Consider the following 70,707-nt stretch of genomic DNA (forward strand, 5'->3'; position numbering starts at 1 on the left):
AGAGGACTGGGGACCAGGAGTTGGAACTCATCAGCTTGTGAGAAGTTCTAGGGTTTGTGACCTTGGTGCCCTTAGGCATATTCCTTAATCTTTCTGAACGTCAGCATCTCCCTCTATTCAAGAGGGCCCATTGCCTGGCTCAGTAGCTCATGCCTGTAATCCCAGCACTTTGGGAGGCCAAGGTGGGAGGATTGCTTGAGCCCAGGAGTTTGAGACCAGCCTGGGCAACATAGTGACTCTGTCTCTACAAAAAAAAAAAAAAAAAAGTAAAGGGCCAATTGCCAGGTACAGTGGCTCACACCTGTAATCCCAGCACTTACGGAGGCAGGTGCAGGAGGATAGCTTTAGGCCAGGAGTTCAAGTCCTGCTTCGGCAACATAGTAAGACCTCATTCTCCATAAAATGAAAGAAACAAACAAAAAGACAAAAGGGCCCATTGCCTGTCAGCCCTGGCAGGCTGCTGTGAAAGTCAAGAGAGACAGAGGAAGCAAGACCGTTCTGGAAAATGCTGAGTGCTGTGTGAGAGGTGTTCACTGTTGCACCCTGAGTGTGCCCAGACTGTCTTAAAACTTTCACCCACTCTGCCTTCTGGGCAGGCAGTTCAGGCTCCTCAGAGGTGTCTCCTTATCGGCTGGAATGCAGGAAACACCCAAAATAGAGACGGCTGAGGCGTGTCTTCACTAGCTCAGCTCAACCGGCTTTTGAGGTTTGCAATGCAAGATGAGTCCTGGGTTCTATCTTGATTGTGCCTTTGAGAGGGTTGGTCAGAGGTAAGATTAGCTATCTGGCGTCCTCTGTTCATATGCATACACTGAAAACCCAGAGGGCAACCAAGCCAGATAGCAAGTGGCAGCACCCACAAAAATGTGTGTCCAGAAAGAAATCAAGAGGGACCAGAAGAAAAGGCGGACTCGGGTCATTTTCCAAGGGGCTCACAGTTCTGAGGGCTGGAGCCATGAGAGTCCAAGGGGGTCTGGCATCCCATACAGGACGCTGTCTTTCAGGGAGGGAACGGTGTTGAGGAATCAACGCTGGGGGTTAATCCAAGCCGGGCCTCCCGGGAGAGCCATCTTGTGGCCACTCGAGTATTTGACTGTTCAATTATCTTCCCTTTTTTCTTCTTTAAAGAGAAAGTTCTTCCCAATCCTAAATGAAACTGGATGTAATCGTTGTTGGGTGGGTCAGAAGTGTTTTAGAAATTGGCAAAGGGAGACCAGGTGCGGTGGCTCACACCTGTAATCCAAGCACTTTGGGAGGCTGAAGTAGGTAGATTACCTGAGGTCAGGAGTTCAAGACCAGCCTGACCAACATGGTGAAACTCTGTCTCTACTAAAAATACAAAAAAGTTAGCCAGGTGTGGTGGCAGTTGCCTGTAATCCCAGCTAATCGGGAGGCTGAGGCAGGAGAATCGCTTGAACCTGGGAGGTGGAGGTTGCAGTGAGCCGAGATCATGCTATTACACTCCAGCCTGGGTGACAGAGCAAGACTCCATCTCAGAGAAAACAAGCAAGCAAGCAAGAGAAAGAGAGAGAGAGAGAGAGAGAGAGGAGGGAGGGAGGGAAGGAAGGAAGGAAGGAAGGAAGGAAGGAAGGAAGGAAGGAAGGAAGGAAGGAAGGAAGGAAGGAAGGAGAAGGAAGGAAGGAAGGAGAAGGAAGGAAGGAAGAAAGAAAGAAAGAAAGAAAGAAAGAAAGAAAGAAAGAAAGAAAAAAAAAAGAAAGAAAGAAAGAAAGAGAAAGAAAGAAAGAAAGAAAGAAAGAAAGAAAGAAAGAAAGAAAGAAAGAAAGAAAGAAAAGAAATTGGCAAAGGGTAGAAAGAGTTGTAGGCCTGCAAATCTTACCAGGCTGATCGAGGTAATGCTAGCTCTCTAACTAGTTGGACGTGTCACTTATTCTCTAACAGCAACAACAAATGAAGAGTCATAATACCTTCATTTTGTGTAGAAACTATGTGCAACTTGGCTGGGTGCGGTAGCTCACGCCTGTGATCCCAGCACTTTAGGAGGCCAAGGGGTCAGGAGTTCAAGACAAGCCAGGCCAACATGGTGAAACCCCGTCTCTACTAAAAACACAAAAATGAGCCGGGCATGGTGGCGCACACCTGTAGTCCCAGCTACTCTGGAGGCTGAGGCAGGAGAATCGCCTGAACCCCAGAGGCGGAGGACTCAGTGAGCCGAGACCATGCCACTGCACTCCTGCCTGGGCTAAAGAGACGTCGTCTCAAAAAACACACAAACAAACAACAAAAAAAAACCTATGTGCAACACACTGAGCTTTAAATATATTTTTCACTTCATCCTCATCGAAACTTCTGACTGTAATCTCATTTTAGAGGTGAGGAAAGTGGACTCCCAGTTGGAGATTGTGGGTGGCCATTATAGGTTACTAAGTAGAAGAGGGGAGAAAAAGAAAAGGAAATTGGAATGGAGTTTTGAGTTTTGGGTTAGTTTTTGTGTTTGTTTGTTTGTTCTTTGTTTTGTGTGTGTGTTTCTTTTTTTTTATTTTGAGACGGAATCTCGCTCTGTCACCAGGCTGGAGTGCAGTGGCGCGATCTCGGCTCACTGCAAGCTCCACTTCCCAGGTTCAAGCGATTCTCCTGCCTCAGCCTCCTGAGAAGCTGGGACTACAGGCACCGCCACCATGTCTGGCGAGTTTTTTTGTTTTCCTGCATTTTAGTAGAGACGGGGTTTCACCATGTCAGCCAGGACGGTCTCGATCTCCTGACCTCGTGATCCGCCCGCCTTGACCTCCCAATGCTGGGATTACAGGCCTGAGCCACCGTGCCAGGCCGAAATGGAGTTTCTAGGAGATGAATTTGGACTTGAAAGGAAGAGGAGACATCCAGGGTTGGCCTACATTTTATCCAGTGAGTGTCCCTGCAACTCCTCTGGGAATAGAGTACCCATCTTAGAGATAAAGAAACTCAGAGCTGCTGGTGCGGTGGCTCACGCCTGTAATCCCAGCACTTTGGGAAGCCGAGGCGGGTGGATCACGAGGTCAGGAGATCGAGACTGTCCTGGCTAACACGGTGAAACCCCGTCTCTACTAAAAATAGAAATAATTAGCCAGGCGTGATGGCGGGCGCCTGTAGTCCCAGCTACTCGGGAGGCTGAGGCAGGAGAATGGCATGAACCTGGGAAGCGGAGCTTGCAGTGAGCCGAGATCTCACCACTGCTCTCCAGCCTGGGTGACACAGTGAGACTCCGTCTCAAAAAAAAAAAAAAAAAAAAAAAAAAAAAGGAAGAAACTGAGAGCTGAAAGGTTACATGTATTGCCTGGGGTTATAAAATCAGGGCGAGCAGGAAAGTCTTGACTTTGGGGAGCAAGAATCAAACAACACAATTTAAATAGCTAATCTAGCTAATCTCAGGAGGCCTGATAGGGGCTTTTGGAGTCAGGAACTGCATAAATAAATCCGGGTGTCCTCCTCTGATCTCCATACAAACAAATGGGATTAGCACATCAAAGACTTGGTTCTTTGTACTGTAAGTAGCACTACCCTAAGGTGGGCAGTGGGCCAGCTGGAAGATGCAGGAATTCAGAAACTGTTAATTCACCAATTTCTTGGGCTTCCTTCCTTAACTAGCTGTGTGACCTAAGACAAGCTAACTAACTTTGCTGTACCTTCGTTTTCTCATCTATAAAATGGGTGTCATTATAATGGCAACCTCATAAACTGGTTTGGGGATAAAATGGAAATAACATCAATATTTATGACGCTTACTATGTGCCAAACGGTATTCTAACTTCATTTGTTACATTAACTGAAATCTCACAACCACCGTGTATTAAATGGGTTCTTATGTAAGGGAGTGAACTATTATTTAATGATTAAAATGATGAATGTAAAATCTATCAAGCAACATGGAGAATGCATTATATTGAGTAATAAGAATAAATTATAAGTGAGGGTGGGTGCAGTGGCTCACGCCTCTATTCCCAGCACTCTGGGAGGCTGAGGCAGGTGGATCACTTGGGGTCGGGAGTTCGAGACCAGCCTGGCCAACATGGCAAAACCCCGTCTCTACCAAAAATAGCTGGCATGGTGGCACTCATCTGTAATCCCAGCTACTTGGGAGGCTGAGGCAGGAGAATCACTTGAATCCAAGAGGTGGAGGTTGCAGTGAGCCAAGATCGTGCCACTGCACTCCAGCCTGGGTGACAGAATGAGACTCTGTCTCAATAATAATAATAATAATAATAAGTGAATTTCAAAATATTATCTACTTTAGGACAATGGTTCTATTTAAATTCCTGAATACAAGGACAGGAAGAGAAAGTGGAAAAGGGAACCCCAAATTATTGGTGGAATTGTGCCTGGTCTACATGTTGTTAGTTTCTGTTATGAAATTGTCTTTGCAAGAAATAAAACATATTTATATATAAATGTATAAGAGCAGTTTATTGGGTTTGATTGATAGGAAGACCTGTTATTCTCCTCCCAGGAAAATACATACACCCAATAGGTAGGTGGCCTCCCATTCTCCAGAATTCCTAGACCTACTCCCCTCCTAAATCCCATCCATTGATCCCTGGGGCCCACAGGATAGGAACCCATGCTTTCATTTAAGAATGTCTCTCTCTCTCTCTCTGTCTTTCCTTCTCTCTTTCTTTCCTTCTCTCTTTCTTTTCTTTCTCTCTTCCTTTCTTCTTTCTTTCTTTCCCTTTCTTTCTTTCCTTCCTTCCTTCTCTCTCTTTCTTTCTTTCCTTCTCTTTCTTTCCCTTCCTTCCTTCCTTCCTTCCTTCCTTCCTTCCTTCCTTCCTTCCTTCCTTCCTTCCTTCTTTCTTTCTTTCTTTTTCTTTCTTTCTTTCTTTTTTCTTTCTTTCTTTCTTTCTTTCTTTCTTTCTTTCTTTCTTTCTTTCTTTCTTTCTTTCTTCTTTCCCATCCTTCCTTCCTTCCTTTCTTCCTTCCTTCCTTCCTTCCCTCCCTCCCTCTCTTCCTGTTTTTATTTCCTTTCTTTCTCTCTTTTTTATTTTTCTCTCTCCCTTTCTTCCTTCCTTCCTCTCTTTATTTTATTTTATTATTATCTTTTTTCGTAATGGAGTCTCATTCTGTTGCCCACGTTGGAGTGCAGTAGCGCGATCTCAGCTCACTACAACCTCCGCCTCCCAGGTTCAAGCGTTCTCCTGCCTCAGCCTCCTGAGTAGCTGGGACTATAGCACCACCACACCCGGCTAATTTTTGCATTTTTAGTAGAGACGGGGTTTTGCCATTTTGGCCAGGCTGGTCTCAAACTTCTGAGCTCAGGTGATCTGCCTGCCTGGGCCTCCCAAAGTCCTGGGGTTACAGGCATGAGCCACTGTGCCTGGCCTTTTTTCTTTTTGTTTCTATGTTCTTTTCTCTCTCTCTTTTTTTTCCCTTACCTCCATCCCTCCCTTCCTCCTCCTCCTCTCTCTCTCTCTCTCTCTCCCCCATCTAATATGTGTGAGACACACAGTGGGCCAAGTAGTGAGGACACAATTGTGAGATGTTGCAATGTCACCTGCTGACATTCCCACATTATCTGCTCCTTGGTTTACTCCCCCTTTTAATCTATTAGTGGCCTTACTTTGTGAAAATAGTAATAGACCGAGAAAAATAACTAACATCCAGGGGAGATGTTGCTGATTACAAGGGATTTTCTCACACATAACCTGATGGTAAGCCTCTGGTCACTGTGTAAGTAGATATTACTGGTATCTTGGTTTAACAAAAGAGAACACAAACACTCAAAGAAGATGGAATAAATGATGGGTTTGTCTGTAAGCAATGGAGACAAAATTCTGAACCCAGGGGTTTTTGACTGCAGAGATCACAGGAGAGCTTATCATCTGGTGGATAAGACAAGAGTTTGAATTCAGATTCTGGCAGGTGCTGTGTGATCTTAAGGGAGCTACTTTAATTCTCTGAGCCTGTATTTCCCTCTAAAAATGAGTAGTAGGAATAACATCGGTTTGGCAATAAAAACAGCAGAAACAACAGGAAGAGGAATATTAACCGTGAGCATGGCTGAGTGTGTTTTCGGCGCCAGCGCTGTGCAGTCTAGAGGGATCTCCTTTCATCTTCACAACAGCACTGTGATGTGGTACAATTGTCATTCCTCCTTATCAAATGTGGATGACAAGGACTTTGGCACAATCTGAGGAACAGAGGAAGTGCTCAAGATGGGATAGCAAAATTAACAGAGGAAAAAAACCTCATTTCTTTGATTTTTTTTTTTTTTCATCGGTAGGGAAAATTTGTGTTGAACCTTTGACAATTCCTCCTCCAGGCTCCTGGACCTAAAGCCCCATGGTCTTAAAAGGTTTTCAACTAGTGAATCATCTTTTGTCTTGATCTAGGTGTCATTTTGCATATCTACAACAAGGCCCAGTCTAACTGCCAGGTGCCAGAGACACTTTTTTTCAGATGACCCAAGGAAGGGAGGATTGCCACATTAAAAGTAATGCTTACATGGGGACAAAATGTAACTTGACGTCAGCCCAGTGGAGTGGCTCATGCTTGTAATCCCAGCACTTTGGGAGGCCGAGGTAGGAGGATCACTTGAGCTCAGGAGTTCAAGACCAGCCTGGGCAATGTAGCAAGACCCCTGTCACTACAAAATATAAAAATAAAAAATAAAACAATTAGCTGAGCATGGTGGTGCAAGCGTGTAGTCCCAGCTACTCAGGAGGCTGAAAGAGGAGGATCACTTGAGCCTTGGTAGCACCACTGCACTCCAGCCTCAGTGACAGAGCAAGACTCTGTCTCAAATAACAACAACAACAAAACTTTATGTCGACAATTGAGCTCTTTTAAATATATAAAATTGTATTTATTATGTAATGTGGGTGCATTTTAAGATGTGGGTAAGGGGTCTCCCCAAAATAAGAATGTTTGGGACCTACAAGATCCTTACAAAAAAAGACTCTGTCCAAAATTATCATAATTGTTTGCCAGCCATGGTGGCTCATGCCTGTAATCCCAGCACTTTGGAAAGCCAAGGCAGGCAGATCACTTGAGGCCAGGAGTTCAAGACCAGCCTAGCCAACATGGCAAAACCCCATCTCTACTAAAAATACAAAAATTAGCCAGGCATGGTGGCACATGCCTATGGTCCCAGCTACTCAGGAGGCTGAGGTAGGAGAATCGCTTGAACCTGGAAGGTGGAGGTTGTAGTGAGCTGAGATCATGCCACTGCACTCCAGCCTGGGTGACAGAGCAAGACTCTGCCAAAAAAAAAAAAAAAAAAAAAAAAAAAAAAAAAAAAAAAAAAAAAATGGCCTGGCATGGCTCATGCCTGTAATCCTAGCACTTTGGGAGGCCGAGGTAGGCGGATCATGAGGTCAGGAGATCCAGATCATCCTGGCCAACATGGTGACACCCCGTCTCTACTAAAATACAAAAAATTAGCTGGGCATGGTGGCAGGTGCCTGTAGTCCAAGCTACTCAGGAGGCTGAGGCAGGGGGATTGCTTGAACCCGGGAGGCGGAGGTTGCAGTGAGCTGAGATCATGCCACTGCACTCCAGGCTGGCGTCAGAGCAAGATTCTGTCTCAAAATAATAATTAATAATAATAATAATTGTTGAAACTGCTTGATAGGAAGGGAGGGGTTCATTATGTTTGGATACATTTCAAATTTTTCAAAACATTTATTTTCAAAGACCATTATCCCCCCAAATTCCATTTATTCACCACTTCATCCTTCTAAAGCATCTTTTGCTTAGGCGGAGTTTGCAGAATTCCACTGAGTTCATTCCTCAGATCACTAGATCTTGAGGTAGTTTGAGATCTCTGGAGACAACAAGAAGAATGAACAAACAAATGTTTGTTTTCTCCTCTTAAAATTCCTGAAGGCAAGAGGCAGTAAATGAATAAATTAGGAGATCTTTGGTGGACCTGACCCCAGAAGCAGCTGCTGGCCCCAGGGGCCTCCTGCCTTTGTTTTTCTAAGGCTCTGGCGCTATCATCCCCAGTCTGTGGAAAAACCATCCTACCCATTTGCAAAAAGAGACGGTTGCATTTCAACGTCTACAGAGAGTCTCCCTTCTCAGGCTGAGGTTCCCTGACCCAGTGGCGTCTTGCTGTCCTCACAAAGACAAGAAATCATTAGCCCTAATTAAGTCCTCCGTAGCAGGCTGCCTGGGATCCAGTAGGCAGGTCTTCATTCCCACCCTCTTTACTAGGAAAAAGGGAAGGAAAGGAGACAAGCCTCTTTGGATATTATCCTTCAGGGTGGGTGCTAGTATGAATCCGTAAAGATCAGTTTGGTGAAATGTATCATAAACCTCAAACATGCCTCCTACTCTTTTCCCTCTTGGAATGTATCTGGGGGAATCCATAACATGGGAGGAGACTAAGGCGAATGAACAAGGGTTTAAAGAGCAAAAACACTGCCTATTAAATAGCAAATGAAATGTCTACTTGTATGGACAATAGAAATACCTATTTATAGAATGGTGGTAGAACCACAAGGTGCCATATTTTGCCAAATTTTGCAAGTATTAAAATGGTGAAGGAGTAGGGCAGGTGGCCCACGCCTGTAATCCCAGCACTTTGGGAGACCAACGCAGGAGGATCACTTGAGCCCAGAAGTTCAAGACAAACCTGGGCAACACAGTGAGACCCCATCTCTACAAAAAAATTTAAAAATTAGTTGGGCTTCATAGCACAGCCCTGTAGTCCCAGCTACTCGGCAGGCTGAGAGGGAAGGTCACTTAAGCCAGGGAGGTGGAGGCTGAAGTGAGTTGTGGTCACACCACTGCACTCCAGCGTGGGTGACAGAATGGGACCCTGTCTCAAAAATAAAACAGCGAAGATACAGACAAGAAACAAAATGTTCTTAATATTGTAAAGAAATAATTCAATTACAAAACAATATTTTTTTTATTTATTTATTTATTTATTTATTTATTGAGGCGGAGTCTCATTCTGTCACCCAGGCTGGAGTACAGTGGCATGATCTCAGCTCACTGCAACTTCCAGCACCTGGGTTCAAGAAATTCTCCTGCCTCAGACTCCCAAGTATCTGAGATTACAGGCATGCACCACCACACCCAGCTAATTTCTTTGTATTTTTAGTAGAGGCAGGGTTTCACCATGTTGGCCAAGCTGGTGTCAAACTCCTGACTTCAAATGATCCACCCACCTCAGCCTCCCAAAGTGCTGGGATTACAGGTGTGAGCCACGCGCCCAGTCAAAACAATATTTTTGTTAAAAATAAAATATGCAGTCATGCACGGTGGCTCATGCCTGTAATCCCAGCACTTTGGGAGGCCATGACAGGTGGATCACAAGGCCAGGAGTTCAAGACCAGCCTGGCCAATATGGTGAAACCCCTTCTCTACTAAACATACAAAAAAATTAGCCAGGCATGGTGGTGGGTGCCTATAGTCCCAGCTACTCAGGAGGCTGAGGCAGGAGAATAGCTTGAACCCAGGAGGCGGAGGTTGCAGTGAGCTGAGATCGCACCGCTATACTCTAGCCTGGGTCACAGAGCGAGACTCTGTCTCAAAAAAAAAAAAAAGAAAGCTATACCCATGCTAAGCACCCTCTTGTATATTATTTCATTAATTAAAAATTCCTTTATTTTCAATTTTTAAAAAATGAGTCCTAATGGCATTTTAACAACAATAGCAGCAAAGCTATCGGGAAGGGGATCAGAGACCTCTAACTTGGGCTTTCCTACTGGTTGTCTATTTCTTTTAGATTTCCCCTCCAGTGTCATCTCTTAGGTTCCCTTCTTAGACCCTTCTGTCTAAACTGGGCCCTCCCTGGCACTGTCTCTCAGCCTGTTTATTTTTTACTTTCTGCGTAGCACTTACTGTAATCTGTATTTATCACGTGCATTTTTTAGTTGAATTCTACTCTTCCTGTCCCCGTGACCTAGAACTCGAGTAGTGACCTTCACTGTCTTTGTTCATGGCTGCAAGTACCAGGAGACTCTGTGAAATATTTCATATAATGAACAGTAGCTTATTAAATATTATAGAAGAAATAAATATGTGAATGACCAAGTTAGTGAATGAGTAGATGACTGAGTGACTGAGTTCATGAATGAATGAATGAGTGAGTGAAATCTGGCTTCAGAGAGTGAGACTTTTCTTCGTCCATGGCTCAGGATACAGAGTGACAGCCAGAACACGGCAGACAAATGGGTCTCCTAAGAGTCTGGAAGCCGGGCCCACCGCCTCCACTCTTACCTCTGACCTTGACCAAGCTTCCAGCCATGTGGACAGAAGTGGATCTCCATTCCCAGGGAAGGACCCTTTCATATGTTAATATTCTCATGAGTGTTTGGCCCACATGATTTTCTTTTGCTTGCACAACACTTTGGGGCTGGTATTATTATCCCTGTTTTAATTGATGAGGAAACTGAGACCCAGAGAGGTGAAATGTTTTGGCCCAGTTCACAGAATTAGCAAATGCACTCCAGACCTGGCCCGCCGGAGGGAGAGAGAAGCAGCATGTTCCCAACCTTCACGCCATCAGATTCCCACAATCGAACTTTCACTCTCCAGCCATATTTTAAAGTTTTGGGGAAGGGAAGAGAGGCAATGAGAAACCAAGAGAGAAAACCCTCAGAGGAGGAGCCACCAGGAGAAACCTCCGCAATCGCAGTCCAGTAAATTCTCAGTACAGATTTGCTTGAATAAAAAAATGAATGGGCTGGGTGCGGTGGCTCACACCTGCAATCCCAGCACTTTGGAAGGCCGAGGCAGGCTGATTGCTTGAGACCAGGAGTTCAGCGCCAGCCTGGGTGACATGGCACAACTCCATTTCTATAAAAAATACAAAAATTAGCCAGGTGATGGGGTGTGTGCCTGTAGTCCCAGCTACTTAGAGGCTGAGAGGTGGGAGAATTGCTTGAGCTAGAAAGGTGAGGTTGCAGTAAGCTGTGATTTCACCACTGCACTTCAGCCTGGATGACAGAGCAAGACCTTGTGTCAAAAAAGTGAATGAAGGGATGGGACATAGTGAAGTGATTAGAAACACACACTGAGGTGTTGGGCCTGGATTCAAACTCCATCTTTCCCACTTCCGTGTTGTGTGAGAATAGGCAAATGACTTTAATTTGTCGAGTCTCAGTTTCTTCATCTGAAGAATGAGAATAAAAGGGTTGCTGTGATAATTAATTGCTATAATGCCCATTAGCACTTAGTATGGTATCTGGCATAAGGTAGTATCTATAATACAGTAGTTCCCTACAGTCAGTAAAAGTCGATTATTTTCATTATTTTATTTAAATTGGAGGCTGGGCCGGGTATAGTGGCTCATGCCTGTAATCCCAGCAATTTGAGAGGCCAAGATAGGAGAATAGCTTGAGGCCAGGAGTTCGAGGCCAGCCTGGGCAACATAGTGAGATCCCCATCTCTGCCAAAAAAAAAAAAAAAAAAAAGTAGAAGAAAAAATTAGCTGGGCGTGATGATGTGCGCCTGTAGTCCCAGCTACTTGGGAGGCTGAGGCAGGAAGATTGCTTGTGCTCAGGCTCAAGTGAGGCTTCAGTGAGCTACGATTGTGCCACTGCACTCCAGCCTGGGAAACACAGCAAGACCCTGTCTCTGAAATAAATAAATAAATCAGCAAATAAATAAATAAACTGGAGGCCGTTTGTTGCAAATTAAATTATGTAGAGATACATAATTCAGAATCAGGGGAATCTAGGTTCCAATTTCATTTGCCGTGACTAGCTGTGTGGACATAGAGATGCCACACAACTTCTCCAAACCCACATTCTCATCTGCAAAATAGGGATTAAGCCCAATAAAAGTGGTGATATTGACAGGATGACATGGCCAAAGGACTCAGAACATAGTGGGCCCAAGGTAAAATGGAACGTTCTGGTAGATCCTCACTATGGCTAAATGCATGGGAACATGGCATGATTTCTGAGCATGTTGATGATGACGGTAGTAAATTGATTGAAAGCAGACATAGCCGTGTGTTCTCAGGTGTCTCTCCTGCACCTCATTTTTGATAGGCACAAAGGAAACGTAATGGGTCAGAATGGGAGACTGTGGCCCTCAAAGGCAGGCTCTGTACTACCCATCTCTGAGTCTCCTGCACTCAGCACACCTAATCATAAAACTTGAATGAACCAGTTGTCGAACAATTGTGTTAAGGTTGGAGAATTATGCTCCTGGGGCAACAACATAGGATTCCAGTTTAGTGAATCTTGCACGCAAATCCTGGAAGACATACAGTGAGAAAGCTGATTCTATGTATTCCTGATAGTAAAAATAACTAAGTGATGGAATGCTTGCTAGATACATGTCACGTAGGAAAACAAGGAGTTCAGAGAGGTTAAGTAACTAACTCAAGGACACACAGCTAGAAAGCTGCAAAGCTGGGTTTTAAATGCACCAGAATTTATACACTCTCAGCCAGTGTTCTCAATCTTTTCATTACTGCACTTCCTGAGGATCCTTTCTACATGTTCTTAATGGCCCAACCCCATGAAATTGTAATATGACAGACACACTGCGTATGTCTCTGCGCTTGATGTATATTTGTGCTTTATACACAGACAGATTTTTGGCTGGGTGCGGTGGCTCATGCCTGTAATCCCACCACTTTGGGAGGCCCAGGTAGGCAGATCACATGAGGTCAGGAGTTCAAGACCAGCCTGTCCAACATGGCAAAACCCTGTCTCTACTAAAAGTACAAAAATTAGCCAGGCATGGCGGTGGGCACCTGTAATCCCAGCTACTTGGGAGGCTGAGGCTGGAGAATCGCTTGAACCTTGGAGATGGAGGTTGCAGTGAGCCGAAATCGTGCCACAGCACTCCAGCCTGGGCAGCAGAAACTCTTTCTCAAAATAAATAAATAAATAAATACGTAAATAAAATTAAATTTTTGGACCACCCTTTCTAAGAGTCAATTTTCATCCCCATTAAGAAGGTATGCTCTCTATTACCTCCATTCCTGATGGCTTTGATTGGGGGGCTATTTGTGGCTGCTACATTCCCCTAAAAAACACAGACCAGGGCTATCCACAGGTGCCATCTTGAATAGCAAATGAAATGTTTCTGTTCAGAAAATCGAATTTGTCAGCCAGGTGCAGTGGCTCACATCTGTAATCCCAGCATTTTGGGAGGCCAAAGCAAGAGGATCACTTGTAGCCAGGAGTTCAAGACCAGCCTGGGCAACATAGTGAGACCCCCTCTCTACAAAAAATTTAACAATTAGCTGGCTATGGTGGCATGCACCTGTAGTCCCAGCTACTCAAGAAACTGGGGCAGGAGGATGGCTTGGGCCCGGGAGACTGAGGCTTCAGTGAGCTATCATCTTGCCTGGGCAAGAGAGACTCTGTCTCAGAAAAAAGAAAAAGAAAGACAGAAAATTGAATTTGTCCCTAATACCAGCCTTCTATCAGTTCTGAGCCTTTCTCTTAGCTGCAATACCTTGTGTCTTGGGATTATCAAGGCAGGGTGGCGGAGCGCCTTGGAAAACAGAGATGATGTTTTTGATGCTTTTTAGAAAAGTAAACAGTGTGAATTCTTCTTGATTTTCTGTCAAAGCCTTCAGCCCTCACCCCTCAGGAGCCCAGAGCTGGAGTGTGCTAGCCCTCTCTTCCCACTTGCCCTTAATTAATCCCTGAAGACTCAGGGGTCCGTCTGAAGTGGTCTTCAAGAGCCTACTCTGGGGCCTGACAGGGGGCCCACTTGAGCCTCCCCGTCAGGGACAATGGCACTGCATTCTTACCCCGTTTCCGCCCCGCCAGGGCTCCCTTCTGACCCTCGGAAAAGGGAAGGACAACAAGGCCCTTATTGGAGGGCCCTGACATTGCAATGCCTGCCTTTGTCGTCTCCCTGGTGTCAGCAGGATCTGCCCCCCAGCCCCCATTCTCGGGCACTTCCTTCCCACTCCCATGGACTGATGTCAGTTCCAGAAAGAGTGGATTGTTCTCCCCAGCCACCCGGCGGCAGAGCTCAGGGTCCAAGACTGGGAGAAAGAGGGTGCGAAATCGTCCAGCACCCTGGAGACAGAAAACTCATTAAACCTCCTGCCAAGGACGCCCCCCCTTCTGTGGGCGCCGATCCTGCCATTCAACAAGAAAGTGGGTCCTGGCATTTCTGACGGGGTGGGGGACATGTGTTGTCTCTCCTGAGCTCGTAAAATGAATCCTGCCACAGAAAGGAAATGGAGCTTGGGCGTGTTTTGAAGTCCAGAGGAAAGGCAGATGATGGTTATGGGGTCCCATGACTATAAATGTGTGCCTTCCACTTTTTTTTATCAACGGTCTCATGGCTTTCAGCCAACTAAACACTAATTCAGGGATTTGGTGCCAAACATGAGGAATCTTCTAGAAAAAGAAGCTAACTGAAGGGGGCATGATATGGTCTTGACTTTTATGGTGACATTGATGTCTAGAGCCTTGGGAGTTTCACTGGTCCAATGCGCCCGTTTCACAGGGGTAAAAACAGAGGGCCCAAGGAAACAAAAGAACCCACCTGAAGCTCCTACAGCCCAACATGTAGAAGGTTCTGGATATATATATATATATATATATATATATATATATATATATGTGTGTGTGTGTGTGTGTGTGTGTGTGTGTGTGTGTGTGTGTGTTTTTAGGCAGAGTCTTACTCTGTTGTCCAGGTTGGAGTGTGGTGGCACGATCTTTGCTCACTGCAACCTCCACCTCTGGGCTCAAGCAATTCTCCCACTTTAGCCTCCTGAGTAGCTGGGACTACAGGTGCCCACCACCATGCCTGGCTAATCTTTGTATTTCTAGTAGAGACAGGGTTTCACCATATTGGCCAAGCTGGGCTCAAACTCCTGATCTCAAGTGATCTGCCTGCCTTGGCCTCCCAAAGTACTGGGACTACAGGCGTGAGCCACCGCACCCGACCAGATTCTAGCCTTTAAGTGACAGTGTTTTCTCCCACAACAACTCTTTCCTGGCCAAAGGTTCTCATTACAGTTCACATTTTCTATGAAGAACAAATAGAGCATTCTGTTCTATGGTGATATACAGGGATGCAGAATAATGGTTCTATAATGTTTCTTTTCTTTTTCTTTTTCTTTTTCTTTTTTTTTTTTTTTTTTTTTTTGACAGGGTCTCACTCTGTCACTTAGGCTGGAGTGCAGTGGTGTGATCACAGGTCACTGAAATCTCTGCCTCCTGAGCTCAAGCAATCCTCCCACCTCGGCCTCCCCAGTAGCTGGGGCTACAGGTGCACATCACCATGCACAGCTAATTTTTTTTTTAAATTTTTTGTAGAGACAGAGTCTTGCTATGTTGCCCAGGGTGGTCTCAAACTCCTGAACTCAAGTGATCCACCCACCTCTGCCTCCCAAAGTGCTTGGATTACAGGTGTAAGCTACCATGCCTGGCCTGGTTCTGGAACTTTAATCCATCTATTAACCATGTGAGTTTGAACCGTCAATCTAGCTCTTCAAATTTTCTCTCTTCCCACCAAGGAAAGAGGATCACCTAATTCATAGGGTCATTGGGAAGATTAAGCATGATATTGTGTCTGGGGGTGTTGGCTCATGCTTGTAATCTCAGTACTTTGGGAGGCTGAGGCAGGAGGACTGCTAGAAGCCAGGAGGTCAAGACAAGCCTGGTCAACATAGTGAGACCTCTATCTCTATAAAAAAATTAAAAATTAGCCAGGTGCAGTGGTGTGTGCCTGTAGTCCCAGCTACTTGAGAAGCTGAGGCTGGAGGATCTCTTCAGCGCAGGAGTTTGGGGCTGCAGTGAGCTAAGATTGCACCACTGCACTCCAGCCTGGGTGACAGAATAAGATCTTGTCTCTAAAACAAAAACAGGGAAAGAAAGAAATCTACTTTATCAATCTACAAGGAACCCTACAACTGCCAAGTCAGTTTCTTGAGTCTCCTGACCAAGGTGTCATCTTTAGAAAACCCTAATGGGGGCCGGGCGTGGTGGCTCACACCTGTAATCCCAGCACTTTGGGAGGCTGAGGCGGGTGGATCATGAGGTCAGGAGATCGAGACCATCCTGGCTAATGCGGTGAAACCCTGTCTGTACTAAAAATACAAAAAAAATCAGCCGGGTGTGGTGGCGGTGCCTGTGGTCCCAGCTACTCTGGAGGCTGAGGCAGGAGAATGGCGTGAACCTGGGAGGTGGAGCTTGCAGTGAGCCGAGATCGCGCCACTGCACTCCAACCTGGGCGACAGAGCGAGACTCCGTCTCAAGGAAAAAAAAAAAAAGGAAAAAAAGAAAACTCTAATGGAGAGGTAGAATCTGTTTGGCAAGTTAAATGAATGAAGTTGAAGTTGTCCAATAACCACACCCTCAGAGCAGGGAGTTGGATAGATGATTTTTTTTTTTTAAGTGCCACACAGCCTGAGCAACATGGTGAAACCCCATCTCTATAAAAACTACAAAAATTAGCTGAGCTAGTAGCACATGCCTGTAGTCCCAGCTACTTGGAGTCTGAGGTGTGAGGAGCACTTGAGCCTGGGAGGTCGAGGCTGCAGTAAACCATGATTGTGCCACTGTACTCCAGCCTGGGTGACAGAGTGAGACCCTCTCAAAAAAAAAAAGTTACAGCTTCTGGATATAACAGCTGTAGTCATCATCTTCACCTTGAAGATACCCCCTTAGTCCAAGCAAAGGAGTTTTTGAGAAGTGTATTTCAATATAATAGGTCTTCTTTGAAATTTTATGCATTTTATTTTATTCGTCTTAAAACATTAATCTGAGAAAGAGTCCATAGGTTTTACGAATCTCTAGACTGATGGCCAAAAAAAGAAAAAAAAGTGAAGGACTTCCAAAGTGTTCAATTAACATTCCTTCCCTTAAGCAGAAACTGAATAGGCAATCAGTTCCATGGGTGTAGGGTCTGATCCTCACTGTGTCCATCGGTAATAGTGCAAGGCATATGATAAATGCTCGATAAATACTTACTAAATAAATACATGAACTTCATCCCACCGTGTTCTGGCTATGGTGATGTTATATACTTGACTGCAGCCAAATTCCCCCTCTCCGTCTTGTGCCATGGAAACGGTTGTTTTCTCAGATTTATTCTTTCATAGATCTGCTTTCCTCTGACAGATGAAGCCTGCTGCTTTCTTTTTCTTTTTTTTCCTTTTCCTTTTTGTTTTGTTTTGTTTTGCTCTGTGTGTGTGTGTGTGTGTGTGTGTGTGTGTGTGTGTGTGATGGAGTCTTGCTCTGTTGCCCAGGTCGGAGTGCAGTGGTGCAATCTCGGCTCACTGCAACCTCTGTCTCCCAGGTTCGAATGATTCTCCTGCCTCAGTCACCTGAGTAGCTGGGACTACAGGCATGTGCCACCATGCCCAACCAATTTTTGTATTTTTAGTAGAGATGGGGTTTCACCATGTTGGCCAGGCTGGTCTGGAACTCCTGACCTCAAGCGATCTGCCTGCCTTGGCCTCACAAAGTGCTGGGATTACAGGCATGAACCACCATGCCTGGCCCACTGCTTTTTTTTTCCTGGGAGTCTGCTGACTACCCTATGCTTTATCCCTTAAACATCCCTCTACTTGCCACCTGGTTAACCCCAAGTTGTGATTCACGTCTCAGCATTAATGATGTTTTCTTTGAGAAAACCATCCAAGACCATCCTAAAAATGTCCAGGTTATTCTTGAATTTCTTATGGATATAACTGACTCCAGTGGGATGGTGAATCAGTTCAAGTTATTTTTTTACCTGGAATCCCATTCTTCCCTTTGAGAAATATTCTCACATTATGTGCATTTACATTCATTTATGTGTTTTCTTGCTTAGGGACTGTCTCCTTCAACAGACTGTAAACTCCGTGAGGGCAGGGAATCTCTGTTTGGGGCCTCTCTGTGTTCTTAGCATTTAGCATGATGCTTGACACAGAGGAGGGGTTCAGTAGATAATTGTTGGATGGATGGATGGATGGATGGATGGGTGGATGGATGGAAATCATCAATGATAGAGGAATTGCAGATGGGGTATGGGGGAGAAAGGATAATGGATTCAGGTTGAATATACGGCCTTTGAGTTATCATTGAAATGTCTAGGTAGAGACGCTTAGTTCTTTCTCTTGCTCCTGGGACTCAAGAGAAAGATCTGCCCAGACAGGGACTGATTTTGAAGCCAATACATTATTAGGGAACCATGAAATCAGGAGACCAAGAAGAGAGAGGAATTGAAGATGCAAATCCAGAATTAAAGCATGAATTAAAGAATAGGCAAAAAGAAAGAACCTGTTGGCAAGGTGCAGTGGCTCATGCCTGTAATCCCAGCACTTTGGGAGGCTGAGGCAGAAGGATCACTTGAGGTCAGGAGTTCAAAACCCGCCTGGCCAACACGGTGAAATTCCATCTCTACTAAAAATACAAAAATCAGCTGGGCATGGTGGTGTGCACCCGTAGTCCCAGCTACTTGGAAGGTTGAGGCACAAGAATTACTTGAACCCAAGAGGCAGAAGTTGCAGTGAGCAGAGATCATGTCATTGTATTCCAGCCTGGGTGACAGAGCAAGGCTCCAGGAAACAGGGAAGAGAAGGGGAGGGGAGGGGAGGGGAGAAGTGGGGAGAAGTGAGGAGACCTTTCACGTGTGCACTGGGTACTAAGATGGCCAGAGATGTAGGGAGATAATTAGAATTAGAGGACCATGAGAGCTGAGGAAACAAAGCAGTTTCAAGGACACATGGTCCACAGAGTTGATGAAGGCCAAGAGAATCACGGAAGATAAGGCCATGTGAACAGTTTCAACAAAGTGTGGCGTACAACGGCAGTGGATGGAGTACAGCGAGGTTTATCTCTAGCCCTCCACAATCTCCTTCCTGGAATATACTTGATTTAATCTTGCAGCAGTGACTTTTTACCTTTTCAGGAGAGGGGCATAGTTATCTACATACTTTGACAAGTTGAAGAAAACTATGAATCATCCACCCAGAAAAATGCACATCTATACAGCATCAGAAAACTAACATTTCAGAGGATTGTGGACCCACTGAAGCTGGAGCCCAGATAGGAAACAACCAGCCAAATTTTAGGGGCCGGGAGTGAAATTTCTTCTTTCTTGCTTTTTTTTTTTTTTTTTTTTTTTTTTTTTTTTTTTTTTTTTTTTTTAATACAGGGTCTGGCTCTGTCACTCAGGCTGGAGTGCCATGGCGCGATCTCAGCTCGCTGCAACCTCTGTCTTCCAGACTCAGGTGATCCTCCTGCTTCAGCCTCCTGAGTAGCTGGGACTACAGTGCATGCCACTACCCTGGCTATTTTTCGGAGAGACCGAGTTCTGCCATGTTACTCAGGCTGGTCTTGATCTCCTGAGCTCAAGCGATCCGCCTGCCTCAGCCTCACAAAGTGCTGAGAGTATAGGCATGAGCCACCACCCCTGGCCTTCCTCACTCTTTTCAAAGTCTTTTTTAACTCAAAAAGTGGAAAATACTTGTTTTCTTTTTTCACCCCTAAGAACAACTAATGAGATTGTGAGTAGCTTGTAGGAACTGTCAATGTCACAAAATGGTGTAGAGGTTCTTTGTAATCACTTGGAAAACCTTTTTAAAATACTGGACCAGAAACTGTGGCTTACACCTGTAATCTCAGCATCCTGGGAGGCTGAGGTGGGCAGATCACTTGAGCCCAGGAGTTTGACACCAGCTTGGGCAACATGGTGAAACCTTGTCTCTACCAAAAAGTAAAAAATAAAAAAATAAAAATTAGCTAGCCATGATGGTACATGCCTGTAGTCCCAGCTTCCTGAAAGGCTGAGGCTGGAGGATTGTTTGAGCCCAGGAGTTCGAGGCTGCAGTGAGCCCTGATTGCACCACTGTACTCCAGCCTGGGCAATACAGTGAGATCCTGTCTCAAAAAAAAAAATAAAAGGAAAAGAAAAAGAAAAAGAAAGAGAAGAGAAGAGGAGAGAAGAGAGAAGAGAAGAGTAGAGAAGAGAAGATAAGGGAAGAGAAAAGAAAAGAAAAGAAAAAAGAAAAAAGAAAAGAAAAGAAAAGAAAAAAGAAAGCCGGAGAGGGCCTATCCCCCACACTTTAATTCAACCAGTCTGGTGTAGCGCTCAGGCACTGGGAACCGTTAAGTCTCCCCAGGTGAATTTAATGTGCAATTGGGTTGGGAATGGCTGTTCCCAATGGAAGGTTGCTATGGACATGCAATGATTGGCGAGAGCACACCTGTTTGATTTTTAGCATCACTACATATGTTTTGATTCACACTCAACATTTTTGTGCTCCTTTTGGCTTGCTGGGTTGCCCTTGTGTTTATGGAACGTGGAGTTCTCTGGCCTTGAAATGGCTTTGAGTCCTGACATCAGGACTTAACCCTTCTACGCCTCCACTTCCTTATCTGGGCCCATGAGTAAGCCTGCCAACCCCCTGCTGCCCTGACTGGCGTGAGCAACGGCAATAAATAAATAAGAACAGAGACAAGAAGCTTATGTACTTTGGAGCTCCTGGTTCTATTTGATGTCATTGGACACCAGTTTGCTTTTCTTTAAAGCCTGTTTCTTTTGAACTGGGCTGCCGCAGTCTATAAAATTTTAATGCATGGATTTCCCATTGTTCGGGTGTCCGTGGGGCACCAGCCTTCCTGTTTCACCGTGGTGTGCCGACCAGGAAAGAAGCCGGCCGGCTGGGAGGTCTGCCTTGTTTCTGGATATGCATGTGATTGTGTTCACTTTAGCAGATGGGATCTCAGACCCCACAAATAATCATCATAGCAGGCGTGCATCAAACTTACTGTTGGAGTCCCTGGGGGGTTCTGTGCGGGATCTGCATTATCTCCCAGCAACCCCATAAAGCAAGGATTATTATCAGCCCTGTTTTAAGAGGAGGGAAGTGAAGTCTCCAAGAAGCTTCAGCCCTTTCCAAGGTCACACAGTTCCTAAGCAAATGGGAGGCATGAGAGGGGAGGGGGACAGACATATCTCACTCTAAAATCCACTCTTTTTTTTTTGTAAGAAATTATAGAAGACTTGTTTTTAGTTTCTTTTCCAAAACCCTGCTGTATTTGCTCAATTTTATTTTCGAGCGTGCGCACACACGCACACCATAGCTGCTTTGATATTACATATGTTGGGAGTGTTTTCACAGAGCAGAATTGCTAGGGCGTTGAGTGTGCCTCCTGGATGGGGTTTTTGTGGCAGCACAAAGGTGATTGACCTCAAACACAAATTGGCTTGGCCCTCCAGAGTCCACCCAGTCCGCCTCTCTCTCCCTGTGGTTTTGTTCCTGCCCTTTCTCCCTAGCTACCAGGCCTTGTTCAACCGGGGACAAAACAAACAGGGGCTGTCTGTGGAGAATTGGCCTCTTCAACAACACAATGGGGAGCAGGAGGGGAAACAATTACTCAATAATTCAGATGTGGATGTTAAAACACTCACAACACAACCCCCACGTTTACCTAAATTATCTGGGTAATTGCCTCCATTTTCAGCTTGGATTTGGCTTCTGTAAGTCCTGGGGCTTCAAGATGATTAATAAGGAGATTCTCATTTAGGCAGAAGCTGAGAGGACCAGGGCACTGGGGCGATTGTGATGGAAGGGGACGCAGAGAGGGAGGCCCCGTGTTCTGTGATGAAGTCATGCATTGGAAGGGGAACCTGGGGCAAATCACTTAGAGTCTCTGAGCCTCAGTTTCCCCAGCTCAACCGACAGTGAAAGCTGGGTTTTGTGTGTTTGTTTTTGAGACAAGGTCTTGCTCTGTCACCCAGGCTGGAGTGCAGCGGTGCCATCACAGCTCACTGCAACCTCGACCTCCTCGGCTCAAGCGATCTTCTTGTCTCAGTCTCCTGAGTAGCTGGTACTACAGGCACGTGTCACCACACTGGATTGATTGATTGATTGATTGATTGATTGATTTTTGTACAGACGGGTTCTGGCTATGTTGCCCAGACTGGTCTTGATCTCCTGTGCTCTAGCAATCCACCCACCTCAGCCTCCCAAAGTGCTGAGATGACAGGCAGGAGCCACTGCACCCACTCTTTCTCAATTTATTATTTTATTTTTCAGAAAGACTAGTCAAATACAGTAGTGAGAAAAGGAGAAGGAATAGAATAAAGAGTTCAATCTGTAACTGACTGTGAACAATCAATTGAGATAACTCACTACCTTCTGACCAGCCAAAGCTGTTATCTGCACTAGGAAAGGATGGACGAAGAGAGAAAGGAAAGAGAAAAGAAAATTATTGTAGTCTCCTTTGTGTGCACTGAATTGCTACAAGCATTAGAAAGGAGTAAACATGACCTTATGTCTCCCCATTCAGCCTAAAGGAAAGCGAATCACAAAACCCTCCTTTCAGAGGAACCTCAGCTTTTGTCTTTCAGCTTTAGGCATTCTGGTTTTAGTTCACTGGAAGTGGAATCTAAAACAAAGCTGATTTCACCTTGAGCCTGCAGTACCCACCACCATTCAGCTTCCTTTGATTCCCACAATCTGTTATTTTTAACCTTTGACTGACTCATTTTAAGATGAGACATCCTGCAACCAGCGTGTTCTCTCCAAGACCCTGCCCTGAGGAGGGGACATTTTGTGAATGAACAGGCTATTTGATTGAGGACCTACTAAATGCTGGATGTCTTCATGGGCTATAGCTCATTTTCATTTCAAAGTAACTTTTAAATTCTTATTATTAACCTCATTAGCACCTTGGGAGCCTAGCCTTCAGGAGACTGGGCCCCTGGTCTACACATTTTTGTTTTTCTTTTTTTGGTTCTGTCTCACTGCAACGAACTGGCCCAGGGCTTTTTTTGTGTGATTTGTAACACAGTTTTCTATTTTGGCAAATGGATGTAGTAGCCACCGCTTTCTTTAGACCAGGAGTTGGTAAGCTTTTTCTGCAAAAGAAGATAATAAACATGTCCAATTTGGAGGGTCATACAGTCCCTGCTGAAACAAGACAATATGTAAATGAATGGGCATGGCTGAGTTCCAATAAAACTTTATTTATGATCACTGAAATTTGCATATCATGTAATTTTCACATGTCATCAAGTATTGTTCTTTTTTGCTTTTACCATCTAAAAACGTATGGCTGAGTGCAGTGGCTCGTGTCTGTGATCCCAACACTTTGGGAGGCAGAAGCAGGAGGATCGCTTGAGGCCAGGAGTTGGAGACCAGCCTGGGCAACAAAGTGAGACCCCATCTCCGTGTAAGAGATAATCAAATAAATAAATCAATATTAAAAAGTGAAAATCATTGATGCTGTTGAAAGGACAGTGGAGAAAGGCTGGAGTGACAAGTGGAAAAGTCCCAAATGACCCAAATATTTCAAGTAGAGGAAATGCAGCTAAACAGACTTTGAGGTCAGCTTTGATCAGTTGCTGGTGATCTTGTAAGAAGCCCTCACTAATTGCCCATTATTTGCCTGGTCTCCTGATAGCAGGTCAGTGAATGACGCCCATCAGGTCCTTGCCATGGGTTGTTTATGCTCCCCTAGGGGATACATATACTAAATATCTCATTATGGAATTTGTTATCTAATTATAATTATTATCTGCTCAGTAGAAGAGGAGTTAGAGGCCCTGAAAACCTGTAACAGGGAGACCTAAAGCAGTGTGGGAGGCTAGGAAAGATTTTCTGGACAAAGTGATGCATGTGCTGAAATGAACCCGAAGGGAAAGTGGGGGCCAGGCTGGGTGGCTCACGCCTGTAATCTCAACACTCTGGGAGGCTGAGGTGGGCGGATCACTTGAGCCCAGGAATTCGAGACCAGCCTGGGCAACACAGTGAGACCCGGTCTCTATAAAAAACAAAACATTAGTTGGGTGTGATGGTGTGTGCCTGTGGTCTCAGCTGCTTGGGAGGTTGAGGTAAGAGGATCACTTGAGCCCAGGAGGTCAAGGCTGCAGTGAGCCGTGATGATGTCACTGCACTCCAGTGCCTGAGTGACAGAGTAAGACCCTGTCTCAAAAGAAAATAATAATTAAAAAAAAAAAAGAAAGAAAAAAAAAGTGGGGAAGGAATTCAGGCTAAAGCAGTGATTCTCAACCAGGGGTGATTTGCCTCTTCTCCCCCGACCCAGGACACTTGTCAATGCCTGGAGACATTTTCTATTGTCGCAACTAGGGAAGAGGATGCTATTAGCAGCTGGTGGGTAGAGGCCAGTGCTGCTGCTAAACATCCTACAGTGCATAGGACAGCCCCTCACAACAGAGAATCATCCCGTTCGAAATGTCAAGAGTGCCAAGGCTAAAAAACCTTGGGCTAAGAGAACAGCATGTGCAAAGATGTTCAGTAGGAGAAAAGAAGTATGATGACTTGGACAACATAGTTTGATTTTAAAGAAGCCGGGCACTGTGGTTCACGCCTGTAATCCCAGCACTTTGGGAGGCCGAGGCAGGTGGGTCACTTGAGACAAGGAGTTTGAGACCGGCCTGGCCAGCATGGCAAAACCCCATCTCTACTAAAAATACAAAAAATCAGCCTGTTGTGGTGGCAGGCGCCTGTAAACCCAGCTGCTTGGGAGGCTGAGACATGAGAATTGCTTGAACCTGGGAGGTGGAGGTTGCCGTAAGCAGAGATCATGACACTGCACTCCAACCTGGGCGACAGAGCAAGACTCTGTCTCAAAAAATAAAATAGGCTGGGTGTGATGGTTCATGCCTATAATCTCAGTACTTTGGGAGGCCGAGGCTGGAGGATTACCTGAGGCCAAGAGCTTGAGACCAACCTGGCCAATATGGCGAAACTGGTCTCTACTAAAATCACAAAAAGTAGCAGCCAGGCGCGGTGGCTCACACCTGTAATCCCAGCACTTTCAGAGGCTGAAGCGGGCAGATCATGAGACCAGGAGTTTGAGACCAGCCTGACCAACATGGTGAAACCACATCTACTAAAAATACAAAAATTAGCCAGGCATGGTGCCAGGTGCCTACAATCCCAGCTACACAGGAGGCTGAGGCAGGAGAATTGCTTGAACCTGGGAGGCAGAAATTGCAGTGAGCCGAAATCCTGCCACTGCACTCCAGCCTAGGTGACAGAGCCGGACTCCATCTCAAAAAAAAAAAAAAAAAAAAAAAAAGGGAAAAGTAGCTCGGCATGGTAGTGCATGCCTCTAATCCCAGCTACTTGGGAGGCTGAGGCAGGGGAGGCAGAGGTTGCAGTGAGATGAGATCATGCCACTGCACTCCAGCCTGGGTGACACAGCGAGACTCCATCTCAAAAAATACAATACAATAAGATAAGATAAAATAAAATAAAATAAGAATAGAGAGCAAAGTGAGTCTGGAGAGAGAAGTGGGGGCCAGATCAGGCATGCCGTAGGAGGCAGGGAAGGTTTGACTTGATGCCACAGAAGTCACTGAAGCAGGAAGCTGATGAGGGCCCTGGGGTAGGTCCTGTGTGATATGACCAATGGGTTTGAGGGGAGGCAGTCAGGAGTGGATTTGGGGAACCCCATAATGCCAGGATTACCACTGGTGGGAAAGGCTGCTAGCAGCAGCTAGAATTGGCACAATCATCCCAGACCTCTCTCAGTAAGTGCGGTACCAGGAGGCCTCGTAAAAAAAGACAGCTAACTGGAAGACCAACCTCATCTTACTCATCTTGGAGTATTTTAAACCCACACACTGAATCTTGACTCAATTAATATGGAGGCCAGGCACAGTGGCTCATGCCTGTAATTCCAGCACTTTAGGAGTCCTAGGCAGACGGATCACTTGAGGTCAGGAGTTCGAGACCAGCCTGGCCAACATGCTGAGACCCCATCTCTACTGAAAATACAAAAATAAGCCAGGTGTGGTGGCACATGCCTATAATCCCAGCTACTCAGGAGGCTGAGACAGAATCACTTGTACCCAGGAGGTGGAGGTTGCAGTGAGATAAGATCACGCCACTGTACTCCAGCCTGGACGACACAGCAAGACTCAGTCTCAGCAAATAAATAAATAAATAAATAAATAAATATCAGTTGAATTAAATAGATGGAGATTGGTGAAATTGGAAATTGGCATAGGAGATGAAGCAATTTTCTAGAACGCTCAAGAGGGAAAAAGTGCTAAGTAAGTCTGTACATGGTGGCTCACGCCTGTAATCCCAGGATTTTGGGAGGCTGAGGCCGGTGGATTGCTTGAGCTGAGGAGTTTAAGACAAGCCTGGGCAACATGGCAAAACCCTGTCTCTACCAGAAATACAAAAAAATTAGCCGAGCAAGGTGGCACAAGCCTACAGTCCCAGCTACTTGGGAGGCTGAGGTGGGAGAATTGCTTGAGCCCAGGAGGTAGAAGTAGTGAGCTGAGATTGTGCCTCTGAACTCCAGCCTGGGTGACAGATTGAGACCCTGCCTCACACACACACACAAAGCTACCTAAATAAATTCTGCCTTTGCTGGAATTCCTGAAAGGGGAAGGAAGTAGAAACTACTGACGGAGCAGGTGCTTTGCAAGGATATTTGTCCCTTGCTCTTTACAGCACATCTGCCTGTAAGGATGTGGGTATCATTATTCCACTTTTATTTTATAAGGAATTCAGACCCAGAAAAGTTAAGCCACCTGGCCAAAGGACACACATTCTCTCTATCTCTTAGTTTTCAGGGAATGGCCGCGGGGCTTGCTTCACTGGAATGCAAGTTCCATGAGAACAGAGAGCATGTCCCGGTGATGATTAATTGCTGAATAAATGAATGATAGATAAATGAGTATGTGACAGCCGCCCAGAAGTATTAGAAAAGCCTCATGCACTTTCCCATGACACCAGCAGATGGCGGCAAAACAGCATCTTAGCAAAGGCAGAGGCAAACACTTGGCGTTTCTTTTATTTATGTATCCTCTCTTCCTTGATCTTTGCAAAACAGGTAGTTTGCATTTCCCCTATACTCCACCTCCACCCCCTCCCCATTCAGGAGGAACCAAGAGGTAGTGCTCACAGACTGCAGTCCTCCCTGTCTGTTTTGACGTCTTTGCCCCACCTCAGAGACAAGGATGTTTCAAGAAATGGAAGAAATAACACCAGAAGAACTTTAATGGCAAGGAAAACCAGTGAAGAAATGACCTTTTTATTGACAAATAGAGAAAAGGTATTGTGTCCCCAGCTGCTGACGAGGCAGACACAGGCTGTCACCCAACACTGGCCTCATCATCCATACTTTTGTGATTTGCCTTGAAGGGAAGTTTGGAGTAGAATAGAGGTGGGCAGGGGAATTTCTTGTTGCAACAACTGAAACAGAAGTGTTGGGGGTGGGATGGTGGCAGTGGAGAGGAGTGGGTAGCCTTGGTTTACATCATTTTGTTTGAAAATTGTCTTGATTTCCTTGACGCCAGGAAGAAATCCATCCCTAAGTGGCCAAGCACCGCCAAGAGACATTTATTTAGTCAGGGCCTAAGAGTGACAAGGGACTTCCCTGTAATCCTATTTTAACAGAGGGGAGGAAAGAGGAATAACTATCTTTTCCCTTGAACATTCTGCAGTGTCTACACTATTCCTTTATGTCTGTGAATTTTCATGTGTGGTTGGTATGTTTGCCTGAATAAAAAGTGAAAGAGACACAAGAAGGAGACAATGACAGAGAGAAAATACATCCACTGGAACCACTATAACCTCTGCCTTCCAAACTAGTGGAACCCCTGGGCACATTTAAACTTCACCCACACATGTTTCAGGCAGGTGCCTACTTTGTTCTAGGCTTTGCTGAGCAATGAAGAGAAAGGGAATTACCTGCATTGAAAGAGGTCCAAGCCTCCCGCTTGTTCATTTTTGCCCCAAGGAAAAGATTCAGGTGATTCTCAGGCCCCAAACTACCCCCTTCCAAACTATCCACTCTGATTTTCCAAAATTCAAGCCCCTCTCCAAGTAATCACAAGAATAAGGGTAAAACACACATACACACACACACACACACACACACACACACACCCACACACCAGGTATGGAAAGAACTAAGCCTTTCTGAAGACCCAAACATGGGTGAAACCTGTCCATAGCAAATGTCATCCTGAAGTATGTGGAGGTGGAAGGTGTGGGGGTGCAGGGGCCAGGGAACCCTCAACCTGGACCCCAATAGTCTCTCCATGAAGTGGACTCCCTGTAGCTCGTTTTACCCTTGATCTTGAGGTGGGAGGCACCTACTAAAAAGCAACGTTGTTTTATGAAAAGTGGTTTCCTTTTATTACCTGTGATAGCCCAGTGGGGGTGGCCCTAGCAACAGGAAATTAACATAGAATTCATTGGAGGGCGATAATGATTGTTCATAACCATTGAGTTGATAAGTTAATATCATTAATTACTCAACAAATTATACAATGCCCGAGGCCTTGGGGTCTGGAGACTATTTAAGATAAGCAAGGAAAGAGCGTCCTTCCCTGAGAGACACAAAGAGAAAACTTCTAAAGTTAAATTCTGCTTAGCCAAGACTAGAATCGTTAGGGACCACTTTAAATGTTCCCCAATCCTCCCATTTCGTGTTGTTCCCGGAGCAGTGATGGGAGCGTCTTAATTTGTTTGGGCTCACACACTTCTGAGAATCTGAGATAAATTGTAGGATCCCGTCGAGAAATGTGCACCTCTGCACAATAACAAACCTGCGTATGATTTCAGGGGATTCACGGGAAGTCCTGAGCACTCTCTTCCTATTCGAAGTCCTAGCCCTGGGACTCATCCCCAATTAGCTCAAGGGTGCTGGCTCTGGAGGAGTGGGTGCCCGGGGGGCAGGGTGGGGGGAAAGCCGGGTGTCGGTTGGGGTGGTGGGTGCACCATTTGGCGGATACATATTCAGCGCTGGTGCTTCTAACAGGCTCCCACTGCGGCTGTATGCCTGGGTTGGGAGGGTCGGAGGTTGAGGGTGACTAAGGTAACGACCGGAGACAGCTGGCGCTTCTGCGCGAGTGAAGGGCTCCTGGTCCCGGCATAGAAAGAAAGAAAAAAAAAAAGTTTCGTCAAAGATGCCCGCGGTGGGGACTGGGGTGGACAATGCGCAAAAGTGTTAGGAAAAAAGTTCGCGCCCGACTGTCAGTTCCGTGCCTGCGGTGTTCCTGACGCTTTGGGGACCTTTGGGAGACAAGGGGTGGACCTTCCTGGGCCCGCCGCACGGGCGCGAAGAGCACCTAGGCTAGAGTTGACTGTGCGGGCCTGGGGAAGCCAGTCTGTCTTCCGGGTGAAATTCCCCAACCCGAAACCAGAGCCTGGGTCATTAGCGGGAAACCGAAGTGGCGCGGGGATCGCATTTCAAAAGCTCAAAGAGACAGGCTGACTGGGAGCGCTGGAATGGGGGGGCCATGGTGGGAGTGGGGGTAGTGAGGGGAAGAGCCGGACCGCCCGGACAGTACCCGTCCAGATTCCAACTGGTTGGGTTCCACCCGCACCAAAACCTTCCTCTCTTTTGCCCCCCATTCCAGAGACTGCGCCTGAGTCTTATTCCCCGCTTTGGGGAGACCCAGGACCCAAAGGCAGTCAGAATTCACCCCAGCCGCGGCACAGAAGAGCCTTACGTTTTGGGGGCAGGTGCTATTCCCTACTCAAGCCACTTATTTCCACCCTTACCCAATGTGCAGCCAGACCCAAGCTCTGGCTGTCTAGGGCCGTGGGGCCTGCAGTTGTCCAGGCTGCGGGAACCTGGGCCGCATCGCCCGGTAACCAGGCGGCGCTTTTCCTTCGCAGGGCTGCACCATATTGGCACACCCTCGCGGGTTTCTCGGTAGAATCCTTCTTTCCACCAGCTGAACCCCTGGGCTTCTAGCTGGGACCAAAACGTTGGAAGTGAGAGGGCAGAAAAAACTAAAATTTTGTAGGTTACTGGAAGCTGGGCAGGGTCGAACACAGAAAGAGGGAAGATCTCTGTGCCTGCGGCGTCTCCACCTGCAGTCCCCGGACTGCGCTCGGCCTTCGCTCCTGGGTAGACAGAGCACAGCTAGGGACGCGGGAGAGGATCTGAGGCGAGTAGAGAAAGCCTCAGACACCCAAAGCCCAAGTCTTGCTTCCAGACCCCGCGGGAGAGGGAAACCCCGGCGTCAGCGTGGTGGTCGTCCTGCGGCCCCGGCGCACGCCAGCTCTGTTGTAATTTCCTCTCCCCCGCGGTTTCCCTCGCGGCTCAGATCAGGAACAGAACGCGATCAGCTTCAGTGCCCCGCCGCAGGCATTTTTAAATAGAGTATTGCGTTCCCCATTCAACCTCTCTCTTCCTCTACCTGGGAACAAAGGCCCCAAAACCGCGGTCTTAGCTGGGACGGGTGTCCCGGGACACAGAAGAGGGTTGGCCGGGGAGTGGGACGCTGAAATAAAAGCTGTCCTTGTACATTGCACGACAGATGTACAAAGAAATTTAAACGTTCTCGTATTAAAAAAAAAAAAAAAAAAAAAAAAAAAAAAAAAAAAAAAAAAGCTTGCGACGCACTCCAAAATCCAGAACATCCCCTCAGATTTCTGTAAATCCGGGACATATGCACCGCAGGTACTTACACCTCCACCTGAATTAGGAAAGGGAATTACAGTGGATCCTGGAGCCCACTTCGGTTTGAATCTTGGCTCCATAATTTCCCCAGTGGATCTTGGGTAAGTGATTTAACGGTCTATGCCTTAGTTTCCTCTCTTATAAAACAGAGATAAAGATCATATATACTTTATAGGGTTAACTGTGAAGGCTAAAGGGGGTCACTTTTATGGGGTGCTTCACTGAGTGCCTGGCTTGTGCACGTGCCCCTTGTATGCCAAGTATTTATATTATTCTTGTTTCGTGTACTTTGAACGCCGACATCTGCAACATATACTTCTTGATTATACGCATCTTGATTATAAAACAACCAAATGCATCTACATCCGGAACTGTCTTGCGCATGAACTTCTAAACCCAAATTGGAAGAGACAGCTACAGATGGAGCACGCACAGCTACACGCAAACACACACATATCCTTCTAACACCTGCAGTTCCTGGTCCCAGAACACAGACACCCAAGAGCTACCCATAGATAGGAGTCCATACTGGGCTACCTACAGAAGAGCCCAGGTCGCCGCTGGCGGCCTCGCAGCTGCACCCCAACAGCCACTCTCTTGGCTGGTTGCCGTGAGGTTACATTGGAAACCAGCGAGGCAGAAAGCGCGCTGTCGTGAAGCGTTGCAAGCCTCTCATAGCAGCCTGAAGGCGGCTATCTGTCTGCTGGCTTAGGGGAAAGGTCAGAACCTGGGTTTTCCTTCTTGGATGGAATTTTTTTTTAAGGACCTACACGTCGGGAACTGTCCCCGCAAAGAAAGGGTGGGTCCCAGAACAGCGCAGATATAGAGAGAGGCCCTAATCGCGCTCGCGCGCGCGCGCGCACACACACACACACACACACTCCCTCTTGCACACACCCGGCTCCTTCGGGTTGCCGGGACCTCGGGAGGAGGGAGCCTCAAGGTCGTGACCCCTGCCTCTGCCCGAGCGCGCCCTTCGGCCCCTGCAATTAGCGCCGGGAGGTCAGCAGGAACCCGGACGCCTTCACCCGCGGCTCAAAGCACAGCAAAAGGCGACCCCATCCCCTCCCCTCCGCCGGTCTCAGACGCCAGGGCGCAGCCCCGACTGGAGCCGACCTTCCCGACAGGCAGGGGTTGGAGGCCTCTGACCGGCACCCGCATTTGTCACCTTAAATCTACAAATCACGAAGGCGCTGGGCCCTGCAGGCTGACCCTCGTAGGGACTGCTGCTCCCGCGAGTCATGGCCTTTGTCCTTGTAGACTCGGCCAGGCTAAAAAACAAAAACTTCCAAAGTTGTAGAGTAAAAAAGAGAGCCCTGGTACAAGGAAGTTGTCCCCAGGGCAGAATTTGAGGTGTGTATGTTGGGGAAGGAGGTATCCTTTCTCTATCCACCCATCGTGAATTCAGGTTATCTCCTGCCAGGCGGGGTCCAGAACAAGGGTCTAGAGATATCTACAAGAAGCAGCAAGGAACTTGTCCAGAGAATTATGAGCCAGGGTTCCCGCACTGAATTTTCTAACATTCTTTGGAAACCCAGAGGAGGGCAGGACTGTTTTTCTCATCTGAGGCACAAACAGGAGTGAAAGTGATATCCAGGAAAGAGGGGAAGGCGGCTTCTTCCGAGGCTGAAAATGGGGCTGGGGACGGAGGAGGAGGGGAGTGGGGCTAGGAGTTGGGGGGAATGAGAAGGAGCAAAGGCGAAGTGCCCAAGTTCCGGAACCCAAGAGGCGCTGGGGTGCCAAGCCCACTGCGGCGACCTGGACGCATTCGTAGACAAGACAGATAGGTGGCACTCGAAGCCTAGAAAAAAGGCGAAGGCGCCTGCCCTGAGTGGCCTCTGGGGCGGCCGCAGCCACCATAAAGCCTGCGGCGAGATTGCGACCGGCGCCAGGTGAGTAATAGGCAGCAAAATCCAGAGAGACTGCGAGCCGTTCATCCCCTCCACCCCTGTCCATCAGCGCCACAGGAGTTACTCATTAACATCACAATATACAAATGAGATACACAGGAGATTAAAAAAAAAAAAGAAAAGAAAAAAAGAACGCCAGTAAGAGAGACTGGACACACATCTGAGCAGGGTCCCCAAATCGGGGGCGGGGGGAGAGAGGGGAGGAGGTAAGCAAATTTGGACTGAGAAAGAAGAGAAAAGAAAAGCATTTCTTCCCTCTTTGAGGCTGAGTTCTTTTTTCCCCAATTCGAGAGAGCGCCGCTGGGCGCCACCAGCCAACCACCACCTTCTCAGAGGCGCGGACACCGCGCCTTGTCGCTGGATCCAGAGCTGGCCCCTTCAGGCTGTAGCCGCTGCGCGGAAGGTGCGCGCCCTGAACATCTCCCAGTCCTCGGGGGAGCCCCCGCCTCAAAGGTCCCCAGGCCCCATCTCGGCTCTGGCCCTGCCACCCCCGCAGCGCACCCCGCCGCCCCCCAACTCCGCACCAACACACTCTGGTTGTCTGTCTTCCCTCCCACCCCCGGGAGATATCGCAGAGGAGGCCGTAGGGGTCCCCACGTGCCTGGCCAGAGATGGAAGGGGCTTTGCCCCGCTCTCCAAAAGGTCTCGACCTCGATCCCTTCCAAGTACAGGATGAGGGAAGGGAGGGGGTGTCCTCCTCTCCGGTCATTCAAGAGGCCTGAAGGTGACAGGGACGTGGGGCCGGGCTGGCGGGCTCCAGGGGGTGGGGGTTGGGGGGTGGGGAAGGAGGCAGCCGCCAGGCGGGCTCCAGCTGGGTCTTCACGTCATGGCCCCCAGGGCAAGAAAAGGGCTATGGACTAACCCTCGAACCTTCCAGTGCCGCCCCCGCCCCCCAACAGACACACACCTCGGAGGCGAGGCTGGGGGTCGGGAGACCAAAAGACTGACAGTGCCTCATCATTTTTTATTGAATGTTTCAAAGATAAATTGAACTTCAAAAGGCAACTCCCCGAACAGCCTGGAGACTGGTTTGAAGGGGAGACTAGGGGAGAATGTCAGCCTCCTGGGTGACTTTTGCCTTGGAGGGGGTGAAATGTGCACCCTGGAATTACCTTTCCCCTTTCAGGAATAATTTCCCTCCTCCCTCGCGTGACACAGCTAAGTTTTCGCGGAGCTGGCCGCGCTTCGCACGCACAACTCGGGATGGATGGGGCCTCGTAGGGGCGCCTTGGGCCAGCCGGGTTCAATTTGAGGCACCAGGGACTGCAGGGCGTGTGGGGGGTTGCGGAGTGGAAAGGCGTTGCGTCTTGTCCACTTCTACAACCTGGAGGGTTGCTGCCTAGCCAAGCCCGCTCGGACTGCTGGGGGATTCTGCTGGCCTTTTCCCCGAGCCAAACACACTGGTGCAAGAAGATATTTTTGACTTGGATTCGCCAGATTGATGTCAAAAGGGAGGGCGAGCTTAAAACGAAAAACATTCGTACTGCCGAGCTTATTTCTGGTCGGATTTGGGTGGGAAAACCTAACTTAGGGAGCACGTCAGTCTTTTTCCATTAAAATTTGAAAGTATCTGAAATCACTCTTCTTTCTGTATTCTCATCAGGCCCCTTTCCGTCTCCCCGCTTTGCTCCCTAATTTAAAGGAAAAGTAATTTCAGATTGAAGTGGCTCCCTTCGCTCAAGTAAGGGACTTTTGTTTTTAGCTTTGTAACTTGAGTGACATCTCATTTTGGTTCGCTGGGGGCGGTCTTAATTATTTAAAGGCGAAGGGAAGGGGGTAAACTCAGAACAAGAAGAGAGTAAAGTCTCCCCTGACTGTCCACCTTCAGGAAAGGTTCCCAAAGAAAAGCATTTAACACAAGGCCTAAAGACATTTCAATAAAAATTTATTGAAATTTCAGTGACGTTTTAAAGAGAGGGGGGGAAAAAATACAGAAAACCAAAGAACTCATCAACAACTATAACACAAAATATACCTTCATGAATTTGTCTTTAAACCATCTCTCAGCACCTGACTTTTGAACTGTGAATATATCTCTATAGGCACCATTCAAAACACCATCGATATTGACAACAGTAGTAAATTCCACTTCGTTGTGAGGAAATCAGAGACTAGCACATACAAATAACAAAAGAAAAATTAGCAAGTCAAACCACAGCCTCTGCCCTCCTCCCTCCCCACAGCAATCTCAGTTATATTTTAAGGAATTTGAAGTGGAGCTGGAAAGTAGCACTCCTTCCCCAATTTTGGCTAAAATAGGAAATAGCACTTTCCCCCACTTTCGGACATTAAAAAAGAAAACAAAAATGTTGCAGACAACTCTTTTGAAAGGGTATTGGTGTTGGTGCAGGAAGTGTGTTTTCTAGTGTTAACAGCAATTCTGTGACCTGGAAATAAACCTAACTAAAGAAAAACAAGAACACAAAACCTGACAGTTGCAATTCTATTTACACAGAGCTATGTACAATGTCAATAAATTAAAGTTTAATTTTCCAAGCATTCATATTCCACCTATTTACAAGAGTTATCAAATAATTACATAAATACTTTGTCTAATAGTCTCACTTCTTCTTTATTATTTTTTTAAAACCTTGTTATTGCATATACAGGAAAGAGAAAGAACTGTCAAAGAACATGAATCCTGCTACAGAGCTTAGATAAAATAAATTCATTTTATGTGTTTTGCCCACTCCTTCCCTTTAAATCCCCCCCTCCCCTGGGTCACTGATCTGAGGGCAAAGGATTGGGAAAAGGGTAGGGGGCTATATTGTTTTCTCTCTAAAAGCAAGCGTTCAAAATAAAAACCACAAATACATTACTGTGGACATGCAAGAAGAGACCTATAGCGGCTCTGAAAACATCACAAGAATATTAAAAAGACACAGATTTTCTTAATATAGACTAAACAAGGATGGTAGGGACTTCCCTCCCCAAACAAAGCTGCTCAGTAATTTATTGAGAACCGATAATGCAAGTCCCTATAAAGTTTTTAATCTGCACAAACAGAATCATGTTAATGTATTCACTTGTCCCGATTTTTTTTTGGAAATATTTTATTTTTGTTTCCACTTGACACAGTGAAGGGAAAAATATATAAATCCGCACTGAGGAGATGTCTTTGAACACCTCCCCGCCGGGTGGGCAGAGACCCAGACCAGCCTTGCTGGAAGTTGCTCTGGACATAAATGTTGGAACTCCCACCCTCAACAGCTCAATGCAACCGACGCTTCTGAGCCCCCAGAATCTGATCCAGATCCCGGATATATAAACCATGCCAAGAAGACAGGGGCTGTCTCTAGCACATTCTCTCGAGGGAGTCCGGGGCCCCTTCCCAGACGCAACTGCAAAAGGAAGGGCTAACGCCATGGCGGGCCCGTGGTATATTTTACATCCGACAAAGTGCACGGCAGCCTGGACTGGACTGGAATGAAGAGACGTGTCTGGGAGGGGTCTACGGGGACGCGCTGCGGGACCTGTCTGGCTTGGCTTCCAAGCCGCTGACCAACCGCTGGATGCTCTGCAGTTCGCTGGTGGCCGCCTCTTTCTCCGCGCAGAGTTTGGGCGACAAGGACACGGAGCTGGAGGAGAGCGTGGAGGAGCGGCTGTTGAGTTCAGAGCCCGAGTCCACCGCCACCGAGGCCGGGCTGGCGGCCAGGGCAGCGACTTTGCCGTCCAGGGGCCCCGCAGCCGCCGCCATGGAGGGCAGGGCGGTGGTGAGCAGGCTGCTGCCGTCCGGGACCGGCACCGGGATGGAGTAGGGGCTGTAGCGCAGCCGTGGGCGCATGGTGTTCAGATTGAGGAAGGGGTGGCGGTGCACCGAGCTGGAGGCTGCCGCAGAGGAGGCGGCCGCCGCTGCGGCCATGTACGTGTAGGGGTAAGGGAACAGGCTTCCGAAAGGGGACATGGCCAGGCCCTGGGGTGAGAAAAGAGACACACAGCGAGTCAGCCAGGTGGGAGGAGCCTACCTCATCCATCTCCTCTCTTCTGCCCCTCCAACATTGGGCAAGCCATGAATCCCTGATATGTTTTGTTGTGGTGGTGGTGGTGTTTTTTGGGGGGAAGAGATGGGTGGGGGCAGGAGATAAGTCAGCACTCAGAAATCTCTAGGTACAAATCTTAGCTGTGTCACCCTAGGCCAAGAGACTTTGATTCACTTCTTGTGCCTCAGCTTCCTTATAGGAAGAAAAAACAGGGAAATCATAAGTAATTCATATGCTTATTGAGGACTTTGTAGATATTAAATGAGTGAAAGCCTGCAATATGCTGCACACAGTGTGTGCGGCCCCCAGGAAATCTCCCCTTAAGGGTTATTCCTTGCACCTGTTAAATGGGGATACAGATTCAGTTTACCCCACAAAGGTAAGCAAGGGGAAGCCAGAGGACATAAATTATTAAGAATAATTTTTAAAATCTTTCTTCTTCCCCAACCCCCATCCTCCTACCCCAATCCTAGAAGTTTCTCAAAAAAAAAAAAAAAAAAAGTGAAGATCTTAAGCAAAAGGAAAATGGGGGAGGGAAATAAAAGGGCATTTGCTATAAATGGAGACAAAGAAATTGTCCAGCATGATTTACTGGTGTTCCAGGTGAGAAGCCGAGGTAGGCCCCAGGAGTTCAGGAGTGCACTAAGCTGGGAATTGGCAGAAGCAGCATCTAAGATGCAGGGACCCTGGCCTGGGCCAGTTCTCTGCACCATGCCTTGAGGTGCCCTTAAGGTTTTGTCTGTCCAGGCAGCCCCTGATCTACCAACCACCTGTCCACCTAGGACAGGGTCTCCAGGAGAAGCCAGCAGAGGAAATGGGAGGAACTGAGAAACGCCAGAAGCCAAGCCTTTTCTCAGCTCCCTCCTCCCTGGAGGGGAGGCCAATCTGGCTTCTTGGCTCAGGGAAGGGAGACGAATGTGCTCAGACAAAACAAAAGGCAACAGCATGCAAAACCTCATAGAACCTTTTCATCGAGTTCAGGGTGTTGGGTGTTTCCAGCCGCCTGAGACTTCCCCCTAGCACAGCTGTCTGAGCCACACACAGGCCTCTAGGCCTGCCCCAGTCCCTGCTTATCCCTGTCCTCTGACATTTCCCACGTGTGCACAACCATTAACCCTTTGAGGAATAGGCTGGCCTGCTTGGGTTTGGGGGTGGGGAGAAGAGCTTGGAATGGGAGGAAAGGCTGGAGGAATCCAGACTGAACTCCTACTCAGGAAGTACTCACTTCTCCTCCCCAGGCCTAGAGTCCCATTCCCGGGGGAGGGTTGACTGTGAGACACTTAAGAGACGTGTCAGCTCTGAAGCTAAAATCAGAAACCCTCAAAGAGGCCCTGGAGTCAGACAGCCTGGGGTTGAGTCTCAGCTCCACCATGTACCGGCTGTGTGACCTTGGACAAGTGACTCAGCATCTCTGGGCGTCTTCCCCTTCATCTGTAAAATGGAGGTGATAATAGTACCCCTGAAGGGTTAGGTCAAATGAGTCAATACAGTGCAAGCACTTAGAAGAATGCCTGAAAGTAAGTGCTGTGTCTAGCTGTTATCTTTATTACTACCTATCTACTCTGCTGGAAACGGCCTTTAACGTAGGAAAAATTTTAAAGTTTTTCTGGGGTGAATGGGGAGAATGAAGTCATGATAACTCAATGAGCTAAGCCTTGAACCTGGTAATGGCTCAGTAAAAATTATTACAGCTACTAGGCCAAAGGGGTCGGTGCAGGTCTGCTGGCAAAGGACAGGGAAAGTGGAGGAAAGGTGGAAAGACTGGAGGAGGCAGGAAGAAGGATCCATACCTGAGAGGCCAGGACGTGCTGCTGGAGGTGGAAGGGCAGGGTGGCCGCGGACGCCCCGGACAGTCCCTGCGCCGCGGCGGCAGAGGCCATGGCCGTGGAATCCAGGCCCGAGACGCCAGTGGAGGCCCCAGACACGGTGGCCAGGAGGGGCCCCATGCCGGCGGCTGCCATGCTGGAGAAGGCGCCCCCCATGGCAAACTGGCTGGGGTGCAGGAAGAGCGGGTGCCCGTTGAAGAACTGTTGGCCCGCCAGGCCCGGAGCGAAGCCGAGGCCGGGCAGGGGACCCTGGGCCAGGTGCGCGGCGGCCGCGTCGGACTGCACTGTGAGCGGCGCGAAGGCCTCTTTGCCCGGGAGCGCGCGCGCCTCCTCCACCTTGGCCGGTGCTGCGCCCTCGCGACCCGGACTCCTGCGCTCCTCCGCGCCCAGGCCGCGAGTGCTGGATGAGATGGTGGCGGGGCTATGGCGCGAGTCGGGCGACGCTTTGTCCAGCCGCCCGCTGTCCCGGGGCCGCTCGGCGGCGAAAAGGTGCGCCTTGACAGCGGGGCTGCCCTTGTCACGGCAGGGCTCCTCCGACGTGGTGGTGGAAATCTTGGCCGCGTCGCAGGCCTCGGGGCCGTGCTCCTCTTTGCTCTCGGCCTCGGCGTCGCTCTCACCCTCGCTGGGACATAAATCTACCATAGGAGAAGAAAAAAACAAGGCAGAAGGGCGTTAGCTCCAATCTGAGCCAATAGAACTCCAGTTCCCAAGTTGGAATCCCAGCTCGTGGCTTAGCGGCTGTGTAATCCCGGGGAAAGCCCCCTAGCCTGTCTGCACCTCAGTGTTCTCATCTGCAAAATGGGGATAATCGTGCCCAACAACATTGCTGGAAAATTCAATAAGCGATTAATGAATTTAAAGTATTTACCCAGAGTTTAAACTTTCCCTTAGATGGACAAACCCCCAAATCAGTAGCCCTTCTTATTATAATGAATTTTACTTCTTTTGTTGAGTTCCTGCGGTGCAAGATTTCATATACATTTCCCCATTCAATTGCAAATTAACTTTTTAAAAGTAAAAACTAACATTAAAACTCATAGCTGGAACATATTCTAATTACTATAAGAGTTTTTGGTCAGTGAATGACAGAGAGCAGCACCTTCCACAGATTTGTGAATTACTCTGGAAGGATTTGTTCGGCAGCAACCCTGACATCTGAATTGATAATGGCAGAAGGGACACCTGTCCCTCAACACCAGCACTCGGTTGAACCTTCTGTATTTGCCCCAGTCCCTGCAGACAGAGATGAGTGTCGGGCAGCCGGCTCACTGCCCGGAGACAATCATAGATTCTTTTTTGCTTTCACCACACCCTCTGTGGGTGTTCCACCAGAAGAAAAGAAAAAGGGATCCTATTTTATGTTTAAAGCTTAAATGGATTGAAGACATAAAGGACTTGCATTTTATTTCACTAAAAAACAGGTTTCTTCCCGTCGAGAGAGAGAGAGAGTGTGTGTGTGTGTGTGTCTTTCCAAATAAATAGTGCTTGCTCTTTAAACACAGGAAACTGAGGGGGGATTTGAGCCATCACGTCTACTCCTCACCCCCTCCCCTAGCTCTACCTCCACCGCAGATCCCCAGGGCTCCACCTCCTCTCCCAGGTCAATTGTTGCTCTCTAGCTGGATGTTTTCTAGGCCACCTTCCCGGTTCCAGGTAGCAGGGAATCCCTTGCTTCCCCCCCACCCAGTCCAACACATGGTAACCTAGAGTTCAAAGACAGTGAAAAGTCAGCAGTTGGAGCCTCTCTTGGTTAGAGAGGATGGGAGGAGAAAGAAACAGAGACAGAGAGAAAAGAGAGAAGCGCTTCAAGCAGGTTTTCAAAGCTGCTTGCCAAGAGGTAGTATGCAAACAGACACCCACCTCCTCTCCCGACCAGCCAAATAAGGATCTAGGGGAAAGGCCTCGGTGCTCTCCTTCTACTGCCTTAGGGGGGAAGGGGAGACACACCTGATAGCTCTTTTTGAACTCTGGCTTCTGTTTAAGGATGTTTAGAAGGGTTCTAGCTTTTAAAAGGCAAGTGCCCGGTTGGTGCCCCATCCCCCTTCAACTCTTCCAGGTCCCGAGGAACTGGAGTCCAGTGATCACAAAGGTGGCATGGCTTACCTTTGAGGTTCGATGTCCCTACAGTGGAGACGGCTGGAGAAGAAGCCTGGGCGAAGCAGTTGAAAGCTGCTTGTTCGCTGGAGGACTCGTCAGAGGTCCCGTTCTCCTTTTTGTGTCTTTCATCAAACACCCTCATGGACTGCAGGGTGAGCTGTTTTCTGTGGCAGAAGCCCACACCCACGTTACAGAATGTAACATACATTTCCCCTCTTTGTTTCCCTTACCCTTTCCAAAGCGGCACACACATGCCTCACACCCTGCCTGCAGCCCAGGGACAACACAATTCGCTGAAACGTGCTTGCCCCAGGGCAGCAACATAGACCCAAGCATTGTTCTTGACCCTGTGACTGGGCTGAAGAGTGTGGCACAGGGTTAGGGAGAAAGCAAGGAGGCTTCAGTTGCATTTATTCAAGATGGGGGTTTCATTAGGAAAAAGCATTTGCTTGGGCTGTGAAATTTTATTTAAAAGCAAGAGGAGAGGCTGGATCTAGTCGGAGACAGCTGGAATGCTGGTCTTATATAGGGAGAACTGGGTGTCCAATCCTGCAAACACAATGCTGTCTGTCCCCAGCATACCCAAATTTTGGATGGTTGCTAAGATTTGGGAGGAAGGTGGTTATTTTATGCTGCACTTTACTGTAATCGTTTTACTAATAAATTAATTGGAATAAAAATATATTTAGCTGTTACCAATTATTTTTTAATGCCCATCCCAAGGGCATTTAATAATTCCATGAATTATTAAAAATGTGGGGGTGATTTTCTGGATTTTAGAAATTCTTTGAAAGGGGGTGGGGGAGGGGAGACCCTCTTTCATATACTCTCCAGCTGTCTACTTAATGCAAAATGATACATCGTCCCCACGAAGGAGGGAGGGAGCCATACATCTTTCCAAAGGCCCCCGCTCTGTCTGATGGTATTTGGAAGACAGGATTGCAAAAATTCCCAAGCATGTTGTCAATGGCATGGTTCTTTCTGGGACCTGCCTAGGATGAACTTAAATTAATTAGGAATTAATAGGCATCCCTGTATAATCTATTATCCCTGATGCTTCTCTTCCAGAGATAAGTATGTAAGGTGTAGCCTAGTTAATTTCCTTAAAGGTAAGGAGGCAGGAAAAATACTTGTCCTGGGTATACTGACAGCAGCAAGCATGTAGCAGTGGGGAAAGTGAATGATTTCCACCCGCTTTTCTCAGGACAAGTGCCTGCATCTCACTTCTAATACTTCAGAGTTGGATCCTAAAAAAAAGTGATTTTTCTAAACTATCTAATAAATAATTGTTTCAACTCACCTTTTTTCTCTTCGGCCATTTCCAGTGTCCCGGAAACCTTTTGCAAAAGGGTTGTTGTCTATTTTTAACTGAGTTATCTATTGGAAGAGACACAAGCAAGACAGAGACGTTGGCCTCATTTTCTAGAATGTTTTGAGGGTGTTTTTCCCAACTCAACAAGTCTAGAGATGTGATTGCCAACAGAAGTCATATAGATATGCCAGGAAAAGGAGATAATGGCAGAAGTTTGGAGAGAACTAAGAGAAAAATCAAAGGAAACTGTAGCAGGGCTTGTATCTCCTAGATGAGGCCAAACCAGGGATTTGGGGATGAAATTATTCAAAGAAATTCTTTTCTTTGGGCAGCCAACAGTTTGAGTTTAGACATGGAAGTGTTGTCAAAGTCATCAAAAGGGAAAGCCTGTAGATCTTAAAATTATGCTTTCATTTTGATTTTTATACAGTGCAATCAATCATAAATTATAGCATACTCCCTTGACACACACACACACACACACACACACACACACACACACACACCCCTTTCCCATGAATCCAATAAATGATTTATGGGGTTTCACTACCCTTGTGCGGGAGTGAGTGCAGCAGTGAGTTTGATTTTTTTTCTTTTTGCTTGGGGGGTGGTTTGAGGAAATTACAATATTGACAATTATAGTACTGAATGACCACTGGAAACATTTGTTTTCATTTATATTCTCTGCCATGGCCATTAGGTGGAGAAGGCCCATGGCCTTTTTGTCTGATCAAAAATGCTACATTTTATTATTACATTAACAACTTCATTTCACAGGATTCTGGGTCTAGAGGGTACATGCATTTTGCACTCTGAGAAAAATGCCATAGTGTGTAATCTTTCAAATCCCTTCCCCTTGGTGGGGAGAAGTTATATACACAGAGTTACTCAGAGGTGGAAACGGGGACCCTTGGTTGGATTCATGTTCTTGGAATAAATTGCTCTATCCAAGACTTCAGGTTTCACAGGGAGAGATGATCATGATGTTCTGGTATTCAGACTAAAGAAATTTAGCTGGAACATCCCCACCATGAAGTCCACAGAGGACCCAAGGACAGTGACAATGACAGTGAGTTCAAAATGAAGTGTGTTGTCAGGTAAAATGGACTCTCTCTGAAGTCCAGGATTGCAGAGTGGGGGTCTTCAGTCCCTCCTCCCACCCCTATAACTGCTAACAGTCAATCTGGGAACTGATGAATCGGCACTAAGGGTCACTTTTTCTGTGCCCATGACCTTCAGGCCACCATAGCTCTAGATATCAGGTGCTTTCCCTTTTGGGGATCCTTCTAATCTCCAGATTCAGGGCCGGGAGGGGACAAATTCAAATGAAGTGGTGACTTTGGCCACCTCAACTCAAAAGCCTCAGACAACTCCATTGGTATGACCCTGTGATCAGGGTAGGTTTTTCCAACCACACGCATGCATGCACACACATGCGCACACACATGGGCGCACGCACACACACACACACACACACACACATACACACACATCATAAAAAACACAGCAGCATAAAAGGTAATAAAAACCAGACCAGCTACTCAGGATTTCTGGCTAGGGCAGAAAAGCTGGTCTCTACCAGGATTCCCCTCCCAGGATCCCAAATGCTTTTGCCTTAAGTTTTTAGCTGGTTCCTTTTGAATATGACTTCTTGATCCTTCTTCCTCAAGGGGAAGATGAACCTTAAAATAAACAGGACAAAGCCCAAGGAATGGAGGAGTGGGTAGCATCAATGACAGCAGTTACAGGAGCTTCTCTGTGGCAAAATTAGTATGTCATTTTTTTTGCTCAGCATTGTTCCTACCTAGTCAAGGTGTTCTTCTGTCTCCTTGAGGTGTCATTGTCCTTTCCACCCAAATGCTTCACAAAAGAAAACTCAAGACTCTCATCTCCACTCTCTTGTAACTTTCTCATCCTGACTTAAAGCAGCTTTTAAGGGGAAGGCAAAATATCACCATTAAAAAGGAAAGTCCCTTGGGTTTACCTTATCATTCTGGTATGCAGTCACAGCGATGAATTCAGTTTCGGGGAATAAGTATGTCCGAAATGTACTATAAGGCAGTTTCAAGATGTCATTGGCTCTTACAATGTGGAACCGGGGCTGGTATTTGTGCATGGAGTTCAATATAGTCTGCAGGGGCAGGGAAGAGGAGACATACATAAAACAAGGATTTAGCAGAACAAATGGGATCTTAGAACCCCTGCCAGGCTGAAATCTTCCCCACCGCAGGGTACCACGCTTGTACCGAGCCCACCTCCTTGGAGTACCCCCTGGGTACATTTTGCTCCACAGATGTTATCTTCTGGAGAATCCAAATTGCTCCTCAGTTGCCAAAGGGTCCCCCCCACCCTCACCATCTAAGGATCATTCGTACCTTGAACCCTAGCCTACCTGAGTACCAAAACTATAATTCCCCTGCCACGTAGCGTGATCACTTGGGAAGGCCAAAGTCTTAAAAGATAGAGAAAAACATGCATTTTAATTTACAAAATGATTCAGTACTTTAAGCGCCCACTAATTGACGAGCCCAATCCACTTAAAGCCCTGAAAGGCTGAACTCTAGAGAGGAATATTTATGCCTTAATCAAATCAAGGGCTTCAAATGCAATTCCTGCCCGCTGAAGATATTTCCGCGCCATTCGCGTCTTCCTGGGCCTAATCTTTCTGCTTACTCCTTGCTTATCACTCTGTTTATTTTATTGAAATGTTGGGGAGGGGTAGGAAAAGGCGCAAAAGGTCCTTTGCCTGATTTCTACAAGCAATCCAAGTTTTCTAAGTTTCTAAGCACTCTCACTGAATCCATATATACACTCCCAACACACAAACCATTTTTTTCTGAAGATCTAAGCCTCGTTTAGTGTAAGCCTGACTCTCACCTAAGCCCACTTCTTTTTTTTGTAAAAGAACGAGTTTTTAAAAATGTATTCACACCATTTAACCAACAGAGTCAAGTCTCCAAAACGTAAACTTTCCCAAGAAAATAATATGGCTGGTTTCAAAACAGAAGAATGATATTTTAAAACAAAACAAATCCTTTATGAATACATAGCCTTGAAATTGATTTTAGCTCTTAAAAAATGGTTTTTAACTTCACTCTCAGGTCAGGCATCTACCAAAGAGCTGGAATTGCTATAGAACACAAGCCAGTAAGTTTTCTTGCCCCATTTCTTTTAGAACGCCAGGTCTTCCATTATCCGGAGAGAAACACCCCGAATCCTTTTTCCGGACAAGGACAAGTTTGCTATGCTCAGGGAGAAGCAAAGGAGAAGTCTGGGCTGAAACTCATGAAATGGGGAAGCACTGCCTTTGACTGAGTGAAGAAGGAGAAAATTTTACTGAAGAGAGCAATGAAACTTACAAATCCATGTTTGTCTGAAATGTTGTTGGTGAGTTTCAGTTTGTGGAAAGTGACGACTTTGGACATCCACTGTTCCCCAGTAGCGGGGCTGTCCGGGTGAATGTACATCCTCTTTGGCATTTCAGGGTCGGCCTTACCAGCCACCATCCACCGAGAATTGTGAAATTTATAACGACAGTCATCAGCAGCTATAATGTCCATCAATAAAATATATTTAGCTTTTTTATCCAGCCCAGAACATCTCACTTTAAATGGAGGAAACATTCGCCTATAAAAGGAAAGATTAGAAAAGAAAAAAGAAAGATAAACCACCCATAATCTTGGGTTTGATTTCCTATGTATCATATAATATTGAAACCAAGTTTAAGACTTTCTATTGTGACTGATAAGCTTATATGTTTCAGAGTGAGGCAACTGGCTGCAAAATTGTTTTCTTCCACAATTAATATATTAAATATTCTCAGTTTCTCCATATTTAGATGTCCCAAGGTTCAAAACAAATGCATTGTGGCACTGCATTTCTCTACATTGTCTAACAATTTCTTCAATATTTTTTTTTCCTTGTATGACTTTACAGATTGCCCTCCTGATAGCAAATTCTTGCCCATGTCTTTTTCTGTGGGTATCTAGTTCTAAACAGGTTGGGGTAAGATTTTAGTAAAGCGCGGTCAGTTAAGACTAGAATTTTCCACCACCCATTGATGAGAAAATGTTAAACTTATCAAGGAAATGAACGTCAAGTTGCACCCCTCCCTGCTGTAGAATAGCAATCCCGCTGTGGGCGAAGTGAAACTGGTCGTCAGTGAGTTCGCAGAACGAATTTTGCAGATTTCGGTGCACTCCCTGGCCTGATAACCTATCTGCCCATGGAGCTGCTAACACATTCCCCCACTCCTTAGGCCAGTCCAAAAGTGCAAGATTGTGCCACCACATTGCTGTTAATTTCACAGAAATGTTGGCATTCTGTAGTCTTGACTTAAAAGGAAGCAAGGAAGCACTTCGCTGGAAAACTGACTAAATGTCTTGTGGGTTTGAGGATTTTATGCCAAACTTTGGCCTCATTTAGCTTGGAAGGAGACAGAATGCTTAAGATATCATGAAGGGGATTTTATTTTTATCTTTTTAACTTTATGCCTTTACAGGCTTCAATGCTATTTTAAAAAATCAGTGTTTTTAAATGACTGTTACAGGATCTTCTCTTCCAGGCAGGTTTTGGTCAGGCAAGGACCTTTAAATATTACGTAAAATATGGTTGATAATATTCACACATTAAAAAAGCAGTGTGTGTCTCCTCACTGGCTCCTTCAGTCTGCAAACACAATCTTAAATTATGCAAAATTGCCTGCTGAACTCGCCCTTGGGTTACAGACACGTGAAGTGGTGTGGGCAAACAAACCAAAATGCCCTTCGATTTCTCTCTGACCAGGGCAGCAGCAGGCCCCTTTAGACCCAGAGGCTAGACTGGAGGGCAGAAAGGGCCGGGGACTGGTGTCAGGCCTCCCGCTACCCACACAAAAGGAGAGGGCTTTAAGTTTTTCTTTCTGGAGAACAAAATAAAACAGACAACACAACATCAACAAAGAAATAAGGATGTTCCAGGAGGGTTTGCAGAGTGCATTTCTTGCAGTAGAGTGCCTTTTTTTTTTTTTCCCCTGCTCCCTGCAGGGATATCTACACTCCATTGAAAAATTGTCTGTTGGGGAGGGAACCCACGATGCAGACCAAATATAAGACCCGTGCAGATGCCCAGGTAAGCTGAAATTTCCTGCCACTGGGGCAGGGCCTGGAAGTCTGTGCACATATTTCTATGAGAACTAACTTTTCGTCCAAGCCGTAATAACCGACCAACCGACTGTTCTGGGAGCAGAGAGATAAAGGGAGGATAAAACTATCCAGCAGCTTAGGGGAGGAGGCCCCCACTGCTTACCTTCCCGACTTGGTAATGACCATCTCGGTGCCCCGCTTGTGAAACTGATCCCAAAGTTCTTTAGCCTCCAGGTGCACCTTGGGGTCGTCCTCCACCTCTTCTTCGGGCTCCATGGTCTTCAAAGGCCTCAGATGCGCCTGGGGCCCCAGGGAGGAGAACGGGATGCCGGTCTCAGCCGCCCCCACCAATTGATCCATGATCGGCTTGGCCAGGGCGCCCGGCAGCGAGAGCGCCGCCGCGCCGTTGGGAGGCAGCGTCAGCGCGGGGAAGAACGGCGGCTGGTGACCCAGCACCGCGCTCATGGCGAAGTCCGGCGCCCGGTGAGGTAGGAACGGATGGTAGGCCATGCTTGTCCCAGGAATGACCGGATCTCTCATGGAGAGGCTCATCCACTCCAGGCGGGGCGCTGGGCTCCAGCCGGGGACAAGTCTGCAGCTGCTGTGTTTTGTTGTTTTTGTTGTTGTTGTTGTTAACAGCAGCACATAGTTCAAAAGGGGGGAAAAACAAAACAAAAAAGAAAAAAAGAAAGAAAAAATAAAAGGAGGCAGAAATCACAACTAATGCACTTCAAAGGGAGGAAGGAAAGTTGTCTTTTGGAGAAGGGGAGGCCGCTTTTAAAGAGGGCAAGGCGAAAAATCAGCAAACATAGTCGCGCGGGTGACCGTCCTTGTGCCTTGCGTTTTTAAAAAGCCGCTCCTGAAAGTCAGTTTCAGAAGCGAGAGAAGCGAGCAGGGTCTCGACTCGCGCCCGAGCCCTGCCGCTGAGCTCGAAATAGACACTCCAGCCCTGCGTCCCAGGAATCTCTCTCCAGCCCCTAGGTCCTTTGTTGCAAATGTGAAAGGTTCTCCTAGAAGACTTTTTACCTTTCTTTTCTTCTTCCCCCGCCCCCTATCTCTCTTCCTTTCCCTCTTTCTCGCTGGTGGCGTCTGCAGCTGTGCTAGACCCGGCTTTAACAGGGAGCGAGAGAGCGGAAAAAGTCTCTCTCCTTTAAAAAAAAAAAATCTGATTTAAACCCCCTTCTACCAGCGCTATCAAAACTTGAACTGCAAACTGGCTTCCGTTCGCCCTCCTCCTCCTTCCTCTGCCCCGAGCCTCCGGAGGGTGTCTCAGTTTCAATCCAAATCTTGCTGGGCTCTTCTCCCGTGCCTCTCTCTCTTCCTTGTCCTAAAACGTGAGCGAATTCGCTTCCTAAATCTGTGTCCAGGCGCGCAGGGCAGGGAGGATTTAGAGGGGGAAAAAATGGAACGGAGGGAAAGAGAGAGGGGGAGGGAGAGAGAGAGAGTGAGAGACGGAGTCGGAGAGGGAGGGAGCGAGGGAGGGAGCGAGAGAAAGCGAGAGCTCCTCGCTACCCTCCGCCGCCTCTAGAATTCACCGGGCGTCTGCTCGGCGGCTCTAGAAGGTCGGGCTGCGCTGTGGGCTGCGGGGAGCCGGAGGCCTCTTGATTGGCTCTTTGACGCTTTCGGACCAATTGTGTTGCTGCATAGGCGTGGTTTTCACAGGTCGAGTGCTGGGGGATAGAGCTGAGTTATAAAAAGAAGGTGTCGGAAACTGTAACGTCGCAGCGCCGCATCGGTACTACTGCCTGTCCTGTGAATATGTCAACATGATCAGAGGGAGGGCGGGAGCCACTGGGGAGCGCGCGCACAGAGTCGCCTCTAGGTGGCTTATCGAGAGATCGCTGCAGCCCCTGAGCTCGCTCGCTCTGGTTCAGCCCAAGTCTGAAATGCCTCAGTCATCCAGCCGGGGATCGAGGGAGGAGGCAGGGCCAAGGAGGAAGGGGGAGGGAGAGAGGGAGGGAATCAGAGAGCAGGCGAGCCGGGAGGGGAAGGCGGAGAGCGCGCCCGGGCGCCGGGCAGGGGCGCTCGCCTCTCTTGCACTCCGCTCGCCTCTCCGACCGCCGCAGCCGGTACTCTCTCCAGCTCTCCTTCTCCCGGCCCCAGGCGAGCCGGGCGGGTGGCCGAGCCTCCCTGCGAGCTGCTATCCGGCTGCTCGGTTCTACAAAAGCCGGCGGCTGCGGAGAGGCGAGCGCCGAGACTACAGGCTTGAGTGCTCTCCAGCCCCACGTGGAGCCAAGCTCCGCCTGGCCGCCGCTAAAGGGCTCCCGGGCTCGGGTGTCTCGGTGCTGGTCTCCCCTGCATCTGGGCTAGGGGAGCACACGGACGGATGTGTGGGCTTGCTCTCCATTGTGCCCCACCTGCAGCCATGTGCGGAGACCCAAACACCCCCAGTGCATCTGTACTCGAACACGCGCCAACACAGTGGGACTGAACCACACACCGAAAAACACGTACACACAAACACGTACACAGCCTGCGCGGCTGACCCTGTCTGAGCTCCTGGGGAAGATGGACTTAGGATTTTTACGAAATGCATTTACCCGGCCCTTTTGGATCTCGTCTTTCATTTGCATGCGGGCCCCCATATTCCACCTGGATGTGGGTGTGGGTGTAGAGAAGAGAATGGAGGATCTGGACAAAGCGAGCACAGCGAGGGACTGGGTTCTGAGCCTGTCCCTTCCAAGCCGCTGCCCTCACCTCGAGGCCCGGCTGGGTGCACAGCAGAGGGTAAGGGGTGGGCGAGTGGGTTGGGGGAGGCGCGCCAGCCTGGTATCTTCTCTAGGCATCGCACTTATCTCTCGGTGCCTCAATTCTTTCTCCACCCCGGAGACTTATCTCGCCAGAAGTCGGGGAGGGAGGCTGAGTTTGTAAAACAAACCGTGAAACGCCCCCACCTCAGAGGCGAGATGACTGTTTTCAGTACGGGTAGGGTGGGGGCCTCCTCTTGGGCGGACGAGAGGGAAACGACCGGATCTTACCAATCGCCGAATTACTAACTCTGTTACCGCAGCGCCCGGTCGGGGTCAGAGGATTCGCCTAAGCCCACAGTTCTTGATTCTGGGGGCCAATGACTTGGACCATCCTTGCTTAGATGGAGGGAAATCTTGAAAACAATGTTCTTTTATCTTTCCTGAGATGAAAGCTTCTTCGATGGAAAGGGAACGGAGAAAGGGCTGATCTGGGGGCTTAGGGGTTTCAGAGACCCCTGGCTTTGGATGTGTGAGTCTCTGCAGGCCAGCGCAGGCCTCTCTCGCATTTTGCCTTGTGCACCCCCGCAACTCCCAGCAACTCCGAAACCCCAACGTGGCAGCAAGGGACGAGTGAAAATGAAGTGCTCTTGTGGGCCAACCACGCTGAGATAGGGGTGGACCTTTTGAGGCGACAAGCTTCTCCAGCCTCGCATTTTTGACGCACATGGTTAAGAGAGTTTGGCGCCAGCGTTGAGAATTCCCTGAAGTCACCAGAGAGAACAGAGTGGTTCTGCGAACTCCGTCTGGCTCGCCATCTCGCCCCTTTCTTTCCCTTTCAGTGTGTCTTTCTCTGGCGTCCTCTCTGTCTGTCTCTGCCAGTGGTTAAAATACAGAAAGGAGAGACAGGGGAAAAAAATGAGGTGGTGGACCCTAGAGTGTTGGCTCATAACACCCCCTCCCGCATCCCCTCCGCCCCGCCCTGAAGGGTGCGAAAGGCCAGGCCATTCCCCGCCTTATACAGAACACGGAGGTCACTGCAGGGTTTCATGAATCTCTGGGGATCCCCCAAAAAAGGATAGAAAAAAAAGTGCATCCCCCTCCCCCACACTGCTCGCCTCCGGGGCCTGGGGCCGCTTCGCTGCACTTTCAAGAGCGGCCCCAAATCCCAGCGATCTGGTTTTGCCTGCCTGCCCTCGCAGGCCAGTCTCTGCCCCACCACTTGGAGTGGAAGCAAAGTAGTTCTACAACCACACTGTGACCGACCCCCTCCTCACCCACTCGGTGCCCCCAAGCGTCCCACGCACAGCAGGGAGACATTCCTCCGCATTGGCCAGCTGTCTGCTTTGGAAATGGGAGGGGAGCTTGCGGATTTTACTAAAAAATGTCTCGACTTGTTTTTGGCTCCGCGGGTGGACTGAGAGGGAGTTCTGCCCCTCACACTGTCCTCCTCCCTCAATTGCCTATTTTTTGCCCATAGCTCTAACTTAACCCTGGGATCACCCCAGATCACTACTTCTGACCCTCATGTCCTCCCCGACCCCCACCTCCAGCGCGCGAAGCAGAGAACGAGAGGAAAGTTTGCGGGGTTCGAATCGAAAATGTCGACATCTTGCTAATGGTCTGCAAACTTCCGCCAATTATGACTGACCTCCCAGACTCGGCCCCAGGAGGCTCGTATTAGGCAGGGAGGCCGCCGTAATTCTGGGATCAAAAGCGGGAAGGTGCGAACTCCTCTTTGTCTCTGCGTGCCCGGCGCGCCCCCCTCCCGGTGGGTGATAAACCCACTCTGGCGCCGGCCATGCGCTGGGTGATTAATTTGCGAACAAACAAAAGCGGCCTGGTGGCCACTGCATTCGGGTTAAACATTGGCCAGCGTGTTCAGAAGGCTTGTGCTGGGCCTGGCCTCCGGGAGAATCCACGAGGCCAGCGCGCCCTGGACCCCGGCATTAGGCGCCAGCTGCCGGCTCTCCGCGGTCTTTTTCTCTCTGCAGACCCCTCGATCCTCTTTCCTTCGGTCTTAACACTCAACAAAAGACAGACTAGAGACGTTGAAAGAGCCTGCCCTTTAACAGAGTCCAAGAAGAGGGTGACTTAAGGGCAGGAGAAGGGAGAAAGAGGGCAGATTTCGGGTCAGAAAAGACCCAGATAATTTCTGGTGTCTCTGAAATATTCCTCCACCTTTTCGCAAAAAGAGTTTTCATTTAATTGTAGGTCTGGAATTAGAAAAGTAAATTAACTGAAAAACCTCTCTATCTGCAATGCCTGCAGCATTTAAAGTAGTGTGAGTGCATGTAGGCGAGTGTTAAAGGTGGGTGGGGGGAGGACCCCGAAAATAATGTTCGTTTGTGGGGGTGGGGTCGGGTGGGGGTGAGGGGAACAAAACCAAATCAACTGTCCTTAGCCCAGGCCACGGTGCCAGCAAAGAAGCTGGCCTTGCCCGAGACGGAAGCTTAGCCCGCACCACTTTTCCCTGCCGCACTGCCTGCCTCAAACTATAAAGGGGACAAACCGACCCTTTTGTGATCAAATGGTGTTTATCTGAAGTTTACAAAAAAGGCGGGGAGGAGGGGAAAAGGATGGTGGGTAGGCGGGGTCGTTTACTTTGGCCAGTTTGCTGTAAATATTCCCTTCAGCATGTGTGAGGTCTGGCAAGAGACTATTACATGCTTATTCCCTCTTAAACTTTCACCCCCGTTTGCCGCAGAGCTCTTTTCAGTCCGAGGTGTCACTAAATTGGGAATTCTGTTGACAGAAGGGCATCCAAGATTCTCCGGGGGTAGGAGACCTAATTAAGAAGTTTCGTACAGGGGTGGGTTCATGTATGAACTTTTCCTGGGGGAGGGGCTTTCTGGTCATCCTGGCAGTTTGGCAATGGCTTCTCGTTTCTGCCCAGTGCCCCAGTTCATTTGATCTCAGGATCCCAGCCTCTTTTGATATTGACAAGCTTTGAAACTGACCAGGTGCCTGCCCCCCTAGGGCTCTCATTCTCTTTCGGGCTCAGTTCTCCCACCTGAGGAAGTGATTTTCTTATCACGGATCCCAAGGAAGTAGCTCTCTGGGGAGTATCTAGTTTACTGTTTGTGGTTCCTCCTGCAAATTGCCCTAGCACCCCCTACCCCTCTGGGGTACATACATTAGCACTGCTGTGCTACCCGGAACCCTGACTCTCCCCCTGGCAGTGCTGAACCCAGTGGAGGCTTGCTCTTCCTCCACGAGTCTCCACTCACCATGAACCCCCCCCCCCTCCTCCTCCCCAAAGCTTGCTTTGACAGCGTAGTTCCTCTCTGGTCCAGAGGCTGCCTGTCAGTCGCTTGGAGACAGGCTGGGCTCCACCACCTTTCCTCCCTCCAGAGCAGACACTAGCTTCTTGGTTGGACCAGACAGACAGTGCAGGACATTCACCTTTTGTTTCTTTTTCCCTTCCTTTCTTTCTCTTCCCCACCCCGCCCCCGCACCCTTTTCTTTTGGTCTCCCTGTCTTTCTGCTCATCCCCATTTAGGATCATTTGAATGTGGGTCTGGAATCTTTCTTACTCTTTTTCCTTCTACTTTTTGTTCTCTTCCTTGCATCAATCTTGTTCTTGGTTTCTATTTCTCTTTCTTGTCTTGTATCTATTTCCCAGGCTTTCACTTCTCATGTTTTGTTTTGTTTTGTTTTGTTTCTGTCTTCTTTATCCTTTCTTTCTATTTTCTCTGGCTGTCTTGGTCCTGTCTGAATTCTCTCCTGTTTTTCTGACCTGGTGCCTCCATACACTGCCACCTTTCTCTCCCTCATCTTTCCCAGCAACCATGACAGCATGGAGATCCCTCTTCCTGTGGCTGAAGCAAACACCTTCCCCTCACTTCCTTGACTAGAAAGATAAAGTGTCTTGAGAGATGGAAAAACGTTGTGTGCATTTGCCTAGGGTGGCAGTTTCACCTTCTCCTCTTGGCATTTCCAAAGCCACCCCTTTCTCCAGAGTTGAACCCCATCCTTGCTCCCTAAGCTCTAAAGCCACCTCCCCATCTTTTCCAGGGCAGGCATCTAGGGTGAGGAGCTGCAAGTGGAGCTCTATAGCCCCAGCTCCCAGCTTCCTACTTGCCCCAGCAGCACGGAGCTTTCCTGTAACGCACATTTCTCCTATCCTCTGACATTCCTCTAAATTATTGATCTGGGCAATTTGGTGCAAGCATCTGTAGCATGTTTCAGAGAGAGAAGATTGTGAAAGTTGTCTAGCTTGGAGAAGTAATATTTTCAGTACAGAGGCTCAGTTTGGCGCCAGTTGGTTTATGCCGTTTCTAAAGCATCATTCGCTATGCACTTAATCCATGCTCATCATACTTCCTTAATGTAAATATGTTTTTGGCAGAGGCGAAATGAATACATTTTGCCCTCCTTATTATTCTTATTAGCACCTACCTTTCCTTAAAGCTGATCACCCTGCAAAATGGCAAATTTGTACACAGCCAGCGATTTAGATAAGTTAGAAGGGAAATGAGAGAGGTAAGATTGAAGGATGTGTTTGTGTCTGGGGAGAGTGCTTTTTCTACATCTGTGAAGGTTTTTTCCTCTCTCAGGAAAGGGAACTAATTGTGGTTTCCTAATTTCAAGTCAATCTATATCTTCAACCCTCTGTGTGTGTGTGTGTGTGTGTGTGTGTGTTGCCCAATTACTTTAAAAAAAAAAAAAAGATAATGCAATGGGCATTACTTAGGCCGGCAGAAATGAACTCACAAGGAAGGGGCCAGGAATTTTTCCTCTCATTTTATCTGACCCAGAACCACCAAGACACAGGCCAGAGCTGATTTTTGCCCCAGGCACTTTTGACCACCCAGCACCTTTCTTTCTTCAACATCCTCTTTCCAGATTTTCAGTCGAGACAGGTAAGGGTGTAAGTGGCCTCTCAGAGGTCTCTATCAAAATTTTACTTGTGGGGTAGAGGGACTAAGTGACAGAATACTTTAAGAGGGTGGAGGAGAGATTTAACAGTCCTCCCGTGCAGACGGAGGGTGACATTCAAATGGGAGAACTTACTTCTGCGGTTTGCTGCTGTTTCGTTCTTTCCATTATCATTGGTAGTGTTGTTAGGTGGCAGGTTTTGCCCCTGAGTGGGGTTTTGCCCCCGGGGGAGCATATGTGACAGAGGGCGCAGGAAGATCTGTAAGTGAGAGGGCATAGCAAATTAAATGACTGCTACTGTCAGGAAGGTTGACAGGCCAAAGAAAGATCGGCTCCTCCAAATCTGCTGAACTAACTCTCCCCTCATAGCCCCAGACACGTTTTCTCAATTTGAGCACAATATCCATTACTATTTCCCGTACTGGGTTTCAATTAAAGAGGGTGAGAGTAGAAAGTTCACTGGTGTTTGGGGGTTCATTTATTTCCAAGCACGATGCAAATGAAAGGGGGCCGTGGGCGCAGAGTCGTCGTGTGTGTTTTTCCTCCTTCTTCTTTCCATTTCCTTCTTGCAAACTTCCCTCCACGCCTTGCCAGCCACCCAGCACACCTGTGTTCCCAAAGCAAATGTTTTCATGTCTTGAAAATCCAGTTAGGGTAAGGAGAGAAGGAAGGTGATAACATCATACCTACTGATGCCCCATAGAGATGAAGCTGTCCTGGGGGCACTTCAGGCTTTAGGGAAGGTTTTAGCTTCTCGAGGTGGGCACAGGAATTGGGGTAGTGTGAGCACTTGAAGGGTTCTAGGTTTTACTGTTGCACTGAAAACAGATGCAATCCCTCCTGCTGTAACATACTCCTATGGGAAAAATCTAATCTTCTGTGTGGTTATCCTATTTTGGTCTTAGAACACAGGGTGGTGATCTTGCTTCTCTGGGGGGTGCCAGGCAGATAGAACACGTGAAAATCTGCTGCCAAGGTCGGGATGTAGGTCCCGGATTCAGGATCTTGACCCCAGGCCTGCCCTGCCCGCTAAGCAGTGGTCTTGCAACCAGGCAAACTCTCTGGCCGAACTCACTTCACACAAACTTGGAACTCAGCGCCAGCCTCCCCACCCCCTCCATCTTCTATGATCACTGACTCTGTACCATGGCCACCCAGACCACTGGGCAGAAGAGTAGCTGCAGGGTGTCCATCTTAATTTCAGGACACTCTGCTTAGCTTCCTCCTCCTTCCACGTCAGCAAGAGAAACTATAGGCCTCAACAATGTGACTGTAGTTTGAGTTGGGATGTGTCCCTCCCAAACCAATCATCCCTGACGCCAAATAATACAAACAAATCCTGCGTATTTTAAAATGTCCCAAGTCTTGTAGGATATCCAGGGACGGATCAGTGCCGACTGGAGAGACTATTCTCTCTCCCAATCCTTATAAAGGGATAGGTGAAGGTTGTGGCCCTAGAGATCCCAGAAGCCCTTAAAAGTCTTTAAATTGGGGTCTGAATAATGAGGGCTAGATACCTTTTTTTTCCCTTCCTTTCAAAAAAATTTTTATTTATTTTTAGAGGAAGGGGAATGAGGAAGGCGCACGCGCACGCACGCACACACACACATAAAGGGAGAGAATGTTTGGAATTGTGAAAGTGCCTTTCCTAATAGTTGCTTTTACTGGCGCCCAGGCCTCAATTCATTTCATCTCCGAGCCAGTTACTAAAAATCCTCCCGGCGAGTGGAGAGGACCGGCCTTCCCGGGTCGGGAACCCGCCCTCTGTCTTCCCTCGCAGCGCCCTTTCCTCCTTTGGCTTGGGAAAGGACGACTTCGAGCCCCAGGAAGGAGTTGGGAGTGAGCGACACCCCAGAGCGTCCCATAAGGTCCTTTTGGCCATGTTTCCGCCCCGGGGGGCTTCACCTAGATCCCCCACCCCACCCCTTACCCCTGTTGCAAATACGTAAGCTGGACGCGCCTCGGTGCGGATCCAGGCCTCGCTGAGCACGGAACCGGAGAAGCAGCTCACGGTCTCGGATTGCACTCTCACGCAAGGGTGGAAGGGGGTGACAGGGCTCGGATCTTGCCCCAAACGCTGCACAGGCCTGCAGGAGAGCAAAGAGGTTTCGGACAGGCTGTCCTTCCCCAGCTCTCGGTCGCGACAAGGTCCCGACAGGTCCGGGAACCTGCGAACCGCCTGCAGGTAACCCTGCGCTGGGTACCTGCCTTCCCTCTCAAGCTACCGGGGCGGGGCGCGGCGCGGCGGGCTCCCAGGGTGGGGAGTGAAGAAAGCGCGGCGGACCCAGGGCAGCGAAGCGCAGGTCTTTTTCCTTTCGAGAACCAATATCAAGATTGCAGGAATTCAGTTAGAAGCCGCTCACCTACCTCCACCTCCCGCCCCACTCCGTCCGATGTGTCTTTTTCTGCCGCATTGATTGCTACCTTCCCCCCTCCCTCCGCTTGCAAAGGACAAATCGGGAGTGGACGGTAAAGATCTTGCCGGGGGCCGTGGGGGGCGGGGCGGGGTAACCAAAAATAAAAGAGAAATGTAGGACACTCTGTCTCCCAAAGTGGTGGAAAAGCGATTGCAAGGAGATAACTCTCGGGAGAATAACAGGCTTAGACTAAGAGAACGAAGCCGAGCTGGGGAATCTTCATGTTGGGAGCCGGGAGGGTTGAGGGGAGGGCGAGTTCTCGTCTCCCACCGCTGGGGTGTGTTTTTACATGTTTTCTCAGCAGCAAGTTTTATAAACAGGTCATCCCTACGCTGCCAGCCCAGGGAGTTGGAGCCTGTCTTTGGCTTCTGGTGCAGACACCCTTCTTTCCCATTCGCCCCTTGCAAGCCAAACGCGCAGAGTTGGGAGGGAGGGGAAGCTTCCTTCCACTTCTGATTTGGGGGTACATTTGCTTTTGAAAGGCTCTTCTTGTCTTCAGACGGTGAAATACGAGTTCTCCACATGTCTGAGTCTGGTACCTCAAGCATGGATGCATGGGGAAGTGGGGAGCGCTGCTCTAATTACCTCTGCGCTGGATGGGGGTGGAGTGGGGGATTCTGTCTTTCAACCCGGCCCTGCTGGGGTGCCGAGGCGCATTATTAAACCCAGACGCTCGGGCCAGGAGTTGGGGCCATGCGGAAAAGATTTACAATTAAGCCAATTGGGGCCGAATACAGCCATCCAAAGTTTGCAGGTGTAGTGTCTCGAATTTTTTTTTCTTCCCTTCCAAGCAACTTCATTGCCCGACACCTCCCCCCTCACCGCCTCCCGCCAACCCCTTCCCCACTTCCTGGGACTCTAATTCTTTTGAGAACAGGGAGAGGAGGAAGGACGGTATGGTAGAGTTGGGATTTTTCTATTAGACAAGTTAAAATATGATGTTGCATTCACTTTTATGTGCGCGTATTAATGCAGCGAATATAACCAGGACAGGCTCCTCCATTGCATGTCTCCATCTAGAATTTGAGAATTGTTGGAGTCAGTGAGACCTTTTGACTTCGACATATGATTTTTTTTAAGGGAGTGGAACAGACTTCTGTAAAACAGGGATATTGCAGTTGAATTATGAAGTTTTTGAGTTGGGGAGATTGGGTGAGGCAGGAGTCAAACGCAAAAGAAATTCCCTCTGGTAGGGGTATAAGAAGATTGCTGCAGATGGAATCTGAAGGGGAGGTGAGGCTGGCTTGCTAGGAAGAACAGAGTCACGGACCTTTCTAGCGCTTCAGTTTAGATCTTCCTAATGTTTAGAGTGCTTACTGAGTCGTGTATAGGTCCAACCTTAAGCCCATCTCTCATTGCATTATTTAAATGTCAAATAATATGCATGTGTGTTTCTAAACTGTTTTTTTTTGTGTGGTTATCAGTGTGTATATGGACATTCCAAGTAGCCCAGAATATAACATTAAATCTCAGACTTTAAAAATGCATCGCAATCACACCCCATGGGCAGACTCCTATTTGATCAATATAGACGGAACTAAATTTGTTTTGCAGCTACGCAGTTACTCTTTTTCTCTTGGAGCAATAAAGTCTGTCTGTTACAAATTACCAGGGAATTGGAGAATATACCCCCCCATACACACACACACCACAACTGTTGTTCAGTGTTTTTAGTCTCCCACTAACCCACTCAATAATAGGTATAATATGTGTGTACACAGGCACTTTTCCAAAAAATTAGCGATAACATTCTGGGTGCATGACGAGGGCATTTTTCTCTCTTTGCATTTAGGATTGGTTGCACACTAAGTTGCTACTCAGGAGACCCATTACCAGGGGGATCGACACCCATGGGGCCTCAGGGAAGAAGTTTAACAGCCTGCATTGCATGCAAAGACAGGGAGTCAAGGCGCCTGATTCCAGTCTGAATAAGGGCTTAGGTGTAGAATTAGTAAGACAGGACTTAACATGTCCACGGAGCTGCAAGCGTCACCCAGCCCAGGATGAACCCCTCAGCTGCCACAGGAAAGTTTCCAGGCAGTGGTAGTGAAAACACTTTTTCTCTCTCTCTTTTAAAAACTGTCCAGTCCAGTGCACAAGTTCCGCATAAATAAAAGGGGCTACTTGAACACTAGGTGAACCTGAATCAGTCTGAAGCAGAGAAGGAAGTACAGGACCCAGGCTGGAGATGGAGTGCCCCCATTTGCAGAGGTAGAGAAGGGGTGGATTGCTTCCCACTTGGAAACCTCTGCTCTTCCCTTCTGGAGAGGCTCATCGGGAACCCCTGGGGAAGGTGCCCTTGCAGTCTCCGCTGGATGGCGCTTGGGGGAGACGTGGCTGGTGGACAGTGTCCTCTGTGTGCCCCAGAGGGCCTTGTCAACTGGTTGGGTTGGGTTGAGGCCTCAGTTTGGAGCCTCTGCGGTGGCAGTTCCAGATATGCCAGGAGGCTGAAGCTGCTCCTGGAGTCTGGGGCAGGAGAGGGCCACCTGGAATCTGCTAAATGTGGGAGCTGGGGCAAGAGAAGTTAGGTGCAAGCCAGGAAGTGGGGGAAGAGGGTTCTCAGCGCAAACTAGCATCTCATTTCTAAAGCTCTGCTTGCACTGTATTAACTCCTGTTTACCGGGAAAGGTGTTGAGTGAGTGCGTGAGTGTGTGTGTGTGTGTGTGCTGCGGGAGAGTGGTCTGGAAAGGACCACAGCCAGACAAGTGTGGAGATCTGCAAAGGGTACATGGTTTTAGGAACCTCAGGGTCCCACATCCCTTTTTGCAAAGGCCAATCTGGTGCCTGCCCAGCCCCGGTCCACTCGTTAGAAATTGGAGTGGCTGACATTACCTGGGAAGCAATCTGAATTGTATCTGGAAATTGGGAACACAGGAGTGGGTTCTAATCTAATCTCATGGGCACAGGACCCCCTTGGAGGACTGCTCAGTCCATTGTATGACTGGCTTCAGTAGTCATTTGGAAGGGTCTCTGTCAAGGTGATTAAGACCTCAGCTGAGAGTGGAGCTGTGGGCTACAATATTAGGAAGAATAAATTCATCCAACACGTATTGAGTTCCTATTGTGTACCAAGCAATGCCCTCACCTTTATGATCTTGTCAAAAGTTAAAGAGCTAGGCGGCAAAGAAAAAAGACTACCAACTATAGCCAAATAAATTTAATAGGCTACACAGTCTGTGTAGAAGTGTCTAAAATTAGGTTTTCTATTTTGTAAGAGATGGGGTTCCTCATCTCTCCAGCTCTGATCACAGTGCTCACAGCTAATGGGTGCTCAATAAATAATCGTTCAATACAGGAATGAAAGCCAAGAAAGAAAGGGAGAGAAAGAGACTAAGGGGGCATTTTCTCTGCCTTTGTAAAACAAATAACCACTTCCAAAGTGCATTTGTAAAGAACCAGTATTCAATTTATTAGCTACTCCCCTAAACGGATTCTGATATATAAAATAAGACAGTGAAAAGCCGACTTACTCTAAGATGGTAGTGGGAAGAGAGGTTTGGTATAATGGATAGAAAATTCCACTCCATCATTGAACAGATATTGATTGAGCTGGTACCTATCTAGGTACCAGATAGTCTTCGCAGTGCTGGAGACAAGGGGGTGAATACAAGATGGGTCCCTTCCAGCTTAATGCTTATGGTCCTGAGTTTTGTTCACTCCGGTAAAAGTATATTATTAATCCCATTTTGAAGATGAGGAAAATCGAGGCCCACCAAGAGTGGGACAGGAGAGGGCTTAATTTCAAGATCTCTGGGCAAGAAAGGCCAAACTCAATCAGCCTTAGCTCTTCTACGCGCTGTGGAGAGGTAGGGCTGGGTGATTTTTTGCTCTTGGGAGTCTTGGAAACCCAGACAGCGTTACTGACCTGACTGGCGGAGGTCACCGCGGGCGCCAGGCGTGCGCGGGAGCCGGAGCTTAACACCCAGCCGTTGTCCCGCAAAAGACTTTCTCGGATCTGCTCACCCCAGCTCCCAGCTCAAAGGCCCTCACTTCTAAACTCTCCGGTCCGTTTCTTGCACTCTGAGCACACGCCTAGCCTACAAGTGGGTAATACTGCCGCTCTGCACAAACAGAAAACTTTGGGATAGACAACTAGGGAGGCTTGCGCCTTCACATTGTTAAAAATTGACAGTAAAAAGGTTTCCATAACCCCTCCCCCGCCGCCAGGGTTTTATGCTTCTGTACAGACCTCTCCCCACCGTTAGTATCCCAATGCTCAGCGCTGTCTCTGGCACATGCAGTGTGTTCATCAAATGTTTGTTGATTGACCAAATAAACTATTTTTCTTTAATTTTTGTTTTAAAAACATAACCAAAGTAAAAAATGAATTAGTGATCGAATAAGAGGCAGTGGGGTGAGAAGCTCGTTTTGCCGGCGCCCTGGGAGGGGGTGGAACCGGCTTAGGACACCCGTTCGTTTTCCAGCAGCCGCTGGGTGCTTCCCACCAGCTTTGCAAAGACGCCTGCGATTTCCTTTGGTCTACATTTCTGTCCCAGACTTCGTTCAGATGATCGATGGAGAAGACACGCTGGCCCACAGGGAGGTCAATACAATCGACGCGGACCTCGACGAAACGGAAAAATCTCACCGGTTCCTGCGTACTGGGTTCCACTAAAAATGTTTCAGGATTTAGGGTTTCTGCCTCCTCGCTGTCATTACTGAACTGGACGGAGGATGGCAGTGGGTGGGCAGGAAGAAGCCTCAAGTCGCACTCAGGTGAGCCTAGGGGTACACCGGGCCTGGAGAGCGCCCCCCCCCCCACTTCCACTCAGCTGGTGTAACCCATACCACCGAGTGGTGAAATCATCAGAGCTCCCTAGTAGATTTCGTTCTTGAACTTCTCGGCCTTGGAATCAGACGCCCGGGTCATTGCGCAGCGGGGCCACTCTTAGCTCCGGGTTCCTCACCTGAGAAATGGGTTTCTTATAAAATACAATTTATTGGTGAGAACATTTGTGAAATACTCAGGAAGATGATAATGTTCTAAGAGTTCTCCCACACATCAGCTTATCAACCACAATAATCTAATGAGGCGGGAGTCTTCTCAGTGACCTCCACTTTCCAGACAAGGAAACAGAGACACGCAGAGAAAGACAGAGGCTTGCCCGAAGTCGCACAGCCAGTGTTTTGGGGAGCTGGAATTTACCGTGGGGTTTGTCTAATTCGAGTCCGACTTTTAACAGCAAAACAGTAGGAGTCCGACACACGCACACAGTAGGTACACAGTAGCGATCTGTTTTCTTTGATCTTTGCCCTTTAGGAAGAGAAATTCCATCTAACCCTTTCCCGCGCAGATTTGAAAACTGCCTGTATTCTTTGGTCCCTTCCTTCTGGAAGCAAATGCAATTGGTGGGTGGGGAGTGCGAGTCTGACAAAAAACCTTCTTAAACTCTGGAAATTCAGATCTTTACCGCCCCCTCTTTTTTCAGTACGAAGGAACCAGGGGAAAGTGCGCGCGCGCGTGTGTGTGTGTGCGTGCGCGCGCGCATTTGTGTCTAGAATCAATATGGCCCAGACAGCCCTTCACAAAGGGGCTCCAGGCGGGCGCCTCCGCGGCACAGCCCCCGCCCCACCGCCCGCGGCGAATTAATTGGGCCCTGAAAGAAGGGGCGACGTAGCTTCCAGTTAATTAGTCAAGAAATGAATCAAGTTCCAGCGGCCTGGCAAAGGCTCTTGGGGCGCGGGTTTTGTGCAAGCCACAATGGTCCGTGGGGCTCTCCCCTTGGGCGGGGTGGGGCGCAGTGGGGAACACAGCTTGGACGCCTAGGCGTCCTGAGCCCGGCGCCCTGCGCGCAGAGCAGACCCAGGCGCTCTCGCGGGCTCTAGCGTCCGTCATGTTTCCTCTCTTTTTTTCTTTCTTTTTTATTTTCTTCTTTTTTCTCTCTCCTCTCCTCTCTCCTTTCCCCCTTCCTTTTCCTCCTCTCTCTCCATCTAGCTCTCCCTTTGTCTCTCTTCCCGTTTCCCCTTCTCCCTCCCTATCTCCCGCTTCCTTTCTCCCTATCTCCCTCTCTCCCTCCCTTTCTTTTTCTCTCCTTTTCTCTCTCCCTCTCCCCCTTCCCCTATCCATCTCTCCCTCTCCTGACTTCTTTCCCTCTCCCTCTCTCTCTCCTCACTTCTCTCTTTTTTTTCCTCTGTCCTCACCATCCCCGTCCTCTTTCCCCTTCCCTGGTTCTCTCCTGAACTTAGTCCAAGTTTCCCACCTGCAGGCGCTCCTCCCCTCACCCCAGCAGCGGCCCTCTCCAAACTCTCCTCCCTGAGGTCGCTCTTTCTAAAGCTCCAACCTCAGCCTGGCAGGATCTGGGGCTGGGTGGTTTCGGGATGTCGGGAATCCTTGACTTAGGGGGAATGGATAGAAATGAGCGCTGACTTTGGAGCCCAGAGGCCTGAGGTGTTGCTGGATAGATTCTTCACCCTTGGGTCGCCTTGGATTCATCCTCCCCAAGGCGGTTAGAACCCTCTGAGATCATTCAGGGCTTTGAAAGGGCTTGGTAATGGGCAACCTGTGTACTCACTCCACGGAGATTTAGAATTAAGGCAGACCTGCAACACAAGAGCAATTATTGAGTGCCTGCTGTGTTCTCATCTTACATTTCTTCTCAAACACCCCCTAAGGCACTGAAGATCCGGGTGATCGGGTGTTTTCGTCAGAAGCAGCTCTGTTGGGGGAATGGAGGGGAGTCACAAATCCTAAACCCAATTTTTTCACGGCTTTTTTTTTTTTTTTTTTTTTTTTTTTTTTTGACTGAGTCTCACTCTGTTGCCCAGGCTGGAGTGCAGTGGTGTGATCTCTGCCCACTGCAACCTCTGCCTCCCAAATTCTAGCAATTCTCCTGCCTCAGCCTCCCGAATAGCTGGGATTACAGCCACCCATCACCACGCCTGGCTGCTAATTTTTTGTATTTTTGGTAGAGTCAGGGTTTCACCATGTTAGCCAGACTGGTCTCGAACTCCTGACCTCAGGTGATCCGCCTGCCTCGGCCTCCCCAAGTGCTGGGATTACAGGGATGAACCACCGCGCCCGACCTTGTTTCAAGGCCTTTTTGCTCCACGTGCTGGCTGCCCTTCCAGAACTAAAGGGACAGAACTCGGTGCTCAGAGAAGTAGAGACACTTTCCTGGAGTCACACAGCAAAGGAGAGGCAAGGCCGAGGGTTCCCCCCTAGGTGGACATTGGGTTCCTGTTGCCCGCCGCTTGGCACCGAGAGGGCCTCAGGGAATCACATGTCCGCCTGGCCTGGCTTGGCACTAAATGTTTACAGACAGGACGAGGGTCGCTGGAATCGCTTCGCCTCTTTCAACTTGGCGCTAAGGCCCGAATCTCGGTCCTTCTAGTATTTCTCTGTCGTCTGTCTTTATCTCAGTCTCTGCTTTTGTCTCTTTCTCCCTCCCTCCGCCCCAGTCTTTCCGTCTCTTTTTCCTTGAATGCACGTGGAATTCGGAATTGAAAGTTGAGGTCAGAATCTCCTCTCTTTCTTCCACTTATCCGCTCCGCTGCCCCACGCCTCGCGGCTTGGATCTGCGTAGACATCTATCTACCGTCAACAGGATCCTAGCTGCAGAAGCAAACCCTATGTGACTCCGCACCATCCCTGCTCTGTAGACCCACTGCCTCTTCCCACACCACATCTTTGAGGTTCAAGTAGCGACTCCAGCGGATGATTCGGAGAATGCCCTGCTTTCCAAATGCCCCAAGCCGCGTTTTTATTTTCTTCTTCCTTTGCCCGCTTGACCAACTGTGGTTTCGCTCAGGGTCCGGAGGTGCCTGCGCCGCGCTTGGCTTTGCTTTCCGCCGCCCGCAGGAGGCCCGGGACTGTGGTTTCCGCTCCCCACATCCCAGCCTGGTGCGCACGCAAGAGCCTGGCGAGCTTCCCGCCCGCGCTTACAGTCAACTACTTTGGGCCTCGGTTTCCCTGCTCCTTGTAGATCAGAGAAGAGACGGGCGAAATGCCTGCGAAGGAGGGTCGGCGAATGGGTTGGTTGGTGGCAAGACTGCAGTTCTTGTACATGGACGGGGGTTGGGGGGTCAACACTGGAAGAATTCCTGCCTGACGCCAGGAGCCACCCGCTCTCCAGCTCGTCCCACTCCGCGGACGTTTACCCACCTTCATGCGCAGAGGAGGAGGTGAAACACTGGGAATGTCTTGTTTTCCATACTAGGAAAGGAGCACACCAATTTCCATGGCCCCAGTCTCCCCTAAGTGGGACCCACAGCTTGGTGGACTCTGCCACGCAGGTGTGCCAGGCTGCGTGTGTAGGCGAGGACAGACCAGGTTCCAGCCAGCAGGTGCACACTCGGGTGTGTGCAGAGGTGGTCCCTTGTGGGCCTGCTTGGTCCACTGTGATAGCTGTTGACATTTGTAGACTGGGTCAGTGGCTTTCAACGAAGTGTTAACCGACCTCCTGCTGAGCATTTGGAATTTGGGAGATGGCATATTGGAGCCTTGGAACTTTGTATCCCTCCATTTACCTCTGTAAGCCTCCCTTGCCGCCTCTGAAAAACATGAGACTCTCAGGCTCTCCCACAGAGGAGCACTGCAAGGAGTAAGTGAAATCATGCATATGCATCGCGCGGCCCAGCCCCTGGCACACAGCGAGTGCTCATGAATCATTAGCTGTTTGGACTTGTTAAACTCTGTGCTTCCGTGTGTATATGTATATGTGTGTATGTGTAAATATATAAATCTAAATATACAATGGTAAATATATACATATATTTATATATAGATAATGATATATATATAATATATTTACTGAAGCACAGAGTTTATATATATTATATATGTATATACACAGAGTACACTCTTAGAAGACTACCTGGCATATATTATGCCTTCTCTCTGTTATTATTCTTACTCTGTCTTGCCCAGTGCTGTTCCCATCTCAGTCTGAAACCCCATTACTTGTCTTCTCCCCAAGTTGATACTAAAGTGAGATCTTCCATTAAGCTTCCCACTGAAGGGTTAGCTCCTGTGGACCCCTTTCCCGAATCCTGGCATCTCAAAACTGTGATGGATCCCAGAGACAAAGTGCTCCCTTCCTCTCCTTGTACTCCGGTTCGAGTCCCCAGCTAGGCTCAGAGACCCTGGTGTCCTAACTTTGAATCTAATCCCCTGCCTTTTCCACCATGTCCACTCTGCCCAGGTCTTCTCCATCTCCTGAGGTCAGGAGAAAAAGTTCTCAGACCTACTGAGAAATAAGAACTTGTAGAGAATAAAGGAACATTAGTGGGTCCCTGGTGGAGCCCCTGAAGCAATGATCTCTGAAAATGAGGAGGGGGTTGCATGTGAACAGGACCAGAGAGAATTTCTGACTCCTAGGGATGCCCAGAGACCCCCTGTCTCTCACAGCAGCTGTGTGGCGCTGAGGTCCCGACTCCTAGGGCCAGGGTACAATTGCAAAACTCCAAGCCAGCAGCAGAAGACCACTGTCCCCCTTCCCAGTTCTCTGGGGCATTGCAGATCTACTGAGGCAAGAGCTGGGGCTGTTCCCAGCCTCCCAGCTTGAGCATCTGGCAGGAGGGTGAGGAGATGAGGGGAAGGAGATGAGAAAGGTGGAAAAGAGTGAGGACAGTGGAGTTGGGGAAGGAGGGTGAGAGAAAGTGAGAGAGGGTATTTGTGGATGAGGGAAGGACAAACAAGGGAGGAAGACAGACAGGCATAGGAGACGAAAAGAGACCCTTATATACCCTGATAGTGGGAGAGGCATGGAGAGGAGAAGAGGAGAAGAGATGAAGGTTAGAGAAGAAGAGACAATGACAGAGAGAGATGGATCAGGCAGCCTGGAGGTGGGGTGAAAGGACAGAGATTAAGAAACACAGAGAGCAAGGAGCAAGTGCAGAGGCGAGGTGGTGGGGGGGGGGAGGAGAGGGGGGGAAAGAGAGAGAGAGAGAGAGAAGAGGTGAGACAAAGAAAGGGAGAAGCACCTGGAGGCAAAGAAAGTGGGGAAAGTGGGGACTAAGGAAAGCACATGGTAAAGGAGTGGCCAAAAGGAAACATAAGAAAGATGGTGGGGAAATGGACAGCCAGAGAGCCGGGCCACCCTCCGGATGTATTACTTAACATACGTATGACATTAACGCGGTATAAATGCCTCCATTAAATCACGATAGAGCTTCTCAAACCGACCAATTCCCGAAGAGCCTCCAGCCCTTGGGGAATATGGTTTTCAAAACCGTATAAAGCAACAGATACTAGCAACTTAGGAGAGAGGTTCTCATTCATTAGGGGTTTCCGGGGGCTCCCATCAGGACCTTTGTGGTAGAGGGTCGGGGAGAGTGTGTGGCTGGGATCTTGGGGAAAAAGACATTGTGTTTCTCTCTTTGTCATTGGCTTCGCAGAAAAGCCTCTTCACCACTCCAATGGCACCCGCCACACAAACCCACTAGGAAGTTCTGGTTGGTAGGGACTACTTGGCCAAGAAGAGAAATGGGATTCCCTAGAGTCCTCCCTATTCCCAGAGTGCATTTGGCCCAGTAAAGAGGGGCTGCACAATTTTCTAGACATTCCTGCTTGCAACGGAGAGGGAGGGGACGATGAAGGGCAGCCTCCTTCCTAGTCTCTTGGGAAAACAGAACTTTGTTGAACCACAGGAGGCTGGTGGACGATGAGGAAGAAGTTTGAGAGTAGCCTGGTGAAGGTGAAGTCTGCATTTGCACCCCCTCCCCTCCCCCCTGCAGGCTCCCAGCTCATCACTCCAACTAGCTCAAATAAACCGAAGCTCATCTTCCCTCACTCTACCTCCTCCCTTACTTGCCTCCCAGTCTGCCAAGAAAGGTATTTTAAAAGGTAGCAAATACAAGGATTTATTTTCCTTTCCTTTTCTTTTCTTTTTTTTTTTTTTTTTTTTTGGTTGGGAAGTCTTGTTTGCTTTGCTTTAACAAACAGCTGATAGAATTTGCTTTAAAGGAGCACTAAAAAAAAAAAAAAAAAGAAAGAAAAAAATAGTGCCCACAGGGCACATGCCTGCATATACCTGTGTGTCTGTGTGTGTGTGCGTGTGTGTGTTTAGACCTCCCGAGCTGGTGTGCAGTAATAAATGGAACCTGCTTCAGGTGCAGAAAGCTGGGAGGGGTCGAGGGGAGGAATGCATAGGCTGATTTACACCTGTCCCTACAGCTGCTATCGACAACACTTACAGCCTCCAGAAATGACCCTTGGTGCCGACTTGTCTGGAAGCCATCAGGGTTAGTTTTGAAACAGGAATCTTCAAGTGGACCAGAGAGTGAGCTTTGCCCAGCCCCGCCTTCCCTGCCGTGGTCTTCAAGTGCTGCCCAGTGGAGCAGGCTGGCTGCTTCTCTCCCTCTCTGCCCACCTGCTCTTCCTTCTCTGTTTCCTCTCAGACAAATATCATCATTGACTTTCAGCTGTCTTTGGTGCTGCTGCCCAAAAAGGGCTGGGCAGGGTGTGAGGTTTGCAGCCAGCTCATCACCACCCTTTCCCCCTAGGAGCTGGGTCTGGCCCCAGGAATCTGTGTGGGATTCCTCGCTCTACCCTCCAGCCAGTTTCTGCCCTCTGCCACTGGCCTCACCCCACCCCACTGGCCAGAGAGCTGAGTTACTGATAACTTCCAGATGCCTCTGGAATCTTGCTTCCAGTCCTCCCAGCACTCTGCCTGGTCTGCAAAAGTGGGGGCAGTGGGGAGCAGGCACCCTGCCCTGAAACTTGTTGCCACCTCTCAGAGGCTGATGAAAGCCCCACTCAGCTGGGCCCTTCAGGCCGGGGGACCCTGGAGCCAGGGCACTCAGAAGGGATGTTTGACACCCACGCCAGGAACGTGGAGTCCCTGACTTTCTAGCCCAGACCCTACAGAGGTTTAGGAGGACTGAGAGGGGGCAGATTGCAGGCCACCAGCTACCAGAGAAGCCACAAGGAAAGGCCTGGCACTTTCCCTGGGAATTCACAGGCACTGGGAAAGTATCTGGGTCCCCATTGCCTTACTGGTAGAACAGGGCAAGGGGTGGGGGCAGGAACTGTAATATATACTACACTGACATTTTATTTTACTATTATTTTCAGACAGAGTCTCGCTCTGTTGCCCAGGCTGTAGTGCAGAGGCGCGATCTCGGCTCACTGCAACCTCTACCTCCCGGGTTCAAGCAATTCTCTCTGCTTCAGCCTCCCAAGTAGCTGGGATTACAGGCACACACCACCACGCCCAGCTAATTTTTGTATTATTACTAGAGACAGGGTTTTGCTATATTGGCCAGGCTGGTCTAAAACTCCTAACCTCTGACAATCTGCCTGCCTCAGCCTCCCAACGTGCTGGGATTACAGGCATGAGTCACCATGCCTGGCCTTATTACTATTTTTTGAGATGGGGATCTCACTATGTTGCCCAGGGTGGTCTCAAGCTCCTGAGCTCAAGTGATCATCCTGCCCCAGCCTCCCAAAGTGCTGGGATTACAGACGTGAGCCATGGTGCAATGCCCTAATAGTGTACTTTTGAAGTTGGAATGAGCAGAAAACATTTCAGGATCACAGTCACATCTGTAATGTAATATACAAACACCTGAGATTTCTTTTTTTTCTTTTTTTGAGATGGAGTCTCGCTCTGTCACCCAGGCTGGAGTGCAGTGGTGCAATCTCGGCTCACTGCAACCTCCGCCTTCTGGGTTCAGGCGATTCTCTTGCCTCAGCCTCCTGAGTAGCTGGGACCACAGGCATGGGCCACCACACTCAGCTAATTTTTGTATTTTTAGTAGAGATGGAGTTCCATCATGTTGGCCAGGCTGGTCTTGAACTCCCGACCTCAGGTAATCTGCCTGCCTCAGCCTCCCAAAGTGCTGGGATTACAGGTGTGAGCCACCGCGCCTGGCCTAACACCTGAGATTTCTGTTGGTGACCAAGTCACAGCCACTGCTAATCCCCGTGGTGGTTTGTTGTCTATATTCATAATAGAAGGAAATACTAATTTCACTGCAAGTTTAGTGATAATGAAAGTGTGATTTTTTTTTTCCATCCAAGTTCACAGATTCATGAATTCTGTCCATGGACTCCTATACCCCCATAAAAGTCTATTGGAAGATAGCAGGGTATGAACCCCTGACTTATTAAGGAACTAATTGGTCTCTTGGTCCCTATGGGGACAGAGGAGGATTCTCATGAGAAATAGGCACAGTTTTGAAAGCTGGGGCAATGTGCTTGTACCAAGAGCCAAGGCAAAGAGATGGTTTTTGTGGAATAGAAAAGCCATTCTCTAAACAGCTTTTCAAGGAATATTTCCCAGAAGGGCAGGAAAGAGCAAGGTCTGGCTTAGGCTGATTTTGGCTCAAAGACAGGGCTTGGGGAGGGAAGTTTCTCCTAAAAGTGTCTATCAATACCTCTATCCTAATACATGCACACTCCACCTCTGGGGTGAAGTTCTGTGCAGCTCTGGCCTCTCTGAAACCTCAGTTTTCCACCTAGAAAAAGAATCCGTCCCTCCCCCTTTCCCCCAACATCACCCTGTAAACACCTTTGCAGCTTTTTTTGCCCCAAAGGATCTGTAGACAAGTCCTACCTTAGTACCAAGTAATCCCTTCACAAAGATAAGTCAGAAACTGAAGCATTTTTTGCCTTTAAGCAGAGCACTTAGTGAAACACCTCTGCTCATGGAAAGGAAGTCGCAAATGGCCCCAGGACAGCAGCACTCACTGTCCTTGGTGAAATACAGCTTCAAGAACTCTGTGCCATTGGGACAGGCATTTGGAGACTGATTTAAGTGACAGACAGAAATAAGAAAGCTGAAAACTCAGAACACTCATAAGTTAATCAAACGTGGCTTAGAGTTGAAAAGGATGATCTCAGTGAATTCTGGGGTCCCAGCAAAATGAGAACAAAAGCATTTGTGAATCAGCTACACTATGCAAGACCCATGCCATGCTCTTTGCTTGCTTTATCTAAAGGTACCAATACTAGGTCTGATACTCATTCATTCTTTCATTCACTCATTCATTCCGCAAATGTTTACCAAGGGCCTATCATGTGTCTGGGGCTCAGGATGTAGCAGTGAATTAAGCACATTAAAAACTATTAGACTGGCTGAGTGTGGTGACTCAGCCTATAATCCCAGCACTTGGGGAGGCTGAGGAGGGTGGATCACTTGGAGCCCACGAGTTCAAAACTAGCCTGGGCAAGATAGCAAAACCCTGTCTCTACCCAAAAGACAAAAAATTAGCCGGGCATGGTGGCACATGCCTATGGTCCCAGCTACTCTGGAGGCTGTGATGGAA

General features: G+C 48.3%; 1 protein-coding gene across 2 annotated transcripts; it reads right to left on the reverse strand.

The window, feature by feature from the left end:
* Positions 1-34,044: 34,044 nt before the first annotated feature.
* TBX3 (T-box transcription factor 3) lies at positions 34,045-48,394 on the reverse strand. Of its 2 annotated transcripts, XM_050749713.1 has the most exons (8): positions 46,678-48,394; positions 44,751-45,018; positions 43,784-43,843; positions 43,376-43,522; positions 41,380-41,456; positions 40,086-40,243; positions 37,947-38,617; positions 34,045-36,089 (listed from the first exon to the last, which is right to left on the reverse strand). In XM_050749713.1, exons 1-8 carry the CDS (start codon positions 47,064-47,066, stop codon positions 35,628-35,630), a joined length of 2,232 nt encoding a protein of 743 aa, XP_050605670.1. In that variant the 5' UTR covers positions 47,067-48,394; the 3' UTR covers positions 34,045-35,627. The 2 variants fall into 2 exon arrangements, with proteins under 2 accessions (XP_050605670.1, XP_050605671.1); XM_050749714.1 differs by lacking the exon at positions 43,784-43,843 and having other exon boundaries at positions 46,678-48,393.
* Positions 48,395-70,707: the final 22,313 nt, after the last annotated feature.

The sequence above is a fragment of the Macaca thibetana genome, chromosome 11 (genome assembly GCF_024542745.1).
Source record: "Macaca thibetana thibetana isolate TM-01 chromosome 11, ASM2454274v1, whole genome shotgun sequence".
In the NCBI taxonomy this organism is placed as follows: Eukaryota; Metazoa; Chordata; class Mammalia; order Primates; family Cercopithecidae; genus Macaca; species Macaca thibetana.

What these genes read in the sequence shown, in the direction of transcription:
- TBX3 (XM_050749713.1), bottom strand. Translation starts at nt 47,066, where the DNA reads ATGAGCCTCTCCATGAGAGATCCGGTCATTCCTGGGACAAGCATGGCC. An exon ending in CTGCATACCAGAATGATAAG is followed by an intron (nt 41,457 to 43,375) that starts GTAAACCCAAGG and finishes CTCTTCCAATAG; the next exon opens with ATAACTCAGTTAAAAATAGA. An exon ending in AGCACGTCCTGGCCTCTCAG is followed by an intron (nt 36,090 to 37,946) that starts GTATGGATCCTT and finishes TTCTCACCCCAG; the next exon opens with GGCCTGGCCATGTCCCCTTT.